This window comes from Lathyrus oleraceus, chromosome 3 (assembly GCF_024323335.1).
Source record: "Lathyrus oleraceus cultivar Zhongwan6 chromosome 3, CAAS_Psat_ZW6_1.0, whole genome shotgun sequence".
Lineage (NCBI taxonomy): Eukaryota > Viridiplantae > Streptophyta > Magnoliopsida > Fabales > Fabaceae > Lathyrus > Lathyrus oleraceus.
Genome location: NC_066581.1, coordinates 161,917,283 through 161,989,371, shown reverse-complemented (window position 1 = coordinate 161,989,371; position 72,089 = coordinate 161,917,283). Strand labels below are relative to the sequence as shown.

At 36.1% G+C, this 72,089-nt stretch overlaps 1 non-coding gene and 1 pseudogene across 1 annotated transcript; both read right to left on the bottom strand.

Annotated features, from left to right (window-relative positions):
* Positions 1-16,118: 16,118 nt before the first annotated feature.
* On the bottom strand, positions 16,119-16,225 carry LOC127133345 (small nucleolar RNA R71). The gene has a single exon (XR_007807328.1). It is a non-coding gene; the product is annotated as a small nucleolar RNA R71 (small nucleolar RNA).
* Positions 16,226-38,325: 22,100 nt separating this feature from the next.
* Positions 38,326-40,833, bottom strand: LOC127130210 (U1 small nuclear ribonucleoprotein 70 kDa-like; annotated as a pseudogene).
* Between the last annotated feature and the right edge of the window lie 31,256 nt (positions 40,834-72,089).

Genomic DNA, 72,089 nt, shown 5'->3' with positions numbered 1-72,089 from the left:
TTGCATCGGCAATTTCGTTTTCAATGGCCTTAGAAATGACCCTTGTTTGTTAACCTAACCAAGCTTCAACCGAAAAGCCCTTAGTGATCTTCGTGCTTCCACATTACCATTTATAATTTCTAGACATTGTATGAATTGAATTGATTTCTTCATTGTTTGTTGGAGAGTGAGATTATTCCCGCGGTTGCAAACGCGTAATTTCTTCAATCCTTATTCGAAGAGGAGAGATAGGGTGATTCATTCAAGATAATATTGTTGTGGATAGATACATATTTCGCATTGCTACTAAGTTTTAGTTCTTGTGTATTATTTTATTCTAACCGTTGGAAATTTGTATCTGCCGATTCGCTTGTGTTTGAGCCATTTTATCCGATTTCAGAGAAACCTTTTTCTTAATGCAAATCCTCTTCCTTGCAAGAATCTAGTTAGGGAGAGTTGTTAGATACCCAAAAGTGCTTATTTGAGCTATCAAATATGGGCATCTTTCACTCCGTTTCCTTGCTAAAGTGTTCGAAACCACCTTTGTTTTTGATGAATTGCAATACAATGATAAACGATTTTGGTACCTTTGATTTGTGTGTTATTATGAAGGAATTAGGCATGAAATAATAGAAAATGAAGCCACAAGAAAGTTGGCAAAGAGACCAAAGAAAGGATGCATTCATCAGCTTGCTCGCTAGGCGAGGGTTGTGGCGAAGGGCTCGCTAGGCGAGCGCCCAGCGAGAACCCAGCAAAAAGCTCCAGTATTTTACAGTGGCAAACATCAACAAACTCGCTAGGCGAGCTGCCAGCGAAGTGTGTAGCAAACACGTCCAGACTTGGTGAAAAGCGCATCCAGCACTAACTCGCTAGGCAAGCCATTAGCGAGCTCCCAGCGAGCATTCTAGTAGCAAAACCTCTTAAGCTCACTGGAGCGAAGGTTGAAGCGTGGGCTTCGCCTAGCGAAGGTTTTGTTTGCCTAGCGAACATGCCAGTCTGGCAAAGGTTATTTCTCTGGGCTCAGGTGCCTCATTTAGGGGCTCGCTAGGCGAGCCATTCTGCTCGCCTAGCGAGCATGACAGCTCAGTAGCAGCTCTATAAGTAGCAAGGGCTAATTTTTGGAGCCATACTTTTACACCTCCATACTTTTGTACTTTTTAGATATTTTTCCAGCATTGCTCTAGAGATCTTTTGTGACCTAGAAATCATTTCTCTTCATCTCTTAACAATCTTTCACAAAAAGAAAGTGGATTCCCATCCAATCTCGATTATTCGACTCAGATGTTGATCAACCTTCTTCCGAAACTTGTTGACCAAGCTACCATGAAAATGAGTAGCTAAGTTCTTCATTTTGTCAAGCTTAGATGTAGATGATCATAGCTTTGTGTGTAAATGGGATGATCTTCATTTGTAAACTCTTTACTGGTGAATATATGATGAAAACTTTGTTCTTATTGAAAACTCTTTGTGTTGGTTTATGATCGAGAGATGTTTACCAACTCTTAACCTAGGTTTTCATCCAATCTTGTTTGTTAGCTAGAGATAGTAATGAATGATTTTGTTCACCATAAGGTTGAACCAAAAAGTTGTCATTTTGATAGATTGTGTTAGAGATAAACAATGGATCAAAATGGGAAAACTCACAATGTGTGTTAGAGATAAGCACATTGGGATGACTTTGTGAAATAGTTTATCATCTAAATGAGTTTATAAGTTTTGTTGATCGAACATATACATGCAAAGTGATCGTCGAACCCTAACTTTGGCAATATTTCTCAAATATTAAAACCAAAACTTTTACCGCATTTTATTACACTTTTATGCAAGATACCGTGACAAACACCAAAACCCCATTGTTACCTTAAGCTAAGAATTAAAACAACTGTCGAAAGGCGGTGATATCTCACAATCCCTGTGGAGACGATAACAAAAACCCGACACTTAAAATTACATTCAACAGCAGCTTCAGGATATTCCTGAAATAAAATAAACAACAATATTGAATATGCAGAAAAGTGTTCAAAAGAGTAGTGCATAAACCAAACGCAGCAGCAATGCAATAAAACAGTGAAATGAAGTAGAGCCAAAACAGATCCAGATTTGGACAGGAACCATGTAGTAACCAAGTGTGTCAGTAAGTGAGTGATTAAGTGAGTGTGGAGGTGATGGTTATGTTATGATCCAAGTATGTGTGTCCAAACACTATAATGCCTACACAAGAAGTAATGTTTTCTAACCTATAGAACGTTAATCTTAACATTTACTCATATGGAATTATCACAATTCAAACATTTCAATAGACTTAAAACACAATTCAGTGCACATAACATGGATCGAATCCCCTACTTCTTAAGGAAGTAAGTCTCAAACTATAATTTTTTCACTACTACAGAAATCACATAAATAAATTAGCAAAATGTATGAAGAAAATGGATACATTACAAGTTCATATGGATGAGGAGTGAGAGGCGAGAAAGTTGTGTAAGTTTCTAAACACAAAATTTCTACAAAATCCCTAATCTACCATCAAGAACAAGCAAAAAAAACACATACAGAATTAAATGGAGGAATCAAAAAGGTACCTGAAGCTAAATCAAAAGAAACATATTCGAAGATGTTGAAGAGGAAAACGAAAGAAGCATTTCGATTGCGGTTGATTTTCTTCAGCGGTTTCCGTTTTCGGTGGTTTTGCGTTCCATTCTACCGTCGGTCGTTTTCGGTATTTCTCAAATTTCAATTTGATAAGCTCAAATTCATAAGCAGAGGAGCTTATCAATTTGGGCCCACAAGCACGTACATAAATTTCTCCATAACAGTTAAAAAAACTCACAATAAATTTGAATAAACTCACAATAAACCATCCAAACAGATCCTATAAACCACTACGAATATTCAAATCAAAATTAGCAAAAATGAAAAAGACAAAATATTTAAAAGATGCAAACAGAACAATAGTTTGGATATTAACAGTATTTAGTACACATCACTAAGTTCTTTCTATTAACTTTCTTCTATTTACTAAGCAAATGAAACTACTTTCATTACAATCGCATATAGTTTCTCTAATGTTCTTCTTCTAGTTTCAACGTAGCTTCTTTCTCCATTCTTCTTCTTCTTCTAACGTACTTTCCTTTGCTTCTTCTCGATAGCGTTGCCCATATCGTGGTGATGTTTCATATAGCCATCGATCTTTTTCTTTTTTCCTTGAATCTTCTTCCTAGTAATTTATAATAAAACTAAATTAATACTAAAGTTCAAATGGTTTTTCACACACTTATCATAATCTTATAAAAATTAAATTGTTCTTTACCTAATTTTCTTAGTATCAGAATTGGGGAAAGAGGAGAGTTCCTCAATCTCTTTCTCCAAGACTCTAATTTTTTCCATGGTTTGTTCTCTATCTTGCGTCTTTTCCATAGTAAAAGACTGATCAGAACTGCTGAATATAAAAATAAGAAAAGATTAAAATCAAAGCTATAAAAGCAATATGTAAAAAAAGATAATGGAAGAAAATCAATATCACCTTGATTCTGCCATTATCATGAATTCTTTCCCAAACTTTTCTTCATAACCTAATGCTTGCCTCAGTTCTCTTGTTCTTCTTTTTTCCGTCTCCATTAACGCATCATAATCTTTGTCCATTTTTTTTATCGAACGCACGTTTTTGAGCTTTTTCCAGACTTGTTCTCTTTCTCTTCCCAAACCTCCCCATCAATGATAGAGGAGAGTGATATCTATGAATGATGGAGGGAGAGTGATTTCGAGAGGTGTAAAATGTGAGAGAGAGAGAGAGAGGTATGATTGATTCTGTTTATCAGAGAGTGATGGGTAATTTTTATAGTGTGTGTGATATCCTAATTTTTAACTGGTGATTCTTTGCGTTTGCGTTTTTCTTGTTATTGTGCGTGGTGAGAACCGAGAGTGAGAGACTTTGATGAGAGTTCTGAGGTGAGTGAGAGTGATGCATGGATTGAGAATGAGAGTTTCTGACTTGTGATCTTTTTTTCATGATTGCAATGTTGATTGAATATAGGGAGAGCATGAAGGAGCTTGGAATTTGAGTTTCTGCAGAGTGGATCATTAGGTTGAGCTGCTGAGTTTTTTGTTCTGTAGGTGGAAATGGAATGGTTGTCATACCTTCCACATTGCTTGAAACAAAATTTGGAATCTTGGTTGTAAGATTGTAGTTAAATGAATGTCTTAAATGGAACATTAAATGAATGTTATAAATGGAATTTGAATGGCCAATTATGGAATGTAATGAATTTTCATGAAATTGGGTTTAATGTAGGAAATTTATGGTATTTGAATGTGTATTGAATTGATTTGGAATGATGCTTTTAAAAGATTATAAAAGTATGTTTGAAATGGATTTAACTATTAATGATTGAAATGGATTTGAGGATTAGTTTAGTGGAATGTTTTTAAAGGTTGATGGATTTAAATGTCAATTAAAAAGGTTTTGGAAAGTTAATGTCAAATGGTTTTAAGGACTTAAAAAGGTTAATGTTTAAATGGTTTTAAGTTAACTTGAAATTGGTTTGAAAAAGTTTTGAAATGTGATAAGTCACCATTTATAGTAAGTTTTCATTACTGATCCGACGCAAAACAGAGACATTTGACACACTGTGCACGCATTTAAGGTACAATTCGAGTAGTTTTACTTCCGTTATGTCATTTACGCATTTTTAATCTTTATTATGTTTTATTTTGTTTATTTCGAGTTTATGCGTGGAATAGCTGTGTTTTTGTCAGACAGATCCAGGTAGAAGAACCGGATAACTCAGAACACGAAAGTGCGAGAGTCCGGTACGAAAAAGAGCAGAAAATCCCAGAACAGGAGGCCTGACACGGCCACCAGTGTCAGCTGACACGGGCCGTGTCAGGGAAAGGGAGACAGAGGAAGAAAACAGTAGCCTGACACGGCCACCCGTGTCAGCTGACACAGGCCATGTCAGGCAGAACTTCACCATGTGTTAGGCATGCCAGGGGCGTGTCAGGATAACCAGTAGGCTGACACGGCCACCCGTCTCAGCTGACACGGGCCGTGTCAGCCTAAGCCCAATAATTTCAATATTTATGGGCTTTTAATTCTTCGGGCTTTGTGGAGACATCTTTGGACCTGTCCAACTGCTACTAGGAACTTTCACTATAAAAAGAAGTATTCTACCAAAGGAAAAATCATCCTGGAGTACAGCAAACCACAGTATTGTGATGCAATCAAGTATTACAGAGATCAAGGCATTTGGAGAGCTGAAGATTTTCATGAGTGGGAGCGATTGAAGATCAAAGTCATCCAATTACTTGTAATGTGTAATTTTTATCTTGCATTGGTTTAAGCAATATGAGTAGCTAAACCCCCCAATGCTAGGGGGGTGTCCCTGATTTAGAATTGTAATGAATTTGAGTTTACATTTGCATTTATAATACTTTATTTACGGTAACCTTTTGATGTGTTTATTGCTTTCTCTTTCGGACCAATCGAGATTGATATATGGTTATCACCTAGGCTGGACCGCCAATGATAAGGTTTTCATCAGGTTACTCTGCAGTAGATATCACCTAGGACTAGGGATACCCTGTATGAACCAGAGCATTCTTGATATTATACAACTTAACTTCACACTCATTGGCTATGGACATAGGAATGAGGGTAGATTGATTAAAGGTTTTCTCACCAAGGACTTGGGAGAAAATACCCTTGAGAACTGGTAGTAATTGATATTTGTTGATGCAATAGCAACTCAGAGTAATTACAAGGATAAATCCTACACATTCCCTTGCATTGTTCCTTTTTCCCCCAAAAACCCCTATTTTCTTATTGCTTTATTATTTTCTTTTTACACTAAAAAAACCCAAATTAGTACTTTTTGTTTAATTGAATGATAATTTAAACTCAATACGACGTGCAGTCCTTGAGATCGACATTCGGGGATTTTCCCCATTATTACTATAACAGGCAAAATAGTACACTTGCTATTTTCCCGATCAAGTTTTTGGCGCCGTTGGCGGGGACTGCCAAAATATAGAGTTTAAATTTTATTTCAATTAAATTTTGTTGCTCTGCAATAAAATTATATTTCTGTCATTTATATTGTACTCAGCTGAAATTCTTTTTGACGCAGAGATCGAGAGAACCCTTCACAGAAGACGCAGAGAACAAAGAGTGGATTCTACAGAAGAAAGTACCTCGGATCAACCAGAAGTCAAGGAACCAATGGCTGAAGTTCCTCCAATGCCAGCTCCTCCACCTCCGGCGAGACTCCTAGGTGATTATGGAGGTGCAAACGCACCGGGTGGTCGACTGACCATAGTTAACCAACCGGTGAATGTGACAAATTTTCAACTGCATCCTAGCACGGTCAATCAATTGGAAAGAAAACCTTTCACCGGAAAGGTTAATGAAGATGCTAACAAACACCTGCAGAGATTTCTGACCATGAGCACCACCTTGAAAATTGATGGTCACACTGATGAAGCAAAAAAATTACGAATGTTCCCGTTCACTTTAGCTGAAGACGCGGAAGAATGGTTCTATTCTCTCCCTGCCGGTAGTATCACTTCCCGGGAGGAGATGGAAATTGCATTCTTAAATGAGTATTTTCCAGCATCAGTATTCCTGAGAAAAAGGTATGAAATTCTGAATTTCAAACAGAAGGATGGTGAATCATTGGGAGACACTTACAAAAGATTCAAAAGGATCTTAGTTGCGTGTCCCATTCATAATATGGATCAGACAGAACAAATGCAGATGTTCGTTAATGGTCTGAAAATAAAGACAAAGCAGTTGATTTATACAGCAGCCGGTGGCTCAACAAATTTCTCAATAGCCACTAGTATCAAGAGGATTATTGAAGCTATAGCTGCGAATGAACATCTAGAGCTATATGACAGATGTACTAGTAAACCAGATGGGGTGATTAATCTAAAATTGGAGACAAATAAAATCCGTCTGGAAGACACTGTTGCTGCCGAAATAGACAAAAAGATGAAAGCTATGAATATAGGTATCCAACAGATAGCACAAGTTCAACCAGTTCAGAAGAGCACTTGTGAAATCTGTAATGGACCTCACCACACTGTCTATTGTTTTGCAACTCCCCAACAAATTGAAGAGAGCAAATTCTTGAAGCAGAATAGTCCCTACTCTAACACTTACATCCCAGGTTGGAAGAATCATCCAAACTTCTCCTGGAAAAATCAGAGAGGAAATGTTCCGCAACAGGGTACAGGGCAATATCAAACGCATTATCAACAACAACAACAACAACAGGCACCTAAGAAGGCAGACTGGGAGATTGCCATTGAAAACCTGGCAGCTCAAAATAGGCAATTTGCAGAAGAGACTAGAAACAATCAGAAAAACACCACCGCCTCCCTAAAGAATCTTGAAGTCCAGCTAGGGAAGATAGCACAACAACTAACAAGTTCTCGAACACCAGGTTCCCTTCCAAGTGAAACAGTTCAAAATCTGAGAGGTCAGGAGAATGTTAACACTATCACAACAACAGAGAAAAAGGCTGCTAAAAAGAAAAAAATTATATCACCGAGCGAGCCGACTAAAGAAGAAACTATAAAAGGAACTAAACCGATGATTAAGTTGCCCTACCCTCAGAGAATGACAAAGAAGGAACCCAGTGAGTCAGACTTGGAGAAATTCATGACAATGTTTAAAAAGATTGAGGGTCATATGGCCTTGTTTGAATCACTTGAAAGGATGCCCATGTACAAGAAATTCGTGGAAAAGGTAATGGCTGAAAAGAAACCAACCACTGAAGAACAGGTATCCGGTAAGGAACAATATAATGTAAACTCCCTGGAGCAGAACATTCCTAACAAACAAAAGGACCCAGAAACTGTCACAGTACCATGCACAATCAAAGAAAGAACCTTCAAAAAGGTACTGATAGATTCAGGAGCGAGTGTGAATCTGATGCCCTTATCGATCTATCACAGGCTAGGTATTAAAAATATCAGTGATATAAAGACCAATCTGAAGTTTGCGGATCATTCAAGAAAAGATGCACATGGTATAGCTGAAGATGTGCTGGTCACAATAGCGGACTTGACCTTCCTAGTCGATTTTGTAATCCTAGACATACCTGAAGACAATGAGGCACCCATCATTCTGGGTCAACCTTTCATAAAGACAAGTCGATGCAAGCTCGACATGGATGAATGCACATTAACCTTGAAAGTTCACAACAAGGAAATAACAGTGAATGCTATTGAAGACCAGGAGATGGAGGAAGATACAGAATCTCAGTATCAAGTGGGCCTAATCAGGACGTTGAATACTATCAAAGTCTCACCACTGCCAGTAACCATCCTGAACAGAATGATTCCTAACACCAAACGGAAGGTTAAAAAGGAATCTTGGCATAAAGGAGTCCACCCTGAGAAAAGAGACAACATTCGAGTTTCAGACAAGAGATGTAACAAAGTTTTGAACCTGAAATACCCCCCATGATAGGGGAAGTGAACCGTCGAGCCATGCGACGTTAAACGAAGCGCTTCGTGGGAGGCAACCCACGCTTTTTATTTATAAGCATTTTTTTATGTTTGTAGGTATACAAGAGTCCCACAAGGAGGAGCCAGAGGAACCAACGATCGACCTGACAAGAAAACCTAAAAACGGCCAAAAGGACAGCCTGACACGGCCACCCGTGTCAGCTGACACGGGCCGTGTCAGAAGAGGAAAATTTGGAAAGGATATTTGGAAAAACAGTGGCTTGACACGGCCACCCGTGTCAGCTGACACGGGCCGTGTCAGAAGCACTGTAAGAAACATGATTTTGAGGATGAAAAACAGTGGCCTGACAGGGCCAGCTGTGTCAGGACCACTATAAAATAAGTGGGCAAAATGGTTAAACTAGTAGCCTGACACAGCCACCCGTGTCAGTTGACACGACCGTGTCAGTTGACACGACCGTGTCAGGCGTGCGAATATTTTGAATTTTTTTTGAAAATTTGAAATTTTTGTTGGGCCCACCCACTTAAACCATTCTTAACCACTCTTTTCTCCTTAATCACTCATCATTATCAGATTTTTCACCACATACCAATACTCTCTCTCATACTTTGCATCTTCTTCTCCCACTCTCTCACAAACTCCATTAAAATACACTCACCTCACCACACAAAACCCCACATGCAACCAAGCTCCACTCACCTATAGCCCAAACACCCTTCACAAATATTTCTCACCTCGCCGTCCCGGTCGCAACCACGGTTTTAGATTTTTCTAACTCGAAAGTTCGGAATTTTACTATTTTTGCAGGTCCAAAATGTCCTCAAACAGAATCCTTACTGGAAAGCAACAACGTGCAGAGATGGAAAAGTCACGGAAGCGCCCGAGCCGGAATCCTAATCCCCACAATATTTTGTTTGACAACCTGGAGCAAGGGAGACGTTACCAAATTCACCGGAAACGCAAGCTCACGCCGACCCGATATATGTGTGAAAAGACTCTGACTGATCTAGGGCTGAAAATTGAGGTAGACCGCATGTTCCACGTCTTGGGCATGCTTGAGTTTATGAGTTTGGAGGCGCCGACCTACGAGCGCATTACCCTTGAGTTTCTCAGCACCTTGGAGTTTCAGCTCGAAAAACGGTGGGTTAACACAACCAGGTATTATTTCGGTACTCTATGCTTCCGGTTGTTTAACAATTACCATGAACTGTCTGTTGAGGAGTTAGCTGCTATACTCCGTCTCCCGCTGAACGGACCTGGAGCGGTCCCAGACGGGTTTTCTCCTAAGGATTTCTGGATCGCCATAACTGGGAGGATGGATTACTCCTCTAAAGGTGCAAAAGCTTCGGGCATCCGGAATCCTTGTTTCAGGTATGCCCAAAAAGGTCTAGCCTACACATTGTTTGGTAGAGGAGACAGCACCGGAGTAGCTACTCAGAGAGAGCTATTCTTCATGTACTCGATGGCTCAGAACAAGATCATCAATGTAGCTGCCTTTGCAGCAGACTACCTGGGGAGAGTCGGCCAAGCAAACTCCAGAGGCATTTCCGTGGGAGGTATGATCACCCAGATTGCATTGCATTTCAGGTATCAGGCTGTTTTACTAGAGGACACGCCAATCGCATGTAATACTAAAATTGACATGTCTGCTCTGATTGCCCAAGGTATGATTGCAGTTGCCCCTACCCATTATTCTGTCCTCATTCATAAACAGTTTATCATCGCTCTGCCGGATCCGAACAGAGTAGCTATCACTGATTATGCAAATTGGCTGTATGTGAGCACCGATCCCGGTGCGGATGAGGGCCACGACACTGACCATTTTTATGCAGGTGACCAATTTGTAGATGACCAGGAAGAAGGACGAGAAGAACATCCTCAAGCACCACCTGAGCAATTTGTTCCACAACCTCAGGAACCCACCCAACAGGCGGAAGGTTCCTCATCTTGGTCAACTGACCAATGGGGCTGGACACAGACCGAAATAGGTGACTTGAGGGCTGAACAGCAAAGGCAAGGCATCGAGCAAGCCCTTCAGGCAGCGATGTTGGATGACATGAGTAGCATGATGCGACAGTTGATGTTGCATTTCCCACAACCGCCCCCTCAATAGGACTCTGTAAGTTCCCTCCTCCGCGCTTGTTCTCAAACATTATGGACAATGTTAAGTTCAAGTGTGGGGGAGATTTTATGTCTTTTAATTGCAATTTGTTTGTGTTATTTTTACTTTTTAATTTTGTATTGAATTTGTCTGTTGAATGTACATTATGCTGCAAGTGTGTGTGTCAAGTCAGTGTTGACAGGTTGGAAAAGTAATGATCACAAGTGAGAAGTGGATGAAAGATCACACCACTCACCATGGCTTGTTATGAAGGATCTCCCCAGAAAGTGACACTGCTGAAAGTAAAGATCGGACGCAACGTACACAGCTTAATCGACACAAGTATCCTGCACACTCCGAAGTAAGAAAGCAATTGCACCAAATTAAGAAGCACCGTGGATCCTGTCAAAGCTGAACCAAACCAAGTGAGTCAGAAAAGGCCAAACAAATTAATCATCATGAGCGTCATTCAGGTTTGTCTTTATCACTCTTAATTTGCGTAGACTCTTTGGGACTGTCACTGCATGATCCACACACTGAGGCACGTTATTTGTAATTAACCCCGAGCCTTTCTAGCCATCCCACATTATTATATCCTTCGTTAACCCCATTTGAGCCTATATCCATTTTTTTGTTTAAAACACCATGAATGTAACCATTGGCCAAAAACACTTCCTCACCCTGCTCAGAGTCATGAGAATATAGTCCAATTGTGTTGAAAAGCTAAGTTTGGGGTAAAAAACCCCAAAAGCTCTCAAAGCCCTAGAAGATGCAAAAACAATAGAAAAAGAAAAAGTGATTAATCGAGAAAAAGAAAGAAAAATAAAAATCAAATACTCGATGATTCCAAAGAAAGAAGCACGGAAAAGGGTAATCGGTAAAAATTCAAGAAATAAGAAAAGAAAACTGAGGAAATAAAAGAAGCCAACACAGGATGTAACATCGACTCTGAGCCAAAAGCCCCTTGTTGTCCTTTTTTTGTGAATCCACACCCTAACCCAAGCCAAGCTACAACCTTAAAAGACCTCAAAAGTGTGTGTGTTATGTGTAGGTGATGAGAAAAGAGAGACTATTCAAACTTGTGAGTGATATTGCATACTTTGAATTATGAGTGTAAACAGTTAACCCCGAGAGAATTGGTGAGAATGTGAAATAAGCTTACAGGTGAAATGGTGCTTTAAAGTGGAAGTGTGAATGATGACTTACGAAGATGGGTAGGACTTGTGGAAGAAAAGGGGAAGACATTTGCGAATGATCTCAGCAGTGGTGGAAAGCATAAAGAATTCTGGGGAGTGATACCGAAACATTACTTGGGACAAGCAATGAGCTAAGTTTGGGGTTGTGATCAGTCACCATTTATAATAAGTTTCTGTTACTGATCCGACGCAAAATAGAGACATTTGACACACTGTGCACGCATTTAAGGTACAATTCGAGTAGTTTTACTTCTGTTATGTCATTTACGCATTTTTAATCTTTATTATGTTTTATTTTGTTTATTTTGAGTTTATGCGTGGAATAGCTGTGTTTTTGTCAAACAGATCCAGGTAGAAGAACCGGAGAACTCAGAACACGACAGTGCGAGAGTCCGGTATGAAAAAGAGTAGAAAATCCCAGTACAAGAGGCCTGACACGGCCACCAGTGTCAGCTGACACGAGCCGTGTCAGGGAAAGGGAGACAGAGGAAGAAAATAGTAGCCTGATACGGCCACCCGTGTCAACTGACACGGGCCGTGTCAGGCAGAACTTCACCCCGTGTTAGGCATGCCAGGGGCGTGTCAGGATAACCAGTAGGTTGACACGGCCACCCGTGTCAGCTGACACGGGCCGTGTCAGCCCAAGCCCAATAATTCCAATTTTTCCGGGCTTTTCATTCTTCGGGCTTTGTGGAGACATCTTTGGACCTGTCCAACTGCTGATGAGAACTTTCACTATAAAAAGAAGTCTTCTACCAAAGGAAAAATCATCCTGGAGTACAGCAAACCACAGTATTGTGAAGCAATCAAGTATTACAGAGATCAAGGCATTTGGAGAGCTGAAGAGATTCATGAGCGGGAGCGATTGAAGATCAAAGTCATCCAATTACTTGTAATGTGTAATTTTTATCTTGCATTTGTTTTAAACAATATGAGTAGCTAAACCCCCAAATTCTAGGGTGGTGTCCCTGATTTAGAATTGTAATGAATTTGAGTTTACATTTGCATTTATAATAATTTATTTACGGTAACCTTTTGATGTGTTTATTGCTTTCTCTTTCGGACCAATCGAGATTGATCTATGGTTATCACCTAGGTTGGACCGCCAGTGATAAGGTTTTCATCAGGTTACTCTGCAGTAGATATCACCTTGGACTAGGGATACCCTGTATGAACCAAAGCATTCTTGATATTATACAACTTAACTTCACAATCATTGGCTATGGACATAGGAATGAGGGTAGATTGATTAAAGGTTTTCTCACCAAGGACTTGGGAGAAAATACCCTTGAGAACTGGTAGTAATTGATATTTGTTGATGCAATAGTAACTCAAAGTAATTACAAGGATAAATCATACACCTTCCTTGGCATTGTTCCTTTTTCCCCAGAAACCCCTATTTTCTTATTGCTTTATTATTTTCTTTTTACACTAAAAAAAACCCAAATTAATACTTTTTGTTTAATTGAATGATAATTTAAACTCAATACGACGTGAAGTCCTTGGGATCGACATTCAGAGATTTTCCCCATTATTACTATAACAGGCAAAATAGTACACTTGCTATTTTCCCGATCAAAATGTTAATCGAAATTGAATGTGAAAGTATTCATCATGGAAAGTATCAATGAACATGGGCATTAGAAATTTAATTAAATGAAATATGAAAATTGATGTGGGATAAGTCGACCATCCGGCATATGATAGGATCAAATTTATTTTCAGGCCTTTTTTGTCTCTGCTGACCAGGATGAAAATAATTTTGTAGTTAAGGAGTATAAGGTTGCTGATATGTAGCTGGATGTCGGTCGACAGGAATTGCATAAGGTTGTTGTTGGTACTTATTAGGCGCCACTACAGCCATTTGGTGATAAGGCTCATGATATCCCTTAGCCTTCCCCTAAGAAAAGGAGGCGGCATTAGTTTCTCCTTCCTTCTTTCTAGAAAATCCAGAGTAAGGCTTCTTTGTCCCATTAGAAGTACCAACATCATTCTGAATCTTCCCAATTGATAACATGAAATTATATCATATTTTAGGACTTAATTAAATTAAATTTTATCATTATTTATTTCAGTCTACTTCATTTTATTGGATATTACGCGGTGTTTTCTTCCTATTTGTCTCAGGTGGCTTATTTCGAAGCACAAGTAAAAATGGAAGAAAAGGAGGTGTAAAAAGGAGAGAAAGAGAACCAAATTCCAAAGCCCAGCCCAAAGCGCAAAGCACAGGTGCTGTGTCTGTGACGGACGTCACAGAGGTCATGACGAGCGTCACGCAAAACACTCTTGTGACGAACGTCACACATGGTGTGACGAACGTCACACCATCCCCCTACATTTAAGGCGCAAGGAATGCTTCAGAGACGTTGAGGGAGAGTTGAAGAAAAGTTCCACGCGCACGTTGAAGCCCAAAGTAGGCGGAGGCAGTTACTTGGAGGCACCACTATAAATAGCCACTTTTGAAACCTAAAGTGGTTCCACGCCTTTTTTCCATTCTTTTTCCTTGCCGTTTTCGCTTTTGTTTATTTTCTTTTCCAGCAACTTATGCATTGTTCTTTTATTTAATTTCTACAAGTTCTACGCTATTTTCTTTTTGCAATTTATATTTTCCTTTCTTTAGCATTTTAGTTAATTCTTTTTCGCACAATAGTTTCTACACCGGAAACTATTGTGTACCTTTTTACCGGATCTAACCTTACGTTAGAATCTAGTTTTTTATTTCCTTCGTTTAATTTGTTGTTTAATTGAAGAATCCGAGGACAAATCTTACCGGCTTGTGGTAGAGTGTTCAAGACTATTGTTTAACTCATTCAGGTTCTTTAATTATTATTTAATGCTTTATTTTGTTATTTATTTATATTATCTGCCTTATAAGTATTTTTGTTTGTTTAGCATGTCTGGCTAATTTGCCTAGATATCGGTATGTAAAGTAAGCGGAATGAGGGATCAAGGCTAAGTCGGTCTAACTAAATTTAAAATTAAAATCAATCTTTTTACGGTCTTAATTTACAGGTTTAATAACAAAAGTTTTTGCGAAAGTAAAAGACATAAAGAAGTTAAAATCAATAGAGCGAGAGTTTGAGGCTTTAACTGGACAGTGTAAATTAGGCATTAATTCTAGATCAGGGCGAGAGCAAGTTTTAGAGTTAATTAAATTCTGATCTTTTCCAAAAAGTATTTTTAAAGATTGAATGTGAGGACGAGAGTTAAGCATTCGGATTTAATTGTATAACCTAAGTCAACAGAGCGAGAGTTTGAGATAAGGGTGTTTAAACGGTCAGTGTTTTCTTAAAAGGAGTTTCTACAACTTTATTGCTTTCAAAAAATGGTTTTTGACTTAATCATAAGTGACAGCTACATTAACATAAAATCATGGTTTATTCAACAGAGCGAGAGTTTGAGATAAAATCTTTAATCAATAAAGTTGACTGAAACGATTTATTTTAAAACCAAGAAACCGACATAGAATTGATTCCCTAATTACGACGAACTACATACCGATATCCGCTTTATTAATATTTAATCTAGATCTTAGTTTAGTTTTTAGCTTTGCCCCCAAACAATCAACCATTATTCACCTTAGCTTTACGAAGTAACCTTAGATAACGGTATATCGATTCATAAGTCCCTGTGGGATCGATATCTTTTAAAACTACGCGATAGAACTGTGCACTTGCAGTTTGTATCCCATTCTCGACTCACGAAGTCGATCGATCAAGTTTTTGGCGCCGTTGCCGGGGACTTTTATTTAATCGATATCGTAACTCTTCCGTTACGCTGTAGAGACTAAGGTTTCTTTTTCCTTCTATTCTTTCTTTCGTTGATTTGTATGCCACGCACTCGCTCACAAGGCGAACCGCTCTACTTACAAATCAACGATATCGAGCTATATCTCCGAGTCTTACGACGAATTTGGGAATATCGTGCTGCAAACAATTTGCCTCCTGTAGAATTTCCTGATTTCAAAAACATTTTTTCTTCGACAACCGAGATGGCAGAACCAGCTCGTGCTCTCAGAGACTACGCCGCTCCATCACAAGATGAGCCGCATTCAAGTATTGCTCCACCCGCAATCGAAGCAAACAACTTCGAACTTAAACATTCGCTGTTGCAGGTTGTGCAACAGAACCAATTCTCTGGAAATCCTACCGAGGATCCAAACCTACATTTATCCGTATTTGTCCAATACGCTGATACTGTTAAAGCTAACGGTGTCACTTCAGAGGCAATTCGACTTCGTCTTTTTCCTTTCTCGTTAAGAGACAGCGCTAGAAGATGGCTTCAATCTCTTCCTTCCAACTCTGTTACCACCTGGAACGAGTTGAAGAAAGTTTTTCTTGCCCGATATTTTCCGCCAAGCAAAACAGCTATGTTAAGAGCCCAGATAAATGGATTTAAACAGAAAGACAACGAATCTCTTTTCGAAGCATGGGAAAGATACAAAGACATGATGAGACTTTGCCCACACCATGGTTTGGAATACTGGTTAGTAATTCACACATTCTATAATGGTCTCTTGTACAACACAAGGTTAACAATAGACGCCGCTGCCGGTGGTGCACTAATGAACAAACCTTATGCTGATGCTTATCAGCTTATCGAAAGCATGGCCCAAAACCACTATCAGTGGGGGACCGAACGAACAATGGTGGAAAAACCTCAAACGAAAACCGGCATGTACGAGATAAATAACCTTGATCACGTTAATGCAAAAGTGGATGCTTTGGTCCAGAAAATTGAAAGTTTAAACGTATCACCTCCAGCCGCCGTGGTTGCTATAACTCAGAATTGCGAAGTCTGTGGAATCCAAGGTCACACTCCTACGGATTGTCAACTCTTGACAGGAATCCAAACAGATCAAGTGAACTATGCTCAAGGAAGCCCCTACTCGCATACCTATAACTCAAATTGGAAGAACCATCCAAACTTTCCATATAAGAGTAATAATGCTTTATACGCACCCGGACAATCTCCAAATCAAGCCCCAGCTATACCTCCGGGATATCAGAAACCGAACCCGTCCATGCCTAACAATAACACCCCTAGAAAATCCAACTTGGAAATCATGATGGAAAACTTTATAGCTTCCCAACAACAAACCAATAAAGATTTCTTAAACCAGAATGTACACACTGGCGAACAACTTAAACAACTAGCAAGCAAAGTAGATGCCTTGGCTACCCATAACAAAATGCTGGAAACACAAATATCACAAGTAGCCCAACAACAAGCGCCTACTGCTGCCCCAACTGGTACATTCCCTGGACAACCCCAACCTAACCCGAGAAGCCACGCTCATGCAATTATATTAAGAAGTGGAACGGAAGTGGAAGGACCTTCTGACCCAAGGATGGAAAACCAAAACCCTAAGAAATCAACTGAGGAAGGTGAACCTAAGGAAAAGGATGAGAGTAACAAGGAAACCCTGGAAAAGAAGGAACCTTATGTACCTCCACCACCTTACAAACCACCTATCCCTTACCCTCAAAGGCTTGTTAAAACCAAAGATGCGGGTCAATTTAGAAAATTTGTTGATCTCCTTAAACAACTAAACGTTACAATTCCGTTCACCGAAGCTATTACGCAAATGCCCTCATATGCTAAATTCTTAAAAGAAATTCTTTCTAATAAGAGGAAACTTGAAGATAACGAAACCGTTACACTCCCTGCCGAATGTAGCGCTATAATCCAAAACATGCCTCCTAAACTTAAAGATCCGGGTAGTTTCTCTATACCCTGTCACATAGGAAAATTTGTCATCGACAAAGCCTTATGCAATTTAGGAGCCGGAATTAGCGTTATGCCTTTATCCATATGCAAGAGACTGGAAATGGGAGAATTAAGACCAACCAAAATGTCTGTACAACTAGCAGATCGTTCCATCAAATATCCTGTAGGAATTCTTGAAAACGTTCCCGTACGCATAGGTCAATTCTACATCCCAACTGATTTTACAATTATGGACATTAGAGAAGATGATACTACACCCATTATACTGGGAAGACCATTTTTAGCAACTGCCGGTGCAATCATAGACGTAAAACGAGGACGACTCACCTTCGAAGTAGGAGAAGAGAAAATTGAGTTCATTCTTTCCCAATTCTTGAAAGCACCTGCAATAGAAGACACATGTTACTTCATGGATATCATCGATGAGTGCATAAAAGAAGCAGAGTTAGGAGAGGACAAATCATCAAACTATCTTTCAAAAGACAAATCTAACCAATGTTTAGCAATAACACCGGACCCCACGCAATGTCTTAACAAACCAACCCTTGACTTGAAAACACTTCCCAAAAATCTGAGATACGAATTCCTAGACTTAGAGCTTGAACGACCTGTGATAGTTAATGCAGACCTAGGAAGACTCGAAACGGAAAAACTCCTACATACCTTAAGAAAGTATCCAACCGCACTAGGGTACCACATCACCGATCTTAAAGGAATAAGTCCTTCTATTTGTATGCACCGCATCATGTTAGAAGAAGACTGTAAAACCTCCAGGGAACACCAGAGGAGACTAAATCCGATCCTGAGTGAGGTAGTAAAGAAGGAAATAACCAAGTTATTAGAAGCAGGTATTATATATCCTATATCTGATAGCAAATGGGTCAGTCCTGTACACGTAGTACCAAAGAAAGGTGGTATAACGGTCATTGAAAATGAAAAAGGAGAAACTATAACTAAACGTATCGAATCGGGATGGAGAATGTGCATTGACTATAGGAAACTAAACAAAGCAACCCGAAAAGATCACTTCCCTTTACCATTCATTGACCAGATGCTAGAGCGATTGGCAAAACATTCACATTTCTGTTATCTAGACGGTTATTCAGGTTTCTTTCAAATACCAATTCACCCTGATGACCAAGAAAAGACAACATTCACGTGCCCTTTTGGTACCTTCGCTTATAGACGAATGCCGTTTGGCCTGTGTAATGCTCCTGCAACCTTCCAAAGATGCATGATGGCAATTTTCGCCGATTTTCTCGAAAACATCATGGAAGTGTTTATGGATGACTTTTCCGTATACGGACAAAGTTTTGAAGAATGCCTTGAGAACCTAGAAAGAGTTCTTGAGCGATGTGTAAAAGTAAACCTAGTACTTAACTGGGAGAAGTGTCATTTTATGGTACAAGAAGGAATTGTTTTAGGACACATCATCTCGAACAGAGGGATCGAAGTAGACAAAGCCAAAATAGAGGTAATCGAAAATCTTCAACCCCCTAGAACCGTAAGAGAAGTACGAAGCTTCTTAGGACACGCCGGTTTTTATCGACGATTTATCAAAGACTTCTCTAAAATAACTAAACCCTTAACCGGACTATTGATGAAAGATGCTGAATTCATATTCGACGATAACTGTTTAAAAGCATTTCAAACGCTTAAGCAAGCATTGATCTCCGCACCCATAATGCAGACACCCGACTGGAATGAACCATTCGAAATAATGTGTGATGCCAGCGATTATGCTGTAGGTGCTGTTTTAGGACAACGAAAGGATAAAAAGCTTCACGTTATATATTACGCAAGTAGAACCCTAGATGAAACGCAGATGAATTACGCCACTACCGAGAAAGAACTCCTAGCAGTTGTATTTGCGTTAGATAAATTTCGTTCTTACTTGGTCGGAGCCAAAATAATAGTTTACACTGATCACGCTGCTATCAAATACCTCTTAATAAAAAAGGATGCTAAACCTAGACTCCTGAGATGGATCTTGTTACTACAAGAATTCGACCTAGAAATCAAGGACAAGAAAGGAACTGAAAACGTAGTAGCAGACCACCTCTCTAGACTTGAGAACCTTGAACCAGAAAGAATATCAATTAATGATGATTTCTCGTACGATAAACTTATAGCTACTTTGGAAGAGAATAACTCTGACAAACCAGTAGAAACCACCTTAGCTATATCTGTCACACCATGGTACGCTGATCTCGTCAACTACTTAGCTGCCGGAATAATTCCACCCACTTTATCTTACCAGCAGAAGAAACGATTTTTCTGCGACATAAAACACTACTATTGGGATGATCCCTTACTTTTCAAAAGAGGCCCCGATGGTATCTTCCGTCGATGTATACCCGAAGAGGAGGTAGAAAATATAATCCAACACTGCCACTCCGCTCCTTATGGTGGACACACAAGTACATCCAAGACCTGCTCTAAAATCCTACAAGCCGGCTTTTATTGGCCAACTATATGGAAGGACGTACATGCGGCTATTAAGGAATGTGACAGATGTCAACGCACTGGAAACATATCTAGACGTGACGAAATGCCGCAAAAAGGTATTTTGGAAGTAGAGATTTTTGACGTGTGGGGAATAGACTTCATGGGACCTTTTCCATCCTCTTTCGGTAACAAATACATACTCGTGGCAGTTGACTACGTATCGAAATGGATCGAAGCCATAGCTTCTCCAACAAATGACACCCGAGTAGTAACTAGACTATTTAAGAATATAATATTCCCAAGATTTGGCATCCCAAGAATAGTAGTCAGTGACGGTGGATCACACTTTATATCCAAGGTACTCGAAAAACTGTTGTTTAAATATGGAGTGAAACATAGGATAGCGACACCTTACCACCCTCGGACCAGTGGACAAGTGGAAGTATCTAACAGAGAAATCAAGCAAATACTAGAGAAAACAGTCGCCACTTCAAGGAAAGACTGGTCATTGAAATTACCAGAAGCTTTGTGGGCATACCGAACTGCTTATAAAACCCCCATAGGGACGACCCCATTTAAGCTCATTTATGGAAAATCCTGTCACCTCCCGGTAGAGTTAGAACATAAAGCCTATTGGGCTATTAGAAACCTGAATTTAAACTATAAGGCCGCCGGCGAAAAGAGAATCCTTGATATAAACGAATTAGAGGAACTCAGAAGAGACGCCTATGAGAATGCCAGAATCTATAAAGAAAGAACAAAACAATGGCATGACAAGCGTATATCAAGGAAAATCTTCAAGCAAGGCGACGCAGTCCTTTTATTTAACTCTAGACTAAAGTTATTCCCGGGAAAACTACGATCCAGATGGTCAGGTCCTTTCCATATCACTAACATCTTTCCCAGTGGGGCGATAGAAATTAAAGGCAAATCCACAGAACCGTTCACCGTAAACGGGCAACGTCTAAAACACTATCACTATGCGGAAACCAATGGAGATTCGCAAATCCTACACTTAGACGAAATGCCGCAAGAATCAATAGATTATACTTAACAGTTTCTTTGTCGATCTTGCGACATTTAAACAAAGCGCTTAGTGGGAGACAACCCACCATTAGTTTATTATTTTCTTACTCTATTATTATCATTTTCCTATTTCTTTCTTAATTATTCTTTTAATTTCTGTTTAGTATTCATTCCTGATTTATTTTAGTAATAACATTTTTTCTTCTTTCGGCATTTGGCCAAATCCTAACTAAAACTCATGTTTTCTTTTCTCTAGCTAACACTAACCAGATGGGACATATTGATCGTATGGATATCAAATTCAGAGGAATGGCTCAGAAACAAAAGTTTGACGAACTAGCCACTAGAGAGATGCTACCTAGTTTGTATGCTGATGATTGGGCTATGACCGCCCTTGGACTAAGAGAAAGTGTCCTGTATTTGCTGAATCAGATAGGATGGAAGACATCCCTTATCCTGAGACATTTCGCCACCTACCGGAGACTCACACTAGAATTCCTTAGCTCATTAATCTACCTACCCAGCCATGGAAAAGGAATTAGCAGAGGTTTTATCCAGTTCAGAATGTTCAACATGGAGTACCAATTTAATATTAGAGACTTTACCAACCTTTTGGGTTTTCCTACCTCCTTTGACACATTCACAGTCAGCCAGGAAGAACTTCTTGAGTATAGAGAACTTGAACACTTTTGGGGTAGTTTGACTGGAAATGATGAACCCGAGGACCATGAGTTTCTCTCTGGAAACATTCATAACCCAGCTTTCCGTTACTTCCATAGGATCCTGACACACACCTTATTTGGAGAGAGTCCAAACAGTACCACAGTTTCACGTGATGAACTTTTCATCATATTCTGTGCTTCTCAGAACCGTCCAGTAAACGGTGCCACTTTTATGCTAGCAAACTTAGATCTCCTTATCCAGGATGAGTGAGCACCAATTAGAATAGGCGGTTTGATAACTATGATTGGTAATGCTATTGGACTACGTCAGCCTATGCTTGACTTAAGCCCTTTTTGTGGCATTACTACTATGAGTATACCCTTCCTCTTCACCACCATTGCACTTGGCTTAAACTTAGGGGACCGACTCCAAAACTTAGAATCTTTAGCTCCCCTATTTATGGACATCAACTACTGTCGATCCAGCCGCATGATTAAGAGCAGAGTGGGAGGCGGGTATTATCTCATGGTAAACAACCAGGTTGTCCCAAGCGTTGTCCTACCCAACATGGCCCTGACCGATGTCACAAATCCCAACCGCCACCTCTATGATCTAAATGCTCCCGAAGCCACCGAGCCTTCACAAGCAAACCCGCCCACAGACGAGTTTGAAGACATGGAGCAAGGTGATCAGCCTCCTGCACAACAATCCGCCCCGCTCAACCCTTCCGGTAATGCACCTGGCCCATCCTCCCAACGTCGTCGACGACGAAGGCCTGCAACCAATGACGACATTATGGATGCTATTGATGGTATGCAGGCACAGAATGTCGAGATGATGCAAATGATGCGTCAAATGCAACAACAACAGGATGCTAGGAATGCCATAACCGACCAGCGGTTCACTGAGTTGTTCAGCAGGTTCGACAACTTAGACTTACGTCAGAGATCACCAGGCCCAAGAACCAGAGGCGGCAGACATCAGTAGTTGTAGTTTTTCTTTCCCTTTTGTATTTCTTCAAAACATTGAGGACAATGTTTAGTTTAAGTATGGGGGGGAAAACCGTGTTATCTCTATTCCCTTTATTTCCATTTTTCAAGTATGTTATTTTTCCCTTTCAGTGTTATTTCCCTTTCTTATTATAAAAAAAAAAAAAAAAAAAAAAAAAGAGATTTATTTTAAGTTAAGTCCCTAGTGTGAAAAGTTTCGTATTATCTATTCCCCTCAATTTTCTTGAGCCATAACAAAAATTTAACACGCCCAATAAGTATAAAGGTTGCTTATTTTATAAAACTTGAGTGAAATCAAAAAGACAAAAATTATTACCATAACAACGCTCTGAGAACCTCAACGTGTTAGATCAGGATAAGTACCTATTATACCAATTCCTTGAACTTTTAGTTTTATAGTAACCCCGAGTAGTTTATACAAGAAGTCAGCACCATCTCAATAGCAAACTACGTGGAGAGCCGACGAATATAAGTGAATGATTCCCATAGTAACATAAAAATATATATCAGAAAATGCACTAATTAAGTTAGGTGATCCTTACCAGATCATTTAATCTAAAAGTTGCAGATCATGCAAAAGCATAAGATGAAAGATCCATTATGAGTTGGCTCAGTAGGTATCTGGTGCTGAACTTGGTAGGGCGGACTACGGTCCGATCCCCCGCAATTTGTAATGGACTGAATAACGAAGTTATCCGACTTATGTACCAGAACTTCTAGCAAAAAGGGAATCAGAATCACTAACCGGTTACTCCACTATGTGCGCGAAAAGATAAAGGGCTTAATGTGATTTCGCTAGAATGAAAACGGGTGAAATAAGAGTAAAGGAACTAGGATAGCTATCATAGTGTACTTGAACTGATTTGCATAAGGTAGGGTTATCTAGGTTGTGACGGTGGTTGTTGATGTCGACTCAGGTTACCTCTAAAACAAAGTTTACGTGCAGCCTAATACGAATTGACGTGTGTTTTGAAATTTCATCTGGCTGAAAAATCTTAACAAGTTCTATACTGTATTTTGCTTGAGGACAAGCAAAGATCTAAGTATGGGGGAGTTTGATAACATGAAATTATATCATATTTTAGGACTTAACTAAATTAAATTTTATCATTATTTATTTCAGTCTACTTCATTTTATTGGATATTACGCGGTGTTTTCTTCCTATTTGTCTCAGGTGGCTTATTTCGAAGCACAAGTAAAAATGGAAGAAAAGGAGGTGTAAAAAGGAGAGAAAGAGAACCAAATGCCAAAGCCCAACCCAAAGCGCAAAGCACAGGTGCTGTGTCTGTGACGGACGTCACAGAGGTCGTGACGAGCGTCACGCAAAACACTCTTGTGACGAACGTCACACATGGTGTGACGAACGTCACACCATCCCCCTACATTTAAGGCGCAAGGAATGCTTCAGAGACGTTGAGGGAGAGTTGAAGAAAAGTTCCACGCGCACGTTGAAGCCCAAAGTAGGCGGAGGCAGTTACTTGGAGGCACCACTATAAATAGCCACTTTTGAAACCTAAAGTGGTTCCACGCCTTTTTTCCATTCTTTTTCCTTGTCGTTTTCGCTTTTGTTTATTTTCTTTTCCAGCAACTTATGCATTGTTCTTTTATTTAATTTCTACAAGTTCTACGCTATTTTCTTTTTGCAATTTATATTTTCCTTTCTTTAGCATTTTAGTTAATTCTTTTTCGCACAATAGTTTCTACACCGGAAACTATTGTGTACCTTTTTACCGGATCTAACCTTACGTTAGAATCTAGTTTTTTATTTCCTTCGTTTAATTTGTTGTTTAATTGAAGAATCCGAGGACAAATCTTACCGGCTTGTGGTAGAGTGTTCAAGACTATTGTTTAACTCATTCAGGTTCTTTAATTTTTATTTAATGCTTTATTTTGTTATTTATTTATATTATCTGCCTGGAATGAGTCTGTTTATGCATTATAAGTATTTTTGTTTGTTTAGCATGTCTGGCTAATTTGCCTAGATTCGGTATGTAAAGTAAGCGGAATGAGGGATCAAGGCTAAGTCGGTCTAACTAAATTTAAAATTAAAATCAATCTTTTTACGGTCTTAATTTACAGGTTTAATAACAAAAGTTTTTGCGAAAGTAAAAGACATAAAGAAGTTAAAATCAATAGAGCGAGAGTTTGAGGTTTTAACTGGACAGTGTAAATTAGGCATTAATTCTAGATCAGGGCGAGAGCAAGTTTTAGAGTTAATTAAATTCTGATCTTTTCCAAAAAGTATTTTTAAAGATTGAATGTGAGGACGAGAGTTAAGCATTCGGATTTAATTGTATAACCTAAGTCAACAGAGCGAGAGTTTGAGATAAGGGTGTTTAAACGGTCAGTGTTTTCTTAAAAGGAGTTTCTACAACTTTATTGCTTTCAAAAAATGGTTTTTGACTTAATCATAAGTGACAGCTACATTAACATAAAATCATGGTTTATTCAACAGAGCGAGAGTTTGAGATAAAATCTTTAATCAATAAAGTTGACTGAAACGATTTATTTTAAAACCAAGAAACCGACATAGAATTGATTCCCTAATTACGACGAACTACATACCGATATCCGCTTTATTAATATTTAATCTAGATCTTAGTTTAGTTTTTAGCTTTGCCCCCAAACAATCAACCATTATTCACCTTAGCTTTACGAAGTAACCTTAGATAACGGTATATCGATTCATAAGTCCCTATGGGATCGATATCTTTTAAAACTACGCGATAGAACTGTGCACTTGCAGTTTGTATCCCATTCTCGACTCACGAAGTCGATCGATCACCAATCTTAAGACGATTTTCAATTCTTTCTCCAACGATATCCAAGTATGAGAAACCATAGGAAGCACTCCTTATCATTCTATCTAGATATAACCCTTGAAGGGTCCCCATAAACATATCAACAATCTCTCTTTCCAAAAGAGGAGGTTGAACCCTAGCAGCCACCTCCCTCCACCTCTGGACGTACTCCTTGAATGGTTCGCCGACCTTCTAGGTGAGATTTTGAAGTTGGGTCCTATTCGGAGTCATGTCACTTTTGAACTGGTAATGCTTGAGGAAGGCTTTAGCTAACTCTCTTCTTGTTCGGGTATACGTGCATTCCAACTGCATGTACCACTCGAGAGAAGCCCCATTGAGGTTGTCTTGAAAGAAGTGCATGAGGTTTTTCTCGTCATCAGAATAATCAACCATATTTCTACAATAAAATCAGATGTGGGTCCATGGAAAACTGAGTCCTTTGTTCTTTTCAAAATCTGGTACCTTGAACTTAGCATGAATATTCACACAAGGCACTAAGCACATCTCAATAGCGTCCAACCCAAAGGTGTTGGAACCTTCCATTGCCTTCATTTTTTATTCTAGAGAACGAACTTTCTTTTTCACCTCAGCAGTTGGTGTTTGTCATACCCAAAAATTACCCTCCATTTTCCTAACTTTTGCTTAGTTTCATTTGCATATATGGAATCATAGCATGCATCATCATAACTTTAGCATGATCTTTACATTAGGTCATTGACTCAAAAGCATGGCCACATTCTTTGTTTAATCTTAACATTAGAGTTTTTTCACTTTGATGTACTCATCAACTAACCAAAGCATCAATAAGAGATGATACTTGTTTGTTCCCTTATTCATATAGGTGATCATACCTCAATTTAAGACAAAACAAAGGTCATTTTGGTCAAGAAAGATGCAAGTGTGGTTCATTGAATCAAGGGTGGTTCATGTGTTTATTTCCATCCCATTTCACTCAATCTTCAAGCCATCCTCAAGATCATTCAAGACTTAATCAAGTTATCTTCAAGAGATGCTCATTCCATCATCATTTTAGCTTGGGGTGCAAGAGAACTTCAAGTTTTCATAAGTTGGCACAAGTTTGGTTGACCTAATTTGTAAGTGTGGCTTACTTTTGGTCCAAACCCCATAACTTTTTCAATTTTCAACCAATTGACAAGCTTCTTTGAGCCAAATGTTCCTAATGAGTTCCTCTACAACATTTCTTCAAGGCTCAAGCATTAATTCAACCCTTAATGACCTCAATTTTTGAAATGGCTAAGTTGCCAAAATCGGCCAAAACCTTGTCATCGCCCCACTTGGCAGTCATGCCATTTTCAGCTCAAGCATCCTTTTGATCTCATTCCTGTTGCATTTTGTTAAACTTATGTAAAAGTTTATTTGGCCCAAGTTTGACTCAAAATAAATGAGGGACTCAAAAGTTATGTTGTCAAGACCTTGGAGTCTCAAGATACCTAAAACATGCCAAGACTATTTGGCCAAATTCCTGACCTAGAAGGCATGTCATGACTTCAACTTTCAACACTTGCCATTTTCACCTCAGGCCTTCTTTTGATGTGGTTCTTTTTGAATTGGATTCATTGCAATGGTATAAACAAAAGGCACAAAGAAAATCATAAAACACACGAGTGAATTTCATTTGGCCTATCTTCAAACATGGTGTCATGGACTCTATTTTGCACGAAGCCCTGATTTTGTAATTACAGGTCATTTTTCATTTTGGGACCACTTGCAAATGTGCAACTTGTTTCTGATGCTAAAATGCATGCAACTCATCATAAAATGACCAGGTTTCATCATCAATTCATGCTTTTCGCTCCTCATTTCACACGAGTTCCATTTTTGCAAATGTCAACCCTAGCTCACATGAATTCTAGATATGTTTGACATGTGTGAGCTTCCCATTTCATTTCCTATAAATGGGGGAGTGATTTTCCTTCATTTGAAAGCTTGAAAAGCCAGAAAAACTCTGCCTCACTTGAACCCGATATCACTCAAAAACCAGTTTGTGGTTTCTTTGATTCAAGCTCTTTCAACCTCAGATATTTGCCCAGAAAGCTTCATCGACATCATCTAAAGCTAATTTCATAATTACTTTGACTTGGAACCTCTTGCATCGTGCTTACCGTTTCTGCCATTGTTGACCTTCGAAGCTTCAACTAGAAAGGTAGTTACCAGTTACATCCTTGAGCAAACAAGTTAGCAGTCTCTTCGCCTTATTCCACTCATCAAAAGTCATTTATCACCAATAATTTATTTTACGCATTAGTCATTTAATTTTACTTTGAGCACTTAAGGTTCTTCGTGTTCTTGAGCAAAATTCTCCCTGCTCAGAGTCAATCAATGACTATGATACAGGGAGAAATGAACGATGGTATGTGTAGTAAGCCCAACCGAAGAGAATGGTAGAATAACAAATTCAGCTATAATTAATGAACACTTGGTGAATGATGAAAGCATCATAGAATAAGAGTTGCTTATTCTAGTGAACCATGATATAAGGCATCATAGAATTCGAATGATTGATTCCTTTAACGAATACTTAAATAATTTCCATCCATTTTTATCTATCTCTCATTGCTTTCTTTTGGCGTTGAAAGAAGCTATCCCACAAGCATCATCAGTTTTGAGCCTTTTGTTTTGGAGCATTAGACAAAACGAAATGCGAAACTCTAGACCTCTTGGCAACATGCTCACAAAGGTTATAGGATTCAAACCAACTTAACTCCATCAATTATATATTATATTGCACAATACTTAATTTATAGCCAAAGAGACTTGCTACAAATGTTAGTTTCATTCGTTAGAATTAGCAAGTCTAGTTCATTCAAACTTCAGTGTTAGACCATATAATTATGTTAGGTTCTTTTTTTTTCTTCTTCTTTTGAAGAGAAAAATAATTCTATTGAATCTAAAATGTGTTGTATGATAAAATCTATGTTTTGTGTAAAAAATTTAATTTATAGTTCTAGTAATTATTTGTGTGTATTGTGTTACTTGCTGCTAGATAATTGATATCTAAAACGTTTTTGATAACTTTGCCATTGTTGAGATATAGCTACAAAATTCAAAGGTCAATTTATTAGTTCGGTTGATGCTTGGGATGCATGTCCACTCTCCTTTTTATTTCTTAAATTTATCATAATAAAAATATTTTGCATATAAGAAAATTAATATAACTCGAGTTAAAGGAATTTAAAACTTCTTATGAAAAAGTAATTATATTTAGATGATTATTCGACAAAATGACGATTAGATAGAAACAAATCTATAAAAACATTAATATTTAATATATCAAAACTTCAATAAATAAGACATTCATAACAAGCAAAAGACAACTCTAACTAAAATAGTTTTCTCTTTAGGTCACAAAAACAAAATTGCATTCATTTTTTTAAATGATGGTGTTGATGAAAGCATTGAGACAACAACATCAATATTCACTTTAGCACAACATGACAAATCAATCTCCTTCAATTGTGTGCAGTTTTCAACCACGCGCATCACTTCCTTTTCCGTGACATATTCACAACATACCAATAATAGCTGTAAAAATCCACAACAACTCTTTGAGATCTCATAGAATGTTTTTATCATCAACATTTGTAATAGATAAGTTCAACACCTCTAGATGTTGAACTATAAAGTTCATTTTAAGTTCTCTAACTTCATTTAAGTAGGTCAAATCCAGATGTCTAACCTTACAACATCTACTTAGGACTTAACAAATACCTTTTTTAGATATGCCAAGACAATAAGTCAAATTGAGAAGCTGTAAATTGGGGAAAATGGAAGAAAACAATATGATTGTCTCGTCGTTTATAAATGAAGTGTGAGCTAAACGTAGAAACTTTAATCGAGGGTTGACATCAAAATCTTTCAAAATATAAAAAATTTCTACACTATTTATCTCACTATATGTAAAAACTTTAATCGAGGGTTGATATCTCACCCTCCTTGCACTGATTATCACAGCTCTTCCTTCTACAACTTGAAAAAGGTCACAAGAGAGATGTCTTGATCTCATAACCATAGAATCAATGATATGCACGAATGTATATGATGATAAAACATAAGTCAACTATGGTTTAAAAGAAGAGGGTAAATTTTGGGGTACAACAATCCTATTGGGGGAGGGGTAATCGGTTGACTCGCGCCCTTACAGGAGATAAAATTGGTCTACTGTGAGTGCTTGACAGTATCGCCGTCGTACTCACCGTGGATGGGATTGCTTCGGACACAAATGTTGCGACTGTGGTCTCTCCATTGTTATTTGGCGGATTCGCCATCCTTCATATGTATATCCTTTTTGGTATTACTTCGTTATTTGTGACTACTTTACCACTTCTTAATCTCATGCAACGAAGTTAGAAAAACTATTAACAAAGAACTTTTAAATACTTCAGAGATTTAAGCACTGGTCTCACTGGGCGTGCCAATTTGTTTACCGTCGAAATTGATAAACAAGCGTTAGTCTTTCAAATTCTATATTTTTGATTACTCGCAGGATCAACTAGATTGATCCTAGGACATGCGCTTTAATTCTCTTTAAGTTTTATCACTTATGAACATTTCGACAATGCTCTTTTCGTTGAAAATAATATTGACGTCGGTAAAGAAACGCATAAATGTAAATGACAATGTAAATAACTTTTAAAGTAACTTTACAAAGAAAGTAAATAAAATAATTATAAATGATTTGATACAAAAGTAAAATTGGTGATCACACGTACATTGCACTCAAGAACTCGTTTCTCAACAACACAGATAGTTTGAGTAACATAGGAGTTTTTGTACAAAATTGAACAACGGTAAATAACGGTAACGAACAGTCTCTTCTCCAAAAGATGACATGTTATCGCTTGCATGAATTTCGTCACTTACTGCCTTCCATGTGTCTCTTCAAGAAACGGATAAGGCCAAAAGCGGTTAAAAACTTTAATTTAAGTCATGTTAGTCGAACGCAACTTCAAACGGACACCGTTGTTGAAAATTAAATCTGAATCCCAGAATATTTCTAAGTCCCAGACCAAATTTTCTTCGACAAAACCTTCTCCGGTCACGTCTTCTCACATTCTTCGTCGAAAATAAAAATATTTTTCCAACGTCGAAATTCCAGCTAACACCTAGTCAACATTCTGAATCATAAAAAGTATTATAATTAATGATGTGGTAACATTTACAAGCCCATCCTTAAGAACAATAGTCACACTTTCTGACTTTGGTGTTTGTTACTAATTAAAAGTAAAGGAAATTCAATGTGACACATCTGGTCTCTTTGTTTATTAGTTATTATATTTGTCATTTAACAGGCAACCAATTGACACCAGACTTTAGACCCACAGATTGCCAAAACAGCTCTGAGGAGAAAGAGTGATTTGTGAAAACTTGTCTTCTTTCTTCTTTTCATGTTGATTTTCATGTTCACCATGTCACGTTCATTCATCGATATGAGGGTTGGAATACGACCCCGTCACTTTTTAAAGACCTAATAGATTAGGTTAAATGTGAAACAAATTAAACTAGGTTAAAAACCACCTACAAGTTTGACTAGATAATAGGAGCCAAAAATACTCACCTAATAAATTAAAGAATACGGTTAACTTTTGCTAAATAAGTAATGTGTTGGTGCAAAGGTAGAATGAAAGATGAATATTCTATTAAAATAATGACGACTACAAAACATGATTAAAAGTTACAATGATTGTCACCCTATTTATAAGCTAAAACTAGGGTTACTAGAATAGGATAAAATACTAAAATACCCTCTAACAAACTTAGGGGCTAAGAAAATAATACAACTAATAAATATGAATTACTTCTAATACCATCCCTTAATTCATATTCCATCAAAACTTGTAACACCAGTTTCATCCCTTAATCTGAGAAATTGATCAGTCTTGATAGCTTTCGTCAGAACATCTGCCAACTGTTTCTGAGTGCTGCAGTGTACAACTTCTAACACTCCCCTCTGAACTTGATGTCTCAGAAAATGATATTTGGTCTCAATGTGCTTGCTTCTCCCATGCAACACTGGGTTTCTGGCAAGATTGATTGCAGACTTGTTGTCAATCATCAGCTTCAGAGGTTTGTTTACTTCAATCTTCAGATCCTGCAATAAATTCAGAATCCACACAGCTTGGCATGCAGTAACAGCACCTGCAATGTATTCAGCTTCACAAGTTGACAACGCCACAACAGGTTGCTTCTTGGAACACCAAGAAATGGGACCTCCCAGAAATTTGAATAAGTACCCAGACGTACTTCTTCTGTCAACTCTGTCTCCACACCAATCAGAATCTGAATAACTCAGAAGTTCTGACTCATCCTTTCTTCCAGAAGGAAATAATACTCCATACTTCAGAGTTCCCTTGATATACCTCAGAATCCTGACAGCAGCTTGGTAATGGGACCACTTAGGTTTACTCATGAACCTACTAACCATCCCAACTGAATAGCAAATATCAGGTCTGGTATTGCACAAATACCTCAGAGAACCAACCAACTGTTTGAAGGTTGTAGCGTCCACATCCTTTCCATCAGAGTCAGAATCCAGTTTCTGATTTGTATCAGAAGGTGTGACAGCAATCTTACAATTCTTCAGTTCAAATCTCTTCAGAAGTTCTAATTCATACTTGAGCTGATGCAAAATAATACCTTTCTCAGAGTATCTGAACTCCATCCCTAGAAAGTATGTCATTTTGCCTAGATCAGTCATCTCGAATTCATTCATCAGAACTTTCTTGAACTTGGCTATCTCCTGTTCAGAACTTCCAATCAGCAGTATATCATCAACATATAAACATACCAGAGTCATATTTCCTTCAGAGGTATGCTGAACATAGACACCGTACTCCATCTCACATTTCTGAAAGCCTTGCTTCTTGAAAAATGAATCAATCTTCTGATTCCAAGCTCTGGGCGCTTGTTTCAATCCATATAGAGCTTTGTATAATCTGTACACCATCCCTTCCTGATTCTTTTTCACAAATCCTGGAGGTTGTGACACGTAAACTTCTTCTTCTAATGGACCGTTCAGAAATGCAGATTTTACATCTAAATGCATCAGGGGCCAATTCCTGTTAGCAGCTATTGCAATCACCATTCTGATTGTTTCATGTCTTGCTACAGGTGCAAACACTTCAGAGTAATCCAGCCCAGGTTTCTGTAGAAATCCTCTGGCTACCAACCTTGCTTTATGTTTGCCAATTGAACCATCTGGCTTTAACTTCTGCTTGAAAACCCATCTGACGCTGATGGCTTTCTTTTCTTTTGGAAGTTCTGTCAGCTTCCAAGTCTTGTTTCTCTCTATAGCATCAAGTTCTTCTTTCATGGCCTTCAGCCAGAGCTTCTGCTTAAGAGCCTCTTCTGTACTTATGGGTTCAGAGTCTACTAACATGGCACACTGAATAACTTCTCCTTCAGAGTCTACTTCAGTGTCTTGCAGCATGTCAAATTCTGCATATCTTCTGGGGATGCTTCTGATTCTTTGTGGTCTCTGAACTTGTTCAGAGTCTTGAGCTTCAGAGTTTCTAGCTTCAGATGGTTGACTTCCTCCAGAGCTTTGATCATCTTCAGAGTCTGGCATATTTCCAGAGTCTGAGTTGCCACCAGAGTCTGGATTACCATCAGAGTCTGGGTCATCAGAGTCTGGATCATCAGAGTCACCTTCATCTTCTGAGTCTTCTCCAGAGTCAGAATCACTATCAGAATCAGAATCAACGTCAGAGTTTACTCCAGCTTCAGAAATTATTAACTCTGACCTTGCTTCAGAAGTTCTAACATCAGAATCAGATTGAGACTTATCCCAATTCCAAACTTCTGATTCCTTCACAATCACATCTCTGCTGAATTCAATTTTATTGGTTTCTGGACAATAGAGCTTGTATGCACCTATACTGTGGTACCCTATCAGAATCATCACTTTGCTTCTATCATCCAGCTTCTGTGTTCTGGCTTCTGGAACATGTTTATAGCAAACAGAACCAAACACCTTCAGATGACTAACACTTTGCTTATCTCCAGTCCACTTCTGTATTGGAACTATTTCCTTCAACTTCTTCGTAGGACATCGGTTGAGTACATACGTTGCGGTGGCAACAGCTTCTCCCCAGAGCTTCTGAGGAAGCTTCTTCTCCTTTAGCATGCTTCTCACCATATCAAGCAAAGTGCGGTTTCTTCTTTCAGCAAGACCATTGTGTTGAGGGGTATAAGGAGCAGTAACCTCATGCTCAATTCCATTCTCCTCACAGAACTTCTGGAACTCTTTGGAGTTATACTCACCTCCACCGTCAGTTCTAAGAATCTTCAACTTCTGACCACTCTGATTCTCAGCCTTCATTCTGAACTTCTTGAATTCATCAAACACCTCGTGTTTAAACTTAATAAGGGATACCCATGTCATTCTTGTGAATTCATCAACAAATAACACAGTATTTATTCCCTCCAATCGATGCTACTGGAAATGGACCACACACATCAGAATGTACAACTCCCAAGGCATGTTTTGCTCTTGGAGCAGTTTCTGACGCAAATGGCAATCGTGGTTGTTTTCCTTCCATGCAAACTTTGCATGACTTTTCAGGCTTCTTAATTGCAGGAATTCCATGTACCAACTTCTTTGAATTCAGATGTTTTAAGCTTCTGAAATTCAAATGACCAAATCTTCTGTGCCACAGCTCACTCTCCTTCTCAGCACTTGTTGCACTAAGACGTTCTGAGTCTGCAGTTCTGACATTCACCTTGAATGTTCTATTCCTTCCCTGTTCTGACTCCATAATCAACTTCTGATTGCAGTCATACAACTTCAGAAGATTGTCCTTCATGGTAACTGAAAAACCTTTCTCAATTAATTGTCCCACACTCATCAGATTGCTTCTGATGCCAGGTACATACCACACGTTCTGAATCAATGCTGTTTTCCCATTGTTCAGAATCACTCTGACATTTCCCATACCTTCTGCATTAAGATATTTGTCATCAGCACATCTGATATTTGTCCTCTTTTCAGAGTCAAAGTCAACCAGCCATTTCTTGTTTCCAGTAAGATGATTTGAACAGCCAGTGTCCATATACCACCAGTCTATCAGATCCATATCATCAGATTCAGAGGCCATCAATAGCACAGATTCGTCATCAGAACTTCTGGCTATATTTGCTTCTTCTGATTTTCTCTCCTTGTTTGACCAACAGTCTCTAGCAAAGTGACCAAACTTCTTACAGCAGTAACATTGGATTTTCTTCTTGTCATACTTCTCTTTTCCTTTCTGAGCATTCTTTTGTCTATCAGAGGTTGAGCTTTCTGACTTCTGACCACCATCAGATCTTCTCCTGGCTTCTGACTGCTTCTGATACCTCCTATCAGAAGTTGCTTTCAGAGCCTGCTGCTCTACTTCCCTTTCAGAAGTTCTCTCAATCAAACGCAACTCTTGCGCTTCTAGACTGCTCTGCAGCTCTTCAATTCTCATGGTGCTCAGATCTTTGGAATGTTCTATTGCTACCACAATATAATCAAATTGAGAAGTAAGGGATCTCAATACCTTCTCCATGATTGTTTCTTCAGAAAGAGTTTCTCCACACGCTTTCATCTCATTAGTGATCAGAATCACTCTGGAGATGTATTCAGAAACTTTCTCATTATTCTTCATGTTGAGATTCTCATATTGCTTTCTCAAGGACTGAAGCTTTACCTTCTTCACTGATGCGTCACCACCATAACATCTAACCAGTGTGTCCCACGCAGCCTTTGCTGTCGTTGAATCTGCAATCTTCTCAAATACATTTACATCAACACATTGATGAATGAAGAACAATGCTTTCTGATCCTTCTTCCTTACTTCCTTCTGCGCGTTTTTCTGTTCATCCGTCGCATCTGCTGCTACCGGAACATAACCATCAGTGACAAGATCTAGAACATCTTGAGCACCGAACAATACACGCATTTGGATCATCCAACGATTCCAGTTTTTACCGTCAAATACTGGAAGTTTGGTGTTCATGTTGCCGTTTCCGTTCATCTTTCTACCTTGCACAGTACACTCAGATTTCTCACACAGTGTTTCCCAACCCACAGAATTAAAATTCTGATCAGATTTTGTTCAAGATTCAACACGAATCTAAGAATCAAAATCAAACACACAAGACCTCACGTTCACTCGTGTTTCCCGTGTTTCCCAATGAATCCGAACCGGAGCTCTAGATACCAATTGTTGGTGCAAAGGTAGAATGAAAGATGAATATTCTATTAAAATAATGACGGCTACAAAACATGATTAAAAGTTACAATGATTGTCACCCTATTTATAAGCTAAAACTAGGGTTACTAGAATAGGATAAAATACTAAAATACCCTCTAACAAACTTAGGGGCTAAGAAAATAATACAACTAATAAATATGAATTACTTCTAATATAATGGACAATCAAAATTATAATAAATAAGTAATAACTAATTAAATAAAAATGGCCAATCAAAATTATGATAAATAATATTAATAATTAATGAAATTTATTGAAATATACAATAAAATAATAAATAAATAAATAACTCTCCTTTTCTAAATAACTAAAATATAGCAAGCTAAATATTTATACTTTTTCAAATAGCTAACAAACAGCGAGTCAAATATTTTTAATAAATAGTAGTAAGTAAATAAATTCAATATCCAAAAATTTATAAATAATAATAATAATTAAATAAAAAGATTTAAATCTCCATTTAACCCCACCTATTAGATAAAAAATTAATTCTCCACATTTCCATATCGCTATAAAATAGAATGCAACATATTTTTAATAAATAATAATAATTAAATAAATTTATTGTTTTCTAAAAATAGAACCATCTTGATTGTGTATACGCGAATGAGTATCGTTATCTAAAGCTTACTTGCTAAAAGGGAGAGAGAGAGGTTTTTTATTAGTGTGCTTACTGTCATACCCTAATTTTTTACCCCTAAGATTTCAACTCTTTTTACATCATTACATATCATCAAAAGATCTCATACATCATTTCATATCTCTAACCATTCAACATTACAAAAATATGTTTTGTCTTGTTTTATTCTTTCACAAGGTAGGTGTGTTGGTTTAAGGAGCTCAAGTGATTGAATGGTCAAGATTATGGGCATTCCTCAGTAATTCAAGCTTCTCATGCATTCACAATAGTCACATGATTTTCATTCATCATAATCAAGTTCAAGATTGCATCCATTCAAGATCAACAAGTTCAAAAATCATTTGGTGCCTGAATTAGGATTTTGATCAAGATTGCTCTGATGTTGACTTTTTGACCAAGACATCATCTAATGGTTTGAAATATGATTCAAGGTCCTAAGTATCTTCATTATGATCCATTAATGTGCTTCAATTGGCTAGAGAAACTTGATTCATTGATCATTAAAGATTTGGAATTAATCTGATGAAAAGTCAACTGCTTAAGGTCAAAGTTTGACTTTTGAGATTTTTTGATCAACCATGGGTTTATCAAGTCAAGAATAGTGAAAATATGTTTGATGAATTAATTTGATACTTTTGGGTCACTTCGATACTTTTGTCATATAAGGCCAGACTTAACATACAATGTAGGTATAATGAGTAGATTCATGCAGAAGTCAAAGGTATCACATCTAACAGCGACGAAGAGGATACTAAGGTATCTGAAAGGAACTCTCGACTATGGCATTTTGTTTCCTGCAGCTGATGAAGGAAAATAATGCAAATTAGTGGGATACACCAACTCAAGTTGGTGTAGTGATGTTGATGATCAAAAATCCACAACTGACTATGTGTTTATGTAGGTGGTGCATTAGTTGCTTGGAATTCGAGAAAGGAACCAGTAGTGGCATTATCGTCGTGCGAAGCAGAATACATAGTTGTTTCTCTTTGTGCATGTCAAGCAACATGGATGGTGAATCTGGTCGAAGAGATAACATCGAAGAGTCTTGAAGCAATTACCATGAGGATCGACAGCATGTCAGCTATCAATTTGGGAAAGAATCTGATAGCACATGGTCGAAGCAAGCACATCGAAATGAGGTTCCATTATCTTCGAGAGCAAGTAGCAGATGGGAAGATGAATGTGGAACACTAGTTTCTGTTAACGAACTTTGACAGGAGATATCAAATGTCTTGATGAAAAACATTAGAAGGATTATTTTTTGAAGAAATTTTTTTGAGAGATCAAAAGTGAAAAATAGTAATATTTACGAGGATTAAAAACTTATTTAACCCTTTCTTATATTTTCACATAAAAAATATTACTCTCATAAAATATGTTCTTTATATATATATATATATATATATATATATATATATATATTAGTGGAGAAAGACAAATGACCAAGAAAGAATGAATAGCTATGAAGAGCAATAGTAGGATCGGACGAGAAAGAGAATGGAGAAAATTTGAGGGGAAATGGCAGAGAAAGAAAATGAAAGAAACCTTGCACTAAGATATTTATAATTTTTTTAAATACAAAACTTGATTTTTTTTTGTGTCTTCATTTAAAACATATTTATTTTATTATAAATTATAATAAATTAACACTAAAAAAAAGATTAATTAAAATAATAAAAATAAAAATAGAAGAAAAAATTGCAAACTAAAAGTTACCAACTCAAAAACTAGTAAGAAAAGGGGAATCACATAACTTGGCTACGAATGATCGAGATAAACATGTCACACATGCACACAGATAAGCCCGGTACATCTATAGAGTCACTTTCATTAGGACTCACAATACTCTTACCAACGAGAAACTGTTATTAACCAGAGGCAACAATCAGTATAAGAAAGTTATTTATTCTAAAGTTAAGAAACTAACACAATAATGCTCTACAGCTTGATGCAGCATCAAAATACATGGTTCGGTGAAGCAAAACTGCCTCATAATTAGCCTCTAAAAACAAAATGTGATGCTATGGAAGCCCTTCCATTCTTATCAGTGGAGTTGAAAAGTATTATCTCAAATTTCTAGTAATCATATACTCGTGGATGGGACCTCTCAGAGCGATGATAATCACGGTCCATATCATAGTTTCTGTCCCTATCACGTGATTTAGATTTTTCTCCAGTGGGATGGTCATCTTCAATCATATCAGGATCAGGGGGTTGATTGTAATCCCCATGGGCATCTTCTTCATCATACTCCCCTCGTCCTCTCTGATGCTCATAATGGTCATACTGATCAGGATCATGTTCAGGATCTGCATGTCTATGTCCATGCCCAGGTTGATTGTACCGCCCATGATGATCATCAGGTTCATAGTCTAGCTCTCTTTCAACATGAAGTTCCTTCTCGTGTTTAGATTCAACATGATCATAATCAGTTCGTCTATCATCGGATTGTCCCTGGTCAGTTTCCCCAACTTCATAATCCTTTTCTTTTTGCGATAAGGATCATGTTCTACATCACGTTCCCGGCCACAATCAGGGTCACGTCCGCGATCTCTTTCCCTTTCCCTATCCTTACCTCTGTCTATGTCCCTATTCCTATCCCGGTCTCAGTCCTTGTGGTCCCTGTCCTCTTTATGATCATGATCCCTAGCCTTATTGCTAGACTGTACACGTGATCGCTCACGCTCTTTGTCTCTGTCCATACCTCTTTCGCATGACTTTTCTCTGTCCCTAAAACGATTTGGCCAATAGCAGTCAAACTTGTTTCAAAATAGTAATATAAAATATAATGTTGGGAAACCATAACCCTTCCCCCTCTATTTTCTAGAAACGATAGAATGGTCAGCAATCATGTTGAGTACAAAAACCAATAAACAAGTTAAAGTTGAATCAGAGACAAATTATTACCGATCAACATGTCGATCCTCTCGCACTACGGGTTCTTCAGAACGCGAAGTCCTGACTTATGTTGCTCCCTGAATATAAATCAAGGATGTCGATCCTCTCGCACTACGGGTTCTTCAGAACGCGAAGTCCTGACTGCTGTTGCTCCCTGAATATAAATCAAGGCTAATCAGAATTTTCCTTCAACCTTAGAGAGGAAGCGTCCAACAAATTAGTTACACAATATTCAATAAGACATATTAAGTCTATGACAATTTAATCCACGGTTCAGCTCATAAGTTGAGCAAACCTAATCCATCAATAACCAAAAATGTTAAATGCAAACAAATCTTGATACAAAAATGTTTCGAGGTTCAGCTCATAAGTTGAGCAAACCTAATCCATCATGAACCAAAAATGTTAAATGCAAACAAATCTTGATACAAAAATGTTTCGATTTCAGTCAGTTTTAATGCTTTGGAATTCGGAGTGGAAGGGGAGAGAGGAGATAACCAGATATGTGCCAGATACTTCCAACAGATAAACATAATATTTTTCAAAGGGTTGGTAAACTTTAGAAAGGGTGAATGAATTCCAAACAGCGAATAACGATACAATTTCCTGGTCCACCACCCAGGAATGAATAAATTGAATGTAAACATTGTCATGCCTGACAACAATACACCTTCAATTTGAAGTGTCGGTGCTAACAAGATGAAATTCTATAAAAAAAAATCAAAAATTATTTACCTCCCTGAATGTCGCTGAATAACTTCTTCGCCCCCTACTCTAGTAGTACCTAGCCCACCACCTAGAAGGTGGGGTCGCCAATTTGGAACAGTCCTCCCACGTTCAACAGCCGCAAGCACCCTTCTACTCTCAATTTTCCTACCATCAGCTTGTTTATAAAACAGCTGCATAATCATCTGAAAAAATTCAACATAAATAAATAATACATATATATAGTAATAACCAGATAAATCTTACTAAAACCACTGTCAACCTTTAATGTCTCTTGTGTGCAGGTATTCAATAAATGCATAAATAACCCCTGGATCAATAACCAGTCGAACCTAAATCATAAGAAACCAAGACGATAATCCTAAATGGTACGGCAGACAGGCTGTATGCATAATTAGCCATGCTCACCTTTAAATCACACAACTCCTATCATGAGATGCATCACCACCAGCAATAGTTGCAGAAAAACTGATGTATTTGGGCCAAATTAACCAGTTTTTGACTAGCATCCCCTTACAAGGGATATTTATTTTTTAAACTTGATAATATGAAAACAACTATGGGATATAAAGAAAATACCACAACATCTTCTCAACAGCTGATTTGGTTTTGATAGCCTTTAAAGCCAAAAATAAATTTTTAGCTACATCAAAGACTCCCAACATATTTTGACCAGTACATGAAAAGAACAGAAATTGCCAGCCTCCTTTACTTGCTCGAAAACAAGGCCAAAGGCACAATTTTGCATCATTACTCTGCCAAACTAAAATTTATACTTGTATGGAATTTGGGTTTATTGATATGAGAATCATTTACGGATTGAAGAATAAGATGATCAACCATTACCAGAGGATGTATATCGAGATGATTAACCATTACCACAGACATTTTGCGAGATGATAAACCATTACTAGGGATATGTATCAAGATTTTAAACTTGAAGTGAACTCCTAGAGACTCAAAGCACTAAAGATTTCAAATCCATCCATATGTATTAACTGTGGAATGTTGCAAAGTGGAAATTAACAAAGGAAAATAAACAAAAAGTCAACACCAACGATTTGGTGGCGCAAGCAAAAGCAGTAGTTATCATTTCAAAACCACATAAAAAGACATTAATTCAGGAACATTCATATTCTATATTCTTGAAACTTTGGATAGAATGAGATAAATATTATGCATGGCGAACTGATTTCCTGATAACCTAGTTTGCCATGAAAACCGCTTGAGTCACAACACAAGAAAAAGTTTCTTCAGCAGCAAAAGAAAAGATATAAAGATCTTCATTATTATTTTTAAAAAGGTAATCTTTAATTTTTTATGATGCATAACTGCATATGGAAATTGGTCACACATTCATGAGCCAATACCACCTTTCTTGTTATCATTCCACCCCTTCTCCTTTTTGTCCTTTGAATTGAAGAAACATATTCGAAGATATAAAAGAGGAAAACGAAAGAAGCATTTCGATTGCGGTTGATTTTATTCAGCGTTTTCCATTTTCGGTGGTTCTGCGTTTCCTTCTACCGTCGGTTGTTTTCGGTATTTCTCAAATTTCAATTTGATAAGCTCAAATTCATAAGCAGAGGAGCTTATCAATTTGAGCCCACAAGCACGTACATAAATTTCTCCATAACAGTTAAAAAAAACTCACAATAAATTTGAATAAACTCACACTAAGCCATCCAAACAGATCCTATAAACCACTATGAATATTCAAATCAAAATTAGCCAAAATGAAAAAGAAAAAATATTTAAAAAATGCAAACAGAACAATAGTTTGGATATTAACAGTATTTAGTACACATCACTAAGTTCTTTCTATTAATTTTCTTCTATTTACTAAGCAAATGAAACTACTTTCATTACAATCGCATATAGTTTCTCCAATGTTCTTCTTCTAGTTTCAACATAGCTTCTTTCTCCATTCTTCTTCTTCTTCTAATTGCTTCTTCTCGATAGCATTGCCCAGATCATGGTGATGTTTCATATAGTCATCGATCTTGTTCTTTTTTCCTTGAATCTTCTTCCTAGTAATTTATAATAAAACTAAATTAATACTAAAGATCAAATGGTTTTTCACACACTTATCATAATCTTATAAAAATTAAATTGTTCTTTACTTAATTTTCTTAGTATCAGAATTGGGGAAAGAGGAGAGTTCCTCAATCTCTTTCTCCAAGACTCTAATTTTTTCCATGGTTTTTTCTCTATCTTGCGTCTTTTCCATAATAAAAGACTGATCAGAACTGCTAAATATAAAAATAAGAAAAGATTAAAATCAAAGATATAAAAGTAATATGAAAAAAAAGATAATGGAAGAAAATCAATATCATCTTGATTCTGCCATTATCATGAATTCTTTCCCAAACTTTTCTTCATAACCTAATGCATGCCTCAGTTCTCTTGTTCTTCTTTTTTCCGTCTCCATTAACGCATCATAATCTTTGTCCATTTTTTTTTATCGAACGCACGTTTTTGAGCTTTTTCCAGACTTGTTCTCTTTCTCTTCCCAGACCTCCCCATCAATGATAGAGGAGAGTGATATCTATGAATGGTGGAGGGAGAGTGATTTCGAGAGGTGTAAAATGTGAGAGAGAGGTATGATTGATTCTGTTTATCAGAGAGTGATGGGTAATTTTTATAGTGTGTGTGATATCCTAATTTTTTACTGGTGATTCACTACGCCAAAAAGTGCTTTTGGCAGCACCAAAAAGAAAGCGCTTTTTAAAAAAAGCGCTGTAATAGCTTGAAAAAAATTCGCCTATGCGTGTAAAGAGCTTTTAAGGTAAAAGCGCTCTTATAGGTCTCCACTTATGAAAGCGCTTTTATGGTAAAAGCGCTCTTATAGGTCTCAGTCTCACATCTATAAGTTTCACACTTATGAAAGCGCTTTTAAGGTAAAAGCGCTCTTATAGGTCTCATGGGTTTCACACTTATGAAAGCGCTTTTAAGGTAAAAGCGCTCTTATAGGTCTCAGTCTCACATCTATGAGTTTCACACTTATGAAAGCGCTTTTAAGGTAAAAGCGCTCTTATAGGTCTCATGGGTTTCACACTTATGAAAGCGCTTTTAAGGTAAAATTAAAATATGACATGTCTTAAAAAATGCTTACTTATTCTAACCTCAAAATAGTATCAATACTGATAAATAAGAATATACAAAAAAAAATGTATAAATAGTATGTCACAAAAAATATTTCCAATGCCAACAAGTACTCGAACCATAATTGACATGAATACAAAATTACAAATACAGTGAAAAACATTATATTAATAATAACACGCCAATAAGATATAATTATTATTAATATAATATTTATAATAATTTAAATAGACTTAATTATTTTATTAAACAAAATTTGTATAATTATAATTATGATAAGTGAATTATAATCATATAAATTAAAATTTATTATATCAAAATAAAAAAAAAGAATGTAAAATTGTATACACGATAAGTGACATTACGATTATATAAATTAAGAATTTTTCATGTAGAATAAAATTCTCAAAATAATAAATTTTCAAATATACTTATTAGTTTAGATTTTATTTATTTATTTATTTATGTGAGTATATCACAAGAAATTATTTATAATAAATAGATAGTTTGATTTCAGAATACTCTAAAATTAATTTCACTATTTCATATTTTATAATTTTAAAGGTGCATATAATATTAATTTTTCGGCACAGTATCAGGCGATTCACAACATAGTGACGGGCAGTTTACGGCATGGCGATAGGCGATTTCAGGCATGACGATAGGCAATTTTCGGCATGGCGATAGGCGATTTCTGGCACGGCGAGATCTTGACTAGGGCTCTACCGTGGTGGGAAATTTGTGATAGGGTTACAAAGTCCGTTGGTTCGGAGATCTCCCACGATGGTTTAAACTCCTAATCATCGGATTAAGGACCACTCTGGTGAAAATCAGACTGCCCTCTATGCCAACCCTCTGGGTTCCGATGGACTTCACCATGCAAGGTTTGAATTCGTCAGGTTACTTTCTTCACTCTTAGAAAAAAGACCGAAAGTTGATTTCTGCCTATTTTTTGAATAAGTGTTTATTTTATGAATAAACGATTATCTACACCTTCTCGCAGTGGAGAGGTCATAACAAAATTGACTTAAAGTTAAGTATCCAAATGAACTGCAAGCAAGCCTTTCAAGCTTCTTTTCGGAATTATAATAAAACTTGCTATATTTTCGGAATTATAATAAAACTAGCGCTATAAGAAAACTGAAACAGACCTATAACTTGCTATGTTTTCGGAATTATAATAGACAAAGTAAATATCAAATTGCATATAGCTTTTTTTATGGGGCCGAGGAGATTTGAAAAAGAAGAGTAATCGGGTAAGGTGGTCGTCCATTTGTAAGTCGCGGAAAATTCAGTTTAGCGTTTATTACTTACATACTTAAACAACAATCTGGAGAATTGCATACATTTTTACAAGAAAGAATCTAAAAGACAGCATCAACTATTCTCTTTTTCCATGCTAGCTACAACATCAGTCGCGGATTTTCTTTTCAGCTTCCCTTATGAGATTGGAGTAGTGTTCCTCATATCCTTCTTTTCTCTGAATTGTTTCATTAAGCTTAGACCGTGTTTCAACTATTCTTCTTTGTGACACCCCTTTCTTATTGAGTTTAGACCTCAATTTCTGTATCAGTTTCTCTTCTTTTTCAATCTTTTCCCGTTCTTTCTCCATTTCCTTCTCTTTTTCCATCAGACACTCTTTCTCATCACCGATTCTTAATCTGAATAATAGTGATAAATATCAGATACTAATTAAAATTAAATGCGAAAGAAAGCGATAATTAAAGCGATAATGAATACAGAAACCAAAAACAGATACCTTTTTCCTTTTTCTTCCGAAACTTCCATGCTAGCATCTTCTCTGCTGTGAGTTTTCTTCTTTCTTGATTTTTTCTTGCCGCTTGGATTTTCCATGAGAGAGAGAATGAGAATGAGTGTGTGTTTTTGAGAGAGAGTGTGTGTGAATGAGAAGTGATCAGGGAGAATGAGTGTGTGTTTTTGAGAGAGAGTGTATTCATTCTCCCTGATCACTTCTCATTCACACACACTCTCTCTCAAAAACACACACTCATTCTCATTCTCTCTCATGGAAAATCCAAGCGGCAAGAAAAAATCAAGAAAGAAGAAAACTCACAGCAGAGAAGATGCTAGCATGGAAGTTTCGGAAGAAAAAGGAAAAAGGTATCTGTTTTTGGTTTCTGTATTCATTATCGCTTTCTTTCGCATTTAATTTTAATTAGTATCTGATATTTATCACTATTATTCAGATTAAGAATCGTCGATGAGAAAGAGTGTCTGATGGAAAAAGAGAAGGAAATGGAGAAAGAACGGGAAAAGATTGAAAAAGAAGAGAAACTGATACAGAAATTGAGGTCTAAACTCAATAAGAAAGGGGTGTCACAAAGAAGAATAGTTGAAACATGGTCTAAGCTTAATGAAACAATTCAGAGAAAAGAAGGATATGAGGAACACTACTCCAATCTCATAAGGGAAGCTGAAAAGAAAATCCGCGACTGATGTTGTAGCTAGCATGGAAAAAGAGAATAGTTGATGCTGTCTTTTAGATTCTTTCTTGTAAAAATGTATGCAATTCTCCAGATTGTTGTTTAAGTATGTAAGTAATAAACGCTAAACTGAATTTTCCGCGACTTACAAATGGACGACCACCTTACCCGATTACTCTTCTTTTTCAAATCTCCTCGGCCCCATAAAAAAAGCTATATGCAATTTGATATTTACTTTGTCTATTATAATTCCGAAAACATAGCAAGTTATAGGTCTGTTTCAGTTTTCTTATAGCGCTAGTTTTATTATAACTCCGAAAATATAGCAAGTTTTATTATAATTCCGAAAAGAAGCTTGAAAGGCTTGCTTGCAGTTCATTTGGATACTTAACTTTAAGTCAATTTTGTTATGACCTCTCCACTGCGAGAAGGTGTAGATAATCGTTTATTCATAAAATAAACACTTATTCAAAAAATAGGCAGAAATCAACTTTCGGTCTTTTTTCTAAGAGTGAAGAAAGTAACCTGACGAATTCAAACCTTGCATGGTGAAGTCCATCGGAATAGAGGGTTGGCATAGAGGGCAGTCTGATTTTCACCAGAGTGGTCCTTAATCCGATGATTAGGAGTTTAAACCATCGTGGGAGATCTCCGAACCAACGGACTTTGTAACCCTATCACAAATTTCCCACCACGGTAGAGCCCTAGTCAAGATCTCGCCGTGCCAGAAATCGCCTATCGCCATGCCGAAAATTGCCTATCGTCATGCCTGAAATCGCCTATCGCCATGCCGTAAACTGCCCGTCACCATGTTGTGAATCGCCTGATACTGTGCCGAAAAATTAATATTATATGCACCTTTAAAATTATAAAATATGAAATAGTGAAATTAATTTTAGAGTATTCTGAAATCAAACTATCTATTTATTATAAATTAATTTCTTGTGATATACTCACATAAATAAATAAATAAATAAAATCTAAACTAATAAGTATATTTGAAAATTTATTATTTTGAGAATTTTATTCTACATGAAAAATTCTTAATTTATATAATCGTAATGTCACTTATCGTGTATACAATTTTACATTCTTTTTTTTTATTTTGATATAATAAATTTTAATTTATATGATTGTAATTCACTTATCATAATTATAATTATACAAATTTTGTTTAATAAAATAATTAAGTCTATTTAAATTATTATAAATATTATATTAATAATAATTATATCTTATTGGCGTGTTATTATTAATATAATGTTTTTCACTGTATTTGTAATTTTGTATTCATGTCAATTATGGTTCGAGTACTTGTTGGCATTGGAAATATTTTTTGTGACATACTATTTATACATTTTTTTTTGTATATTCTTATTTATCAGTATTGATACTATTTTGAGGTTAGAATAAGTAAGCATTTTTTAAGACATGTCATATTTTAATTTTACCTTAAAAGCGCTTTCATAAGTGTGAAACCCATGAGACCTATAAGAGCGCTTTTACCTTAAAAGCGCTTTCATAAGTGTGAAACTCATAGATGTGAGACTGAGACCTATAAGAGCGCTTTTACCTTAAAAGCGCTTTCATAAGTGTGAAACCCATGAGACTTATAAGAGCGCTTTTACCTTAAAAGCGCTTTCATAAGTGTGAAACTCATAGATGTGAGACTGAGACCTATAAGAGCGCTTTTACCATAAAAGCGCTTTACACGCATAGGCGAATTTTTTTTCAAGCTATTACAGCGCTTTTTTTAAAAAGCGCTTTCTTTTTGGTGCTGCCAAAAGCACTTTTTGGCGTAGTGATTCTTTGCGTTTGCGTTTTTCTTGTTATTGTGCGTGGTGAGAACCGAGAGTGAGAGACTTTGATGAGACTTCTGAGGTGAGTGAGAGTGATGCATGGATTGAGAATGAGAGTTTCTGACTTGTGATCTTTTTTTCATGATTGCAATGTTGATTGAATATAGGAAGAGCATGAAGGAGCTTGGAATTTGACTTTCTACAGAGTGAATCATTAGGTTGAGCTGCTGAGTTTTTTGTTCTGTAGGTGGAAATGGAATGGTTGTCATACCTTCCACATTGCTTGAAACAAAATTTGGAATCTTGGTTGGAAGATTGTAGTTAAATGAATGTCTTAAATGGAACATTAAATGAACGTTATAAATGGAATTTGAATGGCCAATTATGGAATGTAATGAATTTTCATGAAATTGGGTTTAATGTAGGAAATTTATGGTATTTGAATGTGTATTGAATTGATTTGGAATGATGCTTTTAAAAGATTATAAAAGTATGTTTGAAATGGAGTATGTTTGAAATGGATTTAACTATTAATGATTGAAATGGAATTGAGGATTAGTTTAGTGGAATGTTTTTAAAGGTTAATGGATTTAAATGTCAATTAAAAAGGTTTTTGGAAAGTTAATGTCAAATGGTTTTAAGGACTTGAAAAGGTTAATGTTTAAATGGTTTTAAGTTAACTTTAAATAGTTTTATATTTTATTTTAAATCATTAGATTTTAGATTATCATTAATTTGTTTTTAACTTTAGAAAGAACCATGTTGGCATGATGTACGACTTTTTTATTTCACATTTGCATATTAATTTCAATTGAATTTTTTTTACTATTAATTATGACTTTTGCAATATTTATTTCAGCGTTGCGATGAAGAATCGGTTGAAAAAAACTTTCAAAATAGAAGAATTGGATAAAAATATGAAAAGGAGAAAGTTGCAATTGAGGCTCTCAAACTTTCCATGAATAAGAAATGTGTCTGTTCAAAAACAAGAGATACAGTTAGGTGAATACCGTTAATAATTCGTGTAACTTGATGTTTTTATTTATTTATTTATTATTTGTTATTAATATATTTTATTATAAATCAGGGTTAAAATTGAAAAGAAAGAGGAGAATGTGCAGCATGGGCAGACGTATAAGAATTTGGAAAGCGGTGTTCTCGAGATTGAAGCCAATAAAATAGGGGATGGAGAATAGAAAAATGTAAAATAAGAAGATTGATATACTCATTTGATGATATTGATTACTCTTATTCACACCATAGTGCTTTTCTGGTTGATTGTTTTTGTTTTTGGATTTCAAAAAGTATGCTATTTGTAATACTCTTGGGTATAATCTTGGTTAAAATGATTTTTAGGGCTAGTTTGTTTTAACTTAAAAAAAATCTTGGATATAATCTTGGTTAACAATGATTTTTAAGGTCAGTTTGTTTTAGCTTTAAAAAATTGATTTTTTCTTTATATTTTTGAAAATGAATTCTACAAAAATATTTTTCAAAATATTATACGTTTTTTTAAATTTGTTTTTTATAAATTAAAAGATTGAATTGTTCATTGTATAACATAAATATACATTATTGAAGATCAAAATATAGTCAAAAATCACAATTTTTTCAAAAAATTGTATCTGAAAAATGATTTTTATGAAAAACTATTTGAAATAGCTTCAAAATTAAGTGATTTTTTGAAATTTTGATATTCAAAAAAAGTTTCCATGAAACGATGAAATACCTAAAGTAATATTTTAAGAATAACTATTCAAACCAAATTTTCATTTAAAACTTTTATGATAAATTTTTTTGTAAAGTTTTTTTTAAAAAAAGCCAAAACAAATTGGCCCTTACTTTCTTTATGTTTCCCTCTTTTCACGCATGTTTTATGATAGTAGTAGATAAGATGGCCCTTACTTTCTTTATGTTTCCCTCTTTTCACGCATGTTTTATGATAGTAGTAGATAGGGGTGTTCGCGGTTTGGTTTGGATCGGTTTTGAGACAAAAAATCATCCGATTCAAAGATACAAAGAGCATACGGTTTGGTTCGGTTATTGGATGACAATAAAAAAAAATCCAATCCGATCCGATCCAATTTATACGGTTTTATTCGATTCGGTTTTATTCGGTTTTTAAACAAACACTACTTCTAAATCTAAAATAATTTTAATTTTAATTTTTTTTTAAATTCTGACAAAAACATTTTCTATATGACATTATATATATATATATATATATATATATATATATATATATATATATATATATATATATATATATATATATATATATATATATATATATATATATATAAAAGAAACCAATTTAATTTTTACATGCCCGTGGAATCCGTGGATGGTGAATTTTCCAATATGACACTTCAAATATTAAATTGAATTTTCCTGCAACAATTTAATATTTTTTACATGCCTTGGTGAATTTTTTGAACAATAAATTTGCATGACAGAAAAACAATTCAATTTAATTTTCCGTCAACAATTGGATTTGAACAAAAGAACAACAATAAATTTAATATAATTTCAATAGAATTGCAATAAAGAATTTAATTTAATTGAATTTAATATTCTTTAGAATCTTGTAACAATTCAATTTTCCTGTATGTAACAGAACAACAATCATCATCATTGTAGAAAAGCAAATCAAGAACAATTATTGAATTGCAAATTCAATAACAATTCAATTTTCCTGTATGTAACAGAACAACAATCATCATCATTGTAGAAAAGCAAATCAAGAACAATTATTGAATTGCAAATTCAATAACAATTCAATTTTCCAGTAGAAATTCAAGAACAATTATTTAATTAATTAGAGTTAATGAGAATACTATATGAATAAATATCGGTTCGGTTTTCATGCAGTCAACCGAAAACCGAATCGAACCGGTCGGTTATTCTTCAAAGTGGTCTAAACATATCCAAAAAAATTCGGTTTTTTTTTGTTTTCGGTTTTTTTTTTGGATTGGATTGGATTTGAACACCCCTAAAAGTAGATATGAAAACTCAATGGTAATTGTGTTTTCAACCAGAAAGTTACCTTTTATTTTTTCACATTTATTTGTTCAGTTCCTTTTTACGTGTTACATTCTTAAAAAAATTAAATCATTTAAAAAAATAATAATATCTTTTTAATGGTTATTTAGAAAGTTTAAAAATTGACACTTAAATAAAATCGGAGAAAATATCTTATAAATATATAAAAATTATTCACTTATTATTTATTCAATAATAATTTTACATTTTTTTTTAATAAACTAATTTTTTAATAAAATTATTATAATTCAAAATTTTACTTTATGATAAATAAAAATCAATAATCAATAATTAATATTAATTAAAAAAACTAAAAAATAGGACACTCCAAAAACTATTTCTCATTTTACTCTAACTCTCAATTATTCATTAGTTAATATTATTAATTTAAGAATTGACTGGATTATTCAAATCTATTCCTAAAAAATGGCTAGACACGTATTTAAAAAATATGACACTCAAAAAATGGTTTTCTATTTCTATTTATTACTATGTCTATTTAATAATAATAATAATAATATAAATAATTATAATAATAATAATATTATTATTAATAGTAATAGTAATTCTTCCGTACCAAAAAAAAATTATCCCACATAATAATATAATAATTATTAAAATTTAATTGAAATACACTCGTAGTGTAAAAGAATTTAATTATTAATCCTATTAATAATTCTGATGTAATCTTAACTTCCACTAGCACAGGAAAAAAGTTACAAATTAAAAACTGTATGCTGACATACATTTGTCCTTCACATTTGTTAAGTCAAAACATCAATAAATATGGCCTTAAGTCCATTACTCAATTTTTTTTGATTAGGCTCATTCCCATTGTTGTTCAGTAATGCAAAACTTACTTTTCTAGATAAATAAAAATTCCAAATTTTATAAAAACAAATAAGGAAAAAACGATTTATTTTTCTTGAGCTATATAGTATAAATATGAGAAATATTACTTTTACATTGAATGTAACACCTACACCATATTATGGTTTTTTTACCGAGATAACCCACTTTTTCGAAGAAATTCCCCAAAAACCCCACTTTTCAGCAAAATTCCCAAAATACCCCACTTTTAGGAGGAGACGCCAATTGGATTGACGACCCCTCTTAAAAATTGCAAGGAGGCGCCAATTCAATTGGCAACTCTCTTAAAAAGCCTCAAATGAAAACACCTCCAACATGAAAGTTGTAGATCTTTTCAATACAATGAATTTGGATATAAATTTTGCATCATTTGGATTTTTTATGAGAAAGTTATGGGCAGTTGAAGTTGGACTTCTGAGTTTTTTAACTGTTATCTGACCTATAATATTTTGTATTATTGCATGTGTTTCTTTTAGGAATATGAATTTTTGTCCAACATAACATTTGAATTAGACATCTTAAATTTTCCAATTCACTTGGTCCCACTTCAAAATGATTAAAAATGAGTGAGTTAGGTCTTTGCGAACTTGATCCAAAATTAGGGTTTATGTCAAAACAAGTGTATGTGAATTTTGCCAAAAGGGACCAACTTCAAGCCCTTCTGTTTGAATGATAAAAGCCTCAAATGACAAAACCTTCAACATAAAAGTTGTAGATATTTTCAAGATAATGAATTTGGACTAAAGTTTTGCATCATTTGCAATTTTTATGAGAAAGGTATGGGCACCTGAACTTGGACTCTTTGACATTTTAACTGTTATCTGACCTATAATGTTTTGTATTATTGCATGTGTTTGTGTTAGAGTTATGAATTTTTGTCCAACATAACAAGTGAAGTAGACATCTTAAATTTTCCAATGCACTTGGTCCCACCTCAAAATAATTAAAAATGAGTGAGTTAGGTCCTTGCGAACTTAACCCAAAATTAGGGTTTCTGTCAAAACATGTGTATGTGAAATTTGCCAAAAGGGACCAAATTCAAGCCCTTCAACATAACAATAACAAGCCCTTGAATTAGGGTTTCTGACCTATAATGTTTTGTATTATGATATGTGTTTATTTTAGAATTATGAAATTTTGTCCAACATAACAATTTAAGTAGACATCTCAATGGAGTTTCAGTCAAAACATGTGTATGTGAATTTTGCCAAAATGGAGTTTAGACAAAGAAACCTAATGTTTGGAGTTTACACAAAGATAAATTTGATATAATACGAATTGATATTAATAAAATTTGGATTTTACACAAAGAATCCTAATGGTGATGACCGAGATCACCTAACCGACCTCCGGTCCCACATCCCCTAGCTACCCTAACCCTTGTCCCTAACCCTTGTCCCTAACCCACGTTGACGATTCTGCACCGGTGTTTGTTCATCTGATGGTCCAGGAGCGTCATTACCTCCTACAAGAGAAGATCCGTTGAGGTATTCAACCAACTTAGCATAGTCTTCTGTATTCAATGATGGTGTACCGGCGTAGCTGAGCTCATGACCCATGCCAGAGAAGTTGGGGTGTGGTTGACTTATGGATGGGCGACCGGGACGGTTGAAGGGAGACATGGGTGTGAATGATGGGTCTAGGAACGGTTGGAAAGGTTGTTGGGGTGTTTGGAAAGGGTATGGTTGTGGGATGTTTTGGTATTGTGATGTTTGGGGTTCTTGGCTACGGTAGGAGGAGGGGCGGTTAGTGTTTTGGCTAAGGCGACTTTGGTTGGGTGATGGTGTGGGTGCAAAGCGATGTTCGATCGAAGGTTGATGGTCCATTTGTTGGTGGTGGTATGGGGGATGTTCTTGGTATTGGGGTTGGGTGAATGGCATGTTTTGGTTGTATGTTTGTGTGTTTGTGGAACGGAAAGTTTGACGGATAGGTGGTTGTGAGTAACCGGGCTGGGAATGTTGTTGGGGGTTAGATGTTGATCCTTCTTGTGTGTAACTTGTCTGGCGTGGGTCATAGAGGTACATATCATCGGCGATGAATTGAAATCCAACCGATCTATACCAAGCCATATAAGTACGACTTGGTTTTACCTCATTTGGCATGACTGCGTCAGTTAAGACATGGTTAAACTACGCAGAAGTTGGTGCGATTGTGGAAAATTTCAGGCCTTCCCCATACCTTGCTCCCATGTCATTGCAGCATGCGTTTATACTCGTCAAGACGCTTACACCCATTTATCTGATGTGTACAAGGCCAACACCATCATGAATGTATATAGTCAAAGCTTTTCAGTACTACCAATGGAGGATTACTGTCCTCCATATGAAGGAGATATTGTTTCGCACAATGAAGAGATGCGTAGAAAGAAGAAAGGAAGGCCAAACAGCACACGTATCAGAACAGATATGGATTCCACAGATAAAATGATAAGATTATGTAGTATCTGTCGTTAACCTGGACACAACAAAAACAACTGTCCCAATACGAAACATCAATACGAAACATCTGAAAACATAAATAATTCTAACTTATTAAAACAATCAAATTAATGTCGTCTCGACCGAACATCATTTCCCTAGCATCCTTATCAGTCTTCATTCGCACCCAACCAAAGATACTGTTAAGTCTCTCAATACTTCTGATTTTTTCCCCTTCTGGTATTTTCCCGTCTAACCATCGAACCAGCTCCCTCTTCAGTTGATCTAACGTGGTGATGTTCCAAAACAGTATTAGCAATTGAGGTTTGTCTCTCGCATAAATCACCTTACCGTATCGGCGACGAACACCAAACATGATAGCCAAATGATTATATGATTTGTGAAACAATAGGTTACACAACGCATCTATTTATAAGACAAAAAAGGCATTTTATGAGGGAGTCGCCAATTGAGTTGGCGCCTCCTCTTAAAACCTACACATAGGCGCCAATTGGATTGACTAGGGCACCTGCCCTAGCCAATCCAATTGGCGCCTCCATTCAAGTTTTAACAACAATCGCCATATGAACAACTTTCATGTTCATTAAAAATCCATTTGAAACTTGGAAGCTCATCATTCATTTCAAAACATTATAGGTCATTTTGACAGAAACCCTAATTTTGGGTCACGTTCGCTGGGACCTAACTCACTCATTTTTAATTATTTTGAGGTGGGACCAAGTGCATTGGAAAATTTGAGATGTCTACTTCAAATGTTATGTTGGACAAAATTTCATAACTCTAAAAGAAACACATGCAGTAATGCAAGACATTATAGGTCAGATAACAGTTCAAAAACTCAGAAGTCCAACTTCAACTGCCCATAACTTTCTCATAAAAAATCTAAATGATGCAAAATTTATGTCCAAATTCATTGTCTTGAAAAGATATACAACTTTCATGTTTTAGGTTTTTTCATTTGAGACTTTTTTAAGGGAGTCGCCAATTAAATTGGCGCCTCCTCTTAAAAATAACACATAGGCGCCAATTGGATTGCCTAGAAATTAATATAATATAGAAATGACTTACAAAATAAAATATGTTCATAAAACTTCCCCAATCTTTCACTTTACTTTCCTTAAATTAATATAATATAGAAATGGTTATCTCTCAATTTTTTAATTGGGTTATTAGTTGATTATGTATTTTTAGATGTATTTTAAAAACTTATAAAAGAAGGTATTAAAAAAAATTTAATTTCACAATTTTTTCCGTAATTAATATAATATAGAAGTCATTATTGTTGTTTACTATAAGTGTGAAGTTAATTGAAATGAAGTTTATGAATTTTGATTTTTAACTTCAACTTCATTATATTTGATTAATTTAAACCACAATTTGATGAGTATTATTTTTATGTAATTTATATTATGTAATTTATCACATATTTTTATAGTGTGTTATTAATATGATTGTGTTGATGAATTTAAGTAAATAGGATAAACATAAATTGTAGTATATTAATATATTGAAAAATACTCAAGAATAATAAGAGTGACATACCTTTTGAAGTTTCTGAAGTTTCTGAGATTACCATGGAAAAGAATGAATATGAGAGGATTATTATCTGTCATGTCCCAATTTTGTTTGAATATTTTAAATTTATTTAATATATGTTCATTTGTCAAGTTTTGTATTTTTAGCTATATGTATCTTTATCATTAAAAAAAGTCACCATAATTATTCATATATGCAATATAGTAAAAAAAACTCAACATAAAGTCAACATTTTATATGTTGGTGAAATTGATTAAAATTGCATTTTTTTCATTATACATTTTGAAAAATAAATTCATGATCTTTGATTTATCATCAAAATATTCATTTGAACTTTATTAATCATTTTCATGCATCATAAAACAAAAATCAATGTTTTCAGAAAGTCCAAAATATCTCTAATTTATTACATCATTATTTCATGCATATATTATATAATTATTCACTATTTAATTAAATAAGTTTCTAAAAGGTATTCATACTCTTTGCATAATTCCCAAACTACTTTTTTAGAGTATATAAATAAAATCATTCTCATTCACAAATCTCACCACCAATCATTCACAAAAACTAAGACAAAACTCTCTTCATTTTTCTTGTCATTTCTTTATTTCTTTATTGAGTTTTATTTTAGGTAGGCTCTTATACTTGACATTTATTTAATTCTATTACATTTTTATTCTTGACTCATTTATTTAGTACCTTAATCATCACAATTTTGTAAGGAAACTTAATTGATTTTAAATTAAGAGTTTAAAGTGTTCTTGAACCTCCATGAGCAAAAGTGATAAAATGTGATTTAATTTTCATTTATTTAATTTTCTTTGCATTATTATTCTTGCTATATTTAATTAGTATCTTATTCATTACCACTTTGCATGGAAACTCTATTGATTCAAAAATAAGAATTTAAATTGTTCTTGAACCTCCATGAGCAAAAATGGTTCAATATGATTTAATTTTTGTTGCACTTAATTAGTATATTAATCACCATTATGGAAACTCCATTAATTCAAAATCAACAGTTTAAAGTGTTCTTGAACCTCCATGAACAAAAAGGGTAAAATACAAATTGATATTTGTTTTATATAAATAATGTATCAAATAACTTCCCAACATCACCCTAAGCTTGAATTCATGGTTCGTTTGTCATGAGGATGAATAAGATGGCTGAATCAAGAGTTTAAAGTGTTCTTGAACCTTCATGAACAAAAAGGGTAAAATGCAAATTGATGTTTGTTTTATATAAATAAAATATCCAATAACTTCCCAACATCACCCCGAGCTTGAATTCATAGTTCTTTTGTCATGAGGATGGATAAGATGTTGAATCAAGCAAATATATGCTGATGCATTGTTGTTGATATTCAATTTTTGTTGTTATTTATTTTCATATTCTAAATATAAAATTATGTTTGTGGAATCTAGTAGATAATTTTTCATTATTTATTTATTTAATTACGTGTTTCATTTTTGTTGCTACGTTTATGTTTTTGATGGTCGTGTAGTGCGGGTCCCTGAGATATAATTATCGTAAGGGTAGGTACGAAGACCTCGCTCAGAATAAGTTCTCTTTATGGAGTTGACACCCGACATGCAATTGTCGTAAGCAACAAATATTCATGTGAATTCGTGACTCTAGGAACCATGTCTAGAACCAAAGTCGATGGTCGCATAGTACGGGTCCCTGAGATGTAGTTCTCGTAAGGGTCGGTACAAAGATATCATCCAGAATATATTCCTTTGATGAAGTTGACGACCGACATGTAGTTTTCGTAAGAGAAAAATATTCTTGTGGATTTATGACTCTGGGTTTCCGTTCATAAAACCCTAAATCATACCCGGCATCACATCAAAATACATCAAAATAATAATAATAAATATATATGGCATCACATTACATACATTCATACCATTGCATCTTCATTCATCAGCATGCAATGCATATCCTTTAAAACTCATCCATCCTTTGTCTATAACCCGTAGTTGATTTCCTGACACTTGTATCGGACTAAAAGTAGTTCTTGAAAGATCATGGACCATAGACAACAAAACCAGTTTGCATCGAGAGAAGATGTTGATTTGATCAAAACCCAGTTGAACCAAATTGTAGAGGCTATGATGGCTTTGTTAAAGAGAGAGAACAACTTTCAACAAACCTTTGTCATTGAGAATGTCATTCCACCTCTAGTGAACAATCAAACTCAACCTCAACATGTTCGGATCCCATTTAAGAACCCTACTATACAAGAATATCTCATTGTCCGAGATGGACATTCTTCACCTCATAACACTGTTGAGTATCATAGTTTTGCATTCTTAGATCCAAATTCCCAAGGAGCAATCTCGGTGAGGAAAATCAAAGACCCTTTACTAGTTAAGACTGCTAAAAAACATCGCATGTTAGAAGAAAGACTCAAAGCCATATAAGGGAATGATTATTTTGATATGGACCCTTTAGACATGTGCTTAGTGTTAGATTTACTAATACCTCCAAAGTTCAAAACATCGGATTTATAAAAGTACAAAGGGGTTAGTTGTCCAAAGATTCATTTGACAATGTATTGTCAAAAGATGGTTGGATACTCTCGCAACTACAAGTTGCTCATCCATTATTTTCAAGAAAGTCATAGTGGAGTGTCCTTGGAATGGTATATGCAACTAAAACAGAGCCACGTCCACACCTAAAAAGAGTTGGCTATGACATTCATGAAGTATTACCAATACAACTTGAACATGGCTCTCAGTCGTATCCACAAACTCTGCTTATGGTTCCATATTATCAACATCCATATGCAGCCGATGTTCAATGCCAACAACTATTACCTCCCGGTCCTCAGTATCAATAACCCTGTCAAGGTCCGCTGAATCATCCATCTCAGGTTTTGCGTCAACGTTAACGTCAGAATCATTGGGCTCAAAATTCAAATAATCAACATCGGCGTCAGAATGTTCGCACCACGCGAACAATCTCTAGCCTTCCTATCGAGGTTTACTTGCAGGATCGACTACAAAATCCTAAACTAATCATGTGTTAAGTATACGGTGTGTTTGTTGGTAAAATGTTTGGATCAATAGAACAATAAGTAAAAATGTATGCAAGAAAAGGTGCAACAAGAATAAAAGGGTAAAAGTAAGATAAAGACGTAAATGAACAAAAAAATGAAATGGCTTGGTAAGTTAAATGGTTTGAAAATAAACGTGGAAGCAAGTGTATATTTTTGCAGGAAGTTAACTCTTTTCTCTTAGACGCTTGATACTTCAAGTTTTTTCCTATTGCAATGTTACAAATGCCACCCTTAGAAATGAAAATCGCATCTACTTAAATAGTAATAAAAAATAACTGCTAGGTGGTTATGGTCCATTCGTGTTGCGCCACGCGTCATACCCTGTCAACCCATGTCTCTAGTAACTTCCCTCACGTTTTGCTTCCAATGATTTGTATCAATCATGGCATGTTTCGCTTCGACTTCGACAATATCACCCCCTCTGCCAACTTCACTTCGACTTGGCTTAGGTCCCTCCTGACTGTCGATCCGCTTTTGACTGCATCTCTCATGTTTTGATTTCTCCCTTATGTATGGTCGAAATTTGCTAGCTAACAAATTGCCCCCCTAAAAGGCCAGTTTTGACTGAGAGACATTTCGAATGAGAAACTTGGCATTTTGACTTTCCCAAATTTCGGTTGGATGTCTAATCATTAATGATGCTCTGCACAATGATGATTCCTTTCTGCGCCACGATTTCCCAAAAAAATGCCATCATTAGAAGCTACTTCCTAGATCGTGGGTTTTCAACTAACTTTACTAACTTTACCACTACCATTGGGTCAGACATTTGTTTTCAATCGACTAACCCTTGGTTGCCATTCTATTTTCCTATAAATACCACTTTTTCATGTTCAACATTTTTCTTTTTGCTTCTTCATCTGTACGTTTTTTCTATAACTCTTCAAAGCGATATTATCCTCCTCATTTATCTTCTTCTTTCATTACAATGGCTTCCTCTACTAACACCAAGGACATAACCACTTTCAACATTAACAACAACCCTATCATGTTCCAGCTTACTGAAGCAAAAAGTTTAAAACCTATTCCCCAACCAACATCGACTGATGAGGCTGTAGTGAAAATTTGGCAACGCCAAATGCTTATTCCTTTTGTCGTTGTTGACAAACTCATTTCCTTCCATGGGCCGCATCCAGACACCAAAACACAACCAAAAAATGTTCAAACCCACTTTCTTGGTTTTACTCCTGCTCTTCCACTAACTTTTGAGAAGGATGGTACCATCGACGTGAAGTTCATGGACCCAAAGGCCAGAGTTTTTAGGTTGATGCCTACTCTTGGAAATAAGGAGTATGTGGCTTGGCTTAACAAAGTTCAACGCAAACTCTAATATCAACGGAGTATGGAGACCGAATCAACCCATGCATGTTGCTTTCTTCGATGTATTTCTGGGAAGGTTTGACTAATTCCTTCCAACTTCCCTGTGGTATGCTGACGCTAACTCTTTTCGAAGTGGCGGCTATTACAGGTTTATCACCTTTGGGCGAAACTTTCGACCCTACGCTTCTGACATAAACCATCTTTTCTTTCAGTTGTGCTAGTCTTTAGAATTGTATCAAAGACCACCATCATCAAAATTATGTCGAAGTATTTGATGAAGAGCATATTGCATTTCTAACTCTTTGGCTTTCGTATTATGTATTCTGTCTTGGCTCTTTGCAAATAGCCAAGAGCTATATAAGCCTGGAAATCCAAATCCACGAAGGTCGACAAGTTTCTTTAGGTAAACTTTTGCTAGCCTCCCTGTACCATTCTCTAGGGCTTGGGACCCTAAAATCGAAATTTCTCCACTCTACTCCAAAGGCCTTGAACTTGTATGGCCCTACGTGGGTGCTGCAACATTGGTTAAACGCCACCTTCGAGTACCAGTTGGGTTATCCGGTGTCATAGCATGTAATGCGTTTGAACCAGGATCGACTAGTCGAAGGCGCAAGACTCGCCTTAATAACATGCCAGGAGACTCCCAACAAACACCTTTTTACGAAGTATCTCAATATGTTCATCAATGTTAATTCATTTGTTCCAGGTACGGCCCCATTCATGGATCGAATATTTTGCCCAAAATGGTTTAAAAATCCTTTCCCTGGTGATTCTCCCTAAGATGCAGCACAGTCGAGTGTTATGTGGAGGGCATTTTTTACTCCTACACTGTTGTTCTTCAGAATAGAGGCAAGGTCAAAGGGATATAGTTTCATGAGCTACCAACCCAACTTGGTGACTCGCCAATTTGGCCTTAGCCATATGTTACCAAAGTCTCTGGTGTCTCATTTGACTGACATTGTCTAGGCTTGTCGACCGCTGAACTTTAAAGGCTATAAAAGCTTGCCTCAGATTTCACAAGTCGACTCAGCGCCTCGAGTTACCAGTCTTTAAATTCCAACTATCCTTCTTGACAACCAAATACTTCAACGAGTGGTGGTCCGACTACCAACATCAATGTTTTATCAGTTCACTTTTTCTCCAACACATGATCAACGCTTTCTCCACTCTTGATGGAGAAACGCTTGCTCCACCGTCAACTACCAACGCTCCCAACGAAACAATCCAAATCATTAATGTTGGCGAGGCCCAAATAAAGAAGGTAACCAATATTCCCTCACCTTTTCCTTATTTGAGAAGTAAAATAACAACTTCTTTGTATCTCTATTTTTATCTTCTAGGGTCGAAAAAGGGTTCCAGCTATTGCGCTAGCCCCAAGCAAACCTTCAAAGAGACAAAAGGCGCCCTCGACTCCGAAACCAAAGGTATTTCGTGTCTTAACGTTTCATGATGTTTTTAAATTCATCCATCCTCTTACGTATCTTATAACTTAGGTTCTTGAAGCGGTGCCTTCGGTCGAAAGTGGAGATTCCGATGGCAGCGTGCATTCCCATATCTTTCCTACATCAAAGGCACAACCAGCTACTCCGCCTACTCCAACCCGAAAAAAGATTATGGCCAAAAAACCTCCATCAATAATTGATTCTTCGACCGCAAAGACCTCAGTTCCTGATGATCTTACTAAAGTCTTTGCACCCAAGGGTCAAATAAAAAATACTCCAACTTCCCCATAACACATGGCTCCCCAGGTATTTGACTCCGCTTATTTCGCCACCTCATGAATTATTCTCCGACATTGATCATAACTTCTTTGTTATAGGAATATGGGGCTGATTCAACTCCTACTGAGCCCACAATCAATATGAGGGTCGAAACCCAACCAGCTGAGACGCTACTCTCTTGAGTACTCAAAGGCAAGATGAGTTCCGAAGCATGTCGCCTGAGGCTCAACAAAATCTTGACACTCAACAAACCGAGGCCCCTCCGGCCGTTGCTCGCGAAGGTTCTTCTTCTAGCACTCTCACTCCAGAATAAGTTTTGGCCATGAAGCGATAGAATCCAGCAGAGGCCCTAAGAAAGCTGCAATAACTTCACTAAATATCGGCTGAGGTTCAACCTTCTTCTTCGACTATCGTACCTTCTCCAAGAATGGATGCCACTGTCACTCTCAAACTTTAACAGTTAAAACATTATCTATTTGAGCATGAAATTATAATTGTATGTACACCAAAAGCACATTTTAATGGATTCATTTTCAAGTGATATTTTCTCATCCTCTCAAATGAGCATCGAAGATGATCCAAATAATCATTTTCAGATGAAGATTTTATCACAAAAACATCAATGTATACTTGCATAAAATTTTCAATAAAATCATGGAATATGACATTCATGGCTCTTGATAGGTTGCTCCGGCGTTTTTTTAACCGAACAACATCACAACCTATTTGTATGTCCCCAAAGCTCTAGGACATCGAAATCTCATCTTGGTAACATCATCTTCCGCTATGAGAATTAGATTATAGCCCGAATAACCATCAAGTATACTCAAGTATTCGAAGCCTACGACTGAATTGATTAACATTTCTGCCACATGCATCGAATACTCATCTTCTGGAGTAGCATTTTTTAAGTCTCTAAAATCTATACAGACTCTAAGAGTTCCATTCTTCTTAATAACATGTACTATATTAGCTAACCATTCTACATACCTTGCAGTTCTGATGAACCGGCTTTTGAGCGGCCGTTCGATCTCCTGCTTAATCTTCATGGTGATTTCTGGAGCAAACTATCGAGAGTGTTGCTTTACTGGTCGTTTTCCTGGATGAATAGGCAATCGATGCTCCACCAAACTTCGATTTAGGCCAGGCATTTTGCCATAGTCCCAGGCAAAACAATTTTTGTATTCTTTCAATACTTCAATCAATTTAACCTTCATCTTCGACCCGAATCTTACGCTTATATACGTTGGTCTTTTTGTGAATCCATCTCTTAGATCTATCTCTTCGAGTGGGTATTGCATTTTCATTCTCTACAACTCATTCAATGTGTTTTTATCAAATCCCAAAGGCTCGTCGTCATAAATGCAATCAAGCCTCCGACTTTCTGAAGTTGTTGTTTAGCCTCGTCGGCCATCTTCACGTTCTTCAAATTTGACTTCAATAGCCAAATTTTGTAGTTTATCAGCTTCTAGAGTCGACTTTCTTTTGTTCTCAGCCAAATAGGCTGAAATTCGAGCCAAACTTTCAGACTCAGTAGTCAACTCCATTGATAGAAGGCCACCCCGTACATGGAATTACCATTTCTGGCCCCATTTCTTCTTCAACATCCCAGATGAATCCGTAGTCAGGATTGATATTCAGGACATGACATGTGTTGATTGAAGTGTAGGACCCTGATTCGTCATCACAAGGCGCGATGTTTTCCAAATGCTGAGCGAAAGATTTCTTCGAGCCGTTAGCCTCATTGATCCTGTAATAACCCTAGTTAGCTTCAATGTTTTCAATGATGCCATCCTTTCTCTAGATTATTAGTCTTTGATGTACAATCAATGGTACTACTCCTATTCCATGGATCCACTCTCGTCCTAGGAGCAGGCTGAAATTTGTTCTGGAGTTTATTACCATGAAGAGCTTTATCATACCCTAATTTTCAACCCAAAGATGCCACCATCATTTGTATCATTTTCATGAGATATAACATCTTTGCATTACTAACCTATTGAAAATACAAAAAAGATTTTCTTCTTTGTTTGTCTTAAGTTAGGGTTTTACACCAAGAGCTTTCAAAGATTGGTCAATCAAGACTTGACATAAGTTTCAACATTTCAAACTCCCCATCCTTCACAAGTGATCAAGTGACTTCCATCAACAAGAACCAAGTTTAAGATCATTCCATCTCAAATTCATCAAGGCCAAAGTTCATCTGATACCATCAACTAGGGTTTTGATCCAAACTCAACTAGTTGACTTTTTAGCCAAGGCATGATACCAAAGCTTGAAGTATGGTTCAAAGACTTCAAATATATCATAAGTGATCCATTCACATCATCCAATATGCCCAAGAGATCCCATTCATTAAAGATTGTAAGAATTAAATTCATCTCATACAAATTCAACTAAGGCAAAGGCAAAGTTTGACTTTGGACATTTTTGGTCAATCATGGACTTCTCAACTCTAGGATCATGAAAATATGTTTTATGGATGCATTTTATCAATATAAAACAAGAAAGATGGAGGTTACTTGCAAAAAGGGCAAGATTTGGTTTTGTAAATTTTTCTAAGTTATGAAAAAATACATGTTCAAGTACCAAACTTTCCAAGACCATAACTTGTGATCCAAGTCACCATTTTCTTTGCTTTGATGATCAGATTAAAGGCCTTACTTCATACTTCAAATTTTTCCTTGATGATTTATTCCCAGAAAATGCAAGGATTTCAAGTTATGAAGCCATGAAGTTGGTACCATAAAATTGAAACATTTAGAAAAAATTTCAACCAAATCTGCTTTCAAAAAGTGAATTACTTGATCATCATTTTCACCATGGTCCACATTGATTCAAGGAAAACTCCCAACATGAAAGTTGTAGAGTATGTTCTTATCTTTCCAAAAAGTCCAAGAGCATTAAATTATCATATTTGAGTTAGGCGTTTCAAAGAGATCAAGTTGGCTCTCCAAATCTGAATTTTGGGTCATTTTCATGGCAAGTTCATCATGCAACCTTGAGCCAAAGCTACATAATATTACTTTGTAGGCTATCTTTCTTCTAAATATCACTCTAATCAGAATATCACACACACTTTTGAGCCATTATCCAAGCAATCAAACCATTACACAATGAATCATTCCATTTTTGGCATAAAGGTCACACTTCCATTTGTGTAAAGTGGCTTTAACCAAATATTAAGTACCATTGAGCTCCCAAATGGATTTTTTTGATACATACAAACTCTAAACCTCAAGTTAACTCATACACTTTAGACAAATCTCAATAAAACACTTCATGCACAATATGTTTTTGCCATGCTTCCCACTTGGTATTTTGTGCAAGAACCAACCAAGCAAGCAAACCAGTACAAGCCACGATTATTTTATGATATATGAAGCCTCTTGAACCCTCAAGTATTACTATAAATAGAGTAAAAAGCCTCAGCTATCCACACACCAAGCTCACCAAGCAAAACTTCACTTTTGCAAGCTTTTGACCTTAACCTGCATTTCTCTCATCTTGCTTGTGGATTCTGCCAACCAAGGGTCCCAATCACCTTCTGGGAGTTCATAAGTGTCATACCCTAATTTTCAACCTAAGATTCCACCATAATTTGTATCATTTTCATGACATCTAGCATCTACTAACCTATTGAAAATACAAAAAAGACTTTCTACTTTGTTTGTCTTAAGCTAGGGTTTTGCACTAAGAGCTTTCAAAGATTGATCAATCAAGACTTGGAATAAGTTTCAAAATTTCAAAATCCTCATCCTTCCCAAGTTATCAAGTTATTCCCATCAACAAGAATCAAGTTCAATATCATTCCATCTCAAATTCATCAAGGCCAGAGTTCATATGATACCCTAAACTAGGGTTTTGACCCCAAAGTTGATTGGTTGACTTTTTAGCCAAGGCATGATCCCTAAGCTTAAAGTATGGTTCAAAGACTTCAAATACATCATAATTCATCCATTCACATCATCCAATATGCCCAAGAGATCCCATTCGTTAAATATTGCAAGATTTGGATTCATTTGATACAAAGTCAATTGAGGCAAAGTCAAAGTTTGACTTTTGACATTTTCGGTCAACCATGAACTTCCCAACTCAAGGATAATGAAAATATGATTTATGGATGCAATTTATCAAGATAAAACAATAAATTGGAGGTTACTTGCAAAAAGGGAAAGATTTGGTTTTGTAAATTTTTCTAAGTTATGAAAAATATACATGTTCAAGTACCAAACTTTCCAAGGCTATAACTTATGATCCAAGCCACCATTTTATTTGCTCCAATGATCATATTAAAGGTCTTACTTCATAATTAAATTTTGTCCTTGATGATTTATTCCCCAAAAATGCAAGGATTTCATGTTTTGAGCCCATGAAGTTGGTACCATAAAATTGAAACACTTAGAAAAAATTTCAACCAAATCTGCCTTCAAAAAGTGACTTACTTGATCATCATTTTTATCCATGATCCACATTTATTAAAATAAAAATTCCAATACGAAAGTTGTAGATAATGCTCTTAGAGTTTCAAAAAGTCCAAGATCATGAAATTATCATATTTGAGCCAGGAGTTTCGAAGAGATGAAGTTGGCTCTCCAAATCTGAATTTTGGGCCATTTTCACGGCAAGTTCATCATGCAACCTTGAGAAAAAGCTACATAATCTTAATTTGTAGGCTATATTTCTTCTAAATCTTACTCTATTCATAATATCACACACACTTTTGAGCCATTATCCAAGAAACCAAGCCATTACACAATGAATCATTCCATTTTTGGCAGAAATGTTACACTTCCACTTGTGTAAAGTGGTTTTAACCCAACTTTAAGTACCATTGAGCTCCCAAATGGATTTTGTTATGATACATACCAACTCTAAACCTCAAATAAACTCCTACACTGTAGACAAAGCTCAATAAAACACTCAATACACCCAATGTTTTTGACATGCTTCCCACTTGGTGTTTTGTGTAAGAACCAACCAAGAAAGCGAACTAGTACAAGCCACAATTATTTTATGATATTTGAAGCTTCTTGAATCCTCAAGGATCACTATAAATAGAGGACAAAGCCTCATCTATCCATACACCAAGCTCACCAAGCAAAACTTCATTTTTGCAAGTTTTTGACATAAACCTCCATTTCTCTTGTCTTGCTTGTGCATTCTGCCAACCAAGGGTACCAATCACCTTCGGGGAGTTCATAAGCATTAGGATAAGCATCAAACAGTAGTTGTAAGTGGTATTGAAGAGGAATTGGACCTTGCTCCAATAGGTATATTCTTGCACTTCGAAACTCACTATACATGCATCATTTTCATGTGATTTCTGAAGCAAATATGTAGCATTTATTGTGTTAAGGTTGAGCATTAACTCACACGCCATTTATCTTGCTGTTTATGTGAATTTAAGTTGCATGAAAGGTAAAGTTTCAATTCTGGTTTTGGTCTTCTTACATCTTCATCTTTGAGTATTAGCTAAAATCTATCGTACCATTGTGTTCCTTACATTTTTCTAAGAAATTTTGAGAAATGAGAGAGATATGATTGATGGAAGATTTGAAAAATAATGAAACAAAAAACTAAAATGAGAGAAAGAGGTTGAAAAAGATGCTGACATGGCATGGAAAAGTCAAATAAAACGCGTTTTTATAATATATACAATTTCTTGTGTTATAATGAACGTATGTATAGCCACCCTAGTGGTAGAAGCGTGCACCCTAAGTCAATTATAAGCAAAAGGTATGGGGTTTGAGTCCCTCTCGCCCCAAACTTTGGTTTTTATTTTTCCAAACAGTGCGTGGAACCCCAAGGACTTAGGTTCGAACCTGGCCAGTGCAATGTTTATTTTTCCTCACTTGTTAAATGTTCATTTTTCTTCATAACTTCAAATATCCAAAACTTCATGATCCCTTAACATTTTTGACCCATTCGTTTTTCCATGTTTTCATGAGAATGTCTATTTTATGAATCCATAAAAAAATCCCAAAAAATAATATGTATTTTGACCATTTTTATTAGGTAGAAAACAAATGCATTTTACGTTGTTTTTAGGCCTTTTAATGGTTTTTCTTTTATTGTTTCCTTGTTCTAAGTGATCATAGATGTTTGTGAGACTAATGTATATTTGTTTAGGTCTTGTTTGATGTTAGTAGCGTTTTGTTTTCTTAAACATGATCATATTTTTGGCATTATACCATGATTAAATGGCCTTGTTTTAAAATATTAGTGATTGATTATTTAGATGAAATCTAGGGTTTTGTTTAGATGAATCTTTTGAAGCATCTTGATGCATGATTAGGGTTTCCACTTAAGCTTGGTCTTATCATGAACTTTGATTCAAGTTTAATTTTTGTTTTGTGAAGACTTATAATGTGATGCATGTTTGACCTAAATTGATTCATGGTGTGTTTACCATGTACCAATGAATGCCTTTACCATGTCAAGTATAATTTTGTCTTCACCATCAATGTGTTGTATCTTGTGATGTTATGTGACACTTCATCATGTATTTTTTATGTTTATATTAATGCCCAAACACCAAGATCAATATTGTCATCCATACCCCACTCACCTTGTGATTGTGATTGTATTTAGCCTTTTTTAGTGCCTTAATGTTAATGCATGTTCAACCTTGTTATTGTTTATATCCAAGGGAAAGGTGTGTTCATCTTCATTCTATACAACTTTGCTTCCCCTTAATCCAAAACTTCTAGATACAATCTTAGGTTCCCCTCAATGTGAACTTTAGGATTTTATCTCTCTCTCTCTCTCTCTCTCTCTCTCTCTCTCTCTCTTCTTCTTCTTCTTATAACCACTTTCATAATAAACTTTGACTTAGGTCATTGTTTTCCCTTTTATTTCTTAATCAAATTCTTCAAAACAGTTAAGCATATTCAAATATCTTTTCATAAGACCTAAAAAACACAAACTTAATTCAAACCCTTTCGCCACTTTGACTTTTACATGTTTAAAACATTTTCATAAAAGGATTAGACATGAGTAATCCCTAGTTGAGATTCAAATCTCCTACTCCATCACATTGTTGAGATTAATATTGATTCTTTTCCATTTGGAAAAGGTATGTGGGATACTTGTTGATTATATATCCAATTGAGAGCCCTTCTTTCAATTTGATGTAAAGATCTATCTTTCACATGTTTGTGGTGGTTTAAAAATGAGTTTTCTCCTTAAGATGACAATTTGTCTCTGTCTCATAAAATCAACCTGTAACACCTCAAAATTTGCCCTCCTCTCTTGGGACTAGCTTAACATATTGCATATCATTTTTAGGTCATTAGGCATTACATATTGCATGTCATGTGGTTACATTGTGTATGTCATCCTCCTAAGTCTTGATCAGAAGATGAAGAGGTCATGATGCAAGCTAGGGTTTCATTGATTGGATTATTAATCATCTGAGGGTGGTGATTCAAATTAGGGTTTTTGATTATCAAGGAGATTGAGCTTCATCTTGGTTGAAATGATACATCATCATCATCATGGTTTTGTCATCATCCAGGTGCTTGATCATACACCTTGAGATTAAGGTTTTGACCACTGGTCAACCCTAATCAGTTGCATTGGGCCAATCAGGGCATGGCAAGGAGATGGGGTCTACAATGGATATGGGGATTATCATGTGATTTTATTGAGATTATGGAGGCTAGGGTTTCATCCTTGAGCCATTTCATCATAGAATTGGGGTTCAACTTGATCAGTGCATGGCCAAATTCATCTATCAATTGAAAAAGTCAACTGTGGTCAACTGTGCTTGATTTTATGGATTGGAAGGTGGGAAGTGGTTTGAAACACCTCATTCATGTCCACATAAGTCTTCTTTGACATACCAAAGACCAAGGTTGAAGATTTGGAGGTCAGACAAAAAGTTTTCAAAAATAGCAGGTGACCTGTAATTTCAACTGCCCAAAATGGAAACTTTTTCTCCTCAAAATTACTTCATCATACAAGCTTCAAATGGATTTTTGTTCAACATGAAAGTTGTAGATCTTGATCTCACCTTTCCAAAAAGTCCAAGAACTTGAAATTCCCATGTGTGGTTAGCAAGATATGGTCCAGTCATTTTCCAAAAATGCCCAAAATCAAAGTGGCATAACTTCCACATGGAATGTCCAAAATGGATGATCTTTCTTTGAGCAAACCCCATTTCACATGTACTTTCATGGTGTATGGTCAAAATTCATCAAAAATGGTCATGGCAAAAAGTAATTTTTCAAGTGGATTCATTTGAATTTTTGGTGTGAGATAGTGAATTTGAGATTTACAAGGCCTATGCACATGAAACCACTTCCAACACACTCCAAATGCCAAATATGACTTGTGTGAACTGTCATTTTACTGTTACATTGCCAATTTGGAGAAGGTCATTTTTGACATAACACTTAAAAGTGCATTTGTGCTAATCACTTGATTTTTGTTAATTTGGATTAAGGAATGGATTAAGGAGGTGGTATATAATGTTGATCATAACAGAAAATGTTAATTACATCACATTCTTCAAGATTTGTAACAACTTTTCCCTCCAAAACCTCACAATCCTCTCAAACTTCATCCAACATTTTTCAACAATTCTCCAAGAATTCTTTATCAATCTTGCTGGTTTTTGATTGATCTACACTCCATAAGCAATTGTGAAGGACTGTTTCATCAATACAAGGCCAAAGGAGTGGAGATTCGCAACTGTCCAAAGCTTGCACAACAATGGCAATTCCATGATTCTTGCACCTGAAGCATCATTGAGCTAAAGCACGTGTTCCAATCATCTTCTTGAACATCAATCTCCATCTGTTTTGGCTTTGCACACGTGGAAACATCAAAATCAACTTCTGCCATCGTCATAAGGTGGTTTTTCGAATTCCTCCATTGCATGAATTATGATGTGGCTTCTGTAGGTCTTTCAATGTAGAGTAACATGCTGCTTGTGGTTTTCCATTTGATTGAGTATTGAGAGAGAAATCTCGAATTGAAGTTTTGATGTGCAAACTTAAATCATTCGATCCGTGCTGTACAGTTAGAATTAGGTTAAATGCTTTGCATATCCATAATCCTTGTTGAGAGACGGTTCTTTTGATGTATGGATGGTAGCGTTTGGTTAGAAAAAGTTCATGAGCATTTCTGGAAATTTTCTGAAAGTTCTTGATGAAGAACGAGTTGAAGGCTGCGTTTGATCTTTGTTTTCCTTTGCCTGCGTTTGAATCATGTTTCCCGTGCCTCAGAGCCAATGAGAAGGCGCCAGCGTTTAAATGCCAACGACGTCGTTTTGCTTGTGTTGTTAAATATTACGCTTTTTCCATTATTGAATATTATTATTATTATTTCTTATTGCTTTTTTCATTTCCATTTCATTTTGATTCACACAACTTTAAAAATTCATAGATGACTTATTTCTGGTCCAAATTTTGTGAGGTTTTTTTCACCATGCTCCTTGTAATGTGTAGAATTTAATGGTGATTTTTGTGATTTTTGTGCATGTGTAAAAAATTAAAATGCCTAGGGTTTGTTTGGATGTATGCCATTTGTACATGTCTTGCCATATCTTTCATAAAATGATGTTGCTTCCAAATAAATTCATGAAATTTTTTGTGCTTATTCTGGACACTTTGATGGTGATTTTGATGTAGAGTTTGTGATTTTTGGATACTTGGTTGAGGAGATATGAATTTTTGAATTAAGGTGTGACAATTTGTGTCACACCAAGCTTGATGAACTTCATGATTTTATTTGCCATGCCTAGGGATGTTGAATTGAGCCAATTTTTTGCATGAATAAGAAAATATATGTCAAGATAACATGTGAATTTTCCTGGATTTATTGATGGCATTTTCTATTTGATTGATAATTTGCTTCCCTATGTGGTCATTTGTGGACATTTTGTGACACATGTTGGCATTTTGTTTGTGAAATCCTCATGGTGTATTGGATGAATGTGAAATTTGACATGTGTGTTCTAGACACATTATAGGTCATTGTGGTTTTGATCCCATTCATTTATCATGTGTTGTCACTGTTTTATGATTTATGGAAGCTGATGCTTGTGTTGATGCCTTGTGTTGGCTTGTTTGAATGTGTGTTGACTTTCTGATTTTCATTGACCTATTGTCCTTGATCCAAATGAGCTGAAATTTGGTGTGCATATCATGTTAGGGATGGGGATTGATCATGAATTATTTGGGGATTTATTGAATTGTTTTGATATGCATTTGATTGTGATCATTCTGTTTGGTCCTTTGAGGTTGCAAATTGCCTAGTTTGACATGTTTTGTTCATGAAATGGTAATGGTGAATGATATGAGCATGGGACCAATTGAATTTGTTTCTAAATTGTTTGATTGTGATTTTGGATAATTTTCACTTGCTGTTTTGAATTTTTCATCTCCTTTGGACCCTGGGCTTGACCTAGTGGTCTAGTTTCTCATGTTTGGGTTGGCTTTTCAGGTTGAGATGCAAATGGTTTAAGGAGATTGCTTCAAGTTAATTGAGTTGACTTGTGAATTGTTTATGACTAACCTTGACTTTGTGTTGTAGGGTTTGGTGCTTGAGCTTGAGCTCATGGCTTGCACTTGTGTGCAATGATTTGTGTTTGTGTACAGATTAACTGATTAACATTTGCTGTTTATGGTTGATTTGTCTGAGTACTAATGTTATTGGATTGATTTCAGGTACCTTAGTTGCTCACAGTTCTTATTGAACTTGCTTGCTGTTGCTTGGTTGTTTAACCAATAGAGGTAGAACACTCTAACTCCATGTAGTCTGGAAGACCTGGTCTGTTACTTGGCCAGGCAGC